The sequence below is a fragment of the Neodiprion fabricii genome, chromosome 2 (assembly GCF_021155785.1).
Source record: "Neodiprion fabricii isolate iyNeoFabr1 chromosome 2, iyNeoFabr1.1, whole genome shotgun sequence".
NCBI lineage: Eukaryota > Metazoa > Arthropoda > Insecta > Hymenoptera > Diprionidae > Neodiprion > Neodiprion fabricii.
The window spans coordinates 13,614,293-13,675,240 of NC_060240.1; the positions used below are offsets into that span (position 1 = coordinate 13,614,293).

Sequence of the window (60,948 nt, forward strand, 5' to 3'; positions counted from 1 at the left end):
TTACAATTTTGAGAAATTATATTTGATTTACTTGAGTCTTCGCATGAACCCCAAAAACTCTAATCGAATTTTTTCTTTTCCGTTTGAAGGAAAATATATTCGAATTATACAGTCAATTGAAAACTACAACGATATGACGTCACCCATCTCAAAGTATACCTACATATTGTGAAATCAGTTTTTAATTGCTTGTATCATCCACAATCACCTTTTTCGATGAAGAAGAAAAAAGATCACCTAATTGTTTTCTGTTTCTCTGACTTATACATAATAATAAACATGTTTTCTTTTAAACAGGAAGATCCAACTTTGGCAATAGAAATTTCAGTTTTATTAAGGGGCCGTCCATTTATTACGTAAGACGATTCATGCCCCCCTCCCTCCTCCACCAGTAAGAAATCGTGAGACTTGGGAGCCCCCCCCCCCCCCCCCCCCGGACGGAAACCTTACGTAACATTGAATATTAAATACCTGAAATATTCAAAGTGATCATAAAAATCGTAATTCTGCAGCATCCACCCTAGCGGCCCCCTCTCACCCAAGTAAGGCTAAGTAAGAAATGTTGACCCCCCACTCCCAAGCGTCTTTGCTAATAAATGGGCGGCTCCTAAGTAGTTTTGAAACAGGAAAAAATTGGACAATTTGACATTTGAACCGAATGATCTGTATAATTCCAATTATTTGGGTCGCTGAAACAATTCGAACTATTTAAACACCCAGAGGATGTGTTAAATTTACCAAATATGACGAAAGAAATATTTTTGCCATTTAAAAAAAATGTTATTTGATTCAATAAAAAAGTGTTGATAGCAATATTTTGTGTTATCAAAAGTCAATACATTTATTTGAACTGACAAAAGATTTCAAACGCCATATTCGAAAACCATATTTGGTAAATTCAATAATTACTTGAGTGTGTACGTGTGTGAAATGCTAAAATAAATTCACGTATTCGCATTATTCAAATTCTTAGAATTATTCGAAGACCTGAATTACTCAAAGATGAAGTTCCGCACACTGAGAGAAATTTTTAGTTCCGGTTACCGCTCAGTCCTTAACTATTTTCATTTTTTACCACAATCGAAAAATATAGTTCTAGGTAGAAAATGAAAATTAGTTTTCTAGCTGTTACCAAAAAGTCTAGTATCCGTCGCTATTCTTTCTCATTACGATCACTGTTACTATATTTGCTTACAACTGTTGCGAAAATTTAATGCTCGCGCAACAATAAGTTGACGTTAAAGCCTTACTTAACTAAAAAAGTACAGTAAACCTCACAAACTGGTTTTGCGTTGCAATTACCAAAAAAGGATCGACGATAGCGCAAAGTGTTTACGCGTACCTCGTTTTTCGTAACTCCAACAATGTTCAAACAGTTTTTTTAACGATACATTTTTTACCGAATTCTTCTATTTACTATAACAAATGAAATTTTTCTCAGTATATATTCGAAAATTCGCTTCGATCAGACCAACTATTCGCGAAGAGTGACAACCATACTCTTGGCAGTAATTTGAATTTTGGAAAACATCCAAACTGAAAGTAAACAAAGAAAATTCTAAAAAACGTGGCACCACGGAATCGTTGGCACTTTTAAAACTTTCACCGCATCACCTTGACGAGATATTCTTTCCCGTAGGATTGACGGTCAACGGGATATCCGCGTCCGCGTCGTCGCGACTCATTAATACGACGTGGTAAACGTTTATGATAATATTTAAATATATGCAAGCGTTACTCTGACTCCGACTCAGAGAGCTTGCGGCTCGGCGACGGCGTCCTCCTGCTCGTAACCTACCGTAAAAATATTAGCCTCCAGGAGTACGAGCCTCGTCCAGGTGGTAAAGAACCCCTAATGAGAAGGTTATAGCGCGTTAATTTCGAGCAAATTATTGCCCAGTAAATATCGGGTGTTTGGGCCAGGATTGCAGGTTTACCACCCACTCGTATTATATACGCACAGTTTTCATCGTCGGAGGTGTTTCTTGCGACGCGGCAGGTGTCTCGACTGTTAGGCCCGAGTTGGTATAACCCACCTTGACGTATCCCGTAAAATCGTTATTCGATCATTGTCGGTTATCGAATGTTGCTTAAGAGCTCTTTAAAAATCAATTGACGTCTGTCGATATTGCGTCAGACTTTCAGCCACTCCCGACAAAACCGGCCTTTTATACATTACCAGTACCAAAATCATGTTCAAGCCAAGTTCAACGGCTATCATGAATTTGGTAAACCATGGGAAACGTGACTTAAGTATCGAATTCCAACATATCGGAAGACTCGGTCTGATGGCAGTAGATCTACTACTCGAAAGTAGTCGAATATGAATTTGCAAGTACTTTTCCTTCCGCTTATCCAATATTGTTATTTGTCTCTAGTGCCAGTATGATGTTTCATTCTATTGTTACGGTTCACCGACCACCTTATATTATACATATCTATCTATCAACTTATAAAAGTTTGTGCAAAGTCCTCTATGCCTTGATATTTCCAACGTTGACGTAAAACGGTCAGCTCAACTCTAAACGATTGAATAAAAATCATTTGAAATCGCGTAAATGACGATCAGTTGAATTCTGTAATGATAGTCTTTCGCGGATAATAGTGTATCGTGCGTCAAGGAGGCAAACTCGGTCATTCAACCGACCGTAAGTTTGCGCAATGAGGTTAAGTTGAAGAGTCGAACAGTGTCAGATTCGTCTGCGAATGCGCATGCGCGCAGTACGCAAAAGGCGACTTTTAACTCCTAGAGCTTAAAAGTTACGGTCGAAACGGGTACTGCGTGTACGGCAAACACGCATAAAAAACGCGTACGACATGCTTGCGTTGTATAAATCTACTTGCGCAAACATTGCAACAGAAGTTTTTCTGCGAGTCGTATACGAAGGTGTAGAGATGTGTAGGTATAGCTATCGGCTAAGCGCATCTTCTCACGTTTAGATACTCACACCAATATCCTTGATCCGTGGTTACAGAGCGAGACGGGAAAGGAGAGTCTGAGAGGTGTTCGCGTCGGGCCCGTCGTTCTCTCGCCTCGGCCGGATAGCCATCCGCGGGCCCATCGGCCCGCCGGCCCTTGCCGAGTCACCGTGTAATGACGGGCGGCCTGTCAGTCCTCCAGAGGGCCCGTCCGGGCCCGGAGTTCGGGACGGCCGAGGCGGCAAGAAGCAGACACGGACACCGAGGGCGGCAATATCTCGAGCGTCATCTCGATGCGGCCCAGAGTGCGGCATCAGAGTCGCGCTGCAGACTCGAGGATATCAGCTCGACAGCCGCCTCGTCGGCAACTTCCTCGCCCTGCTCGTCCTCCCCGTCCCGGCAATGCCGTCGCGGTCTTCTCGGAATTGACAGGACGCCGAGCACTTTAAACTAGACCACAGACTAATTCGGTACGAAGTTTAGGGAGGTTGTTCGCCCAAAATCGATACCTTTTGTTCACTTTATTAATACGAGATAGTCGGATATTGAGTATTTATCAAATCATGGTATTCCTAAGCTGCGACGATCTCTTTCAAAATACAATCATTTTAAACACCTTCGAAATTATTCAAAATCCAGTAAATTCATGTGGTTGTAGTTCAATCTACGATGGCTTATATTATTCCAAGGTGGCTAGCGGTTGAATGATTCGGTTTTCCAGAGCATAATACAAACTGTTCCCTGATCGTGAGTAGCAAAACTTCCTGTACTTTTTTTATTAAGGGGATTGTGTGAATGAGATTTGGGTTGGGTTGTCAACCAATCTTTGATACCCTAATCGAACCAAACAAACCCAACATTATATACCTCAGGCCCAATTTCGCACCGCACACAAGCGCCGTTGCCTAGCCGAGCGTGAAGTAAAACAATAACAATATACGCCGATCAAAATATTTCAAGTGGAGCCGAAACAAAATTTAAGTAAAAAAAAAATTACGTCAAATTGAGGGATAAACTGAAAAATTCTAGATATCTCAAAAAATTCTCTGTGAGTTCCCTGAATTTGTCATAAAATTAAACTTCCATGTAAAGTCCCTGCGCTCTAGACACCCTGTTATTCAGAAGACTATTTTTTTTTTATAAAGTCACTGACGCGCTCTTGAATATTTAATTTTTCAACAATGCGCCGATATTGATTAAAATAGATAAATGACGAAATTAAATTGATTACTGAACATGAAAGAAACCCTGCATCAGTGGCTTTGTAGGAAATGGTCTTCTGAATAAAATAAACCATCGTATGAGTGAAATCGAATGAACCTGCTGCATCTCCTAATCATATTAAAGCAATTTGAAATGGCGTTGCGATATATCTAAGCTTTTTACTTTAATCCTGCAATATGTTTGATTTTGATATTTTCAAAGAGATTAACGTAGGTTACAAATCGGTATAATTTTTCCCAACCAACATTCTTAAAAAAGAATTTGTAACCCAACAGAAAACACCCCAGAACCTATGTTCTGATTAAATAAAAGTTTCTCATAAACTGTAATTCTGAATATGAAGCGCTATCTAATAATAATAAAATCATGCAGTATACAAGATAAGTTTGTCATCTACGATTCATACGATCCCTAATTTCACGTATACCTATCTACATCGTTTTCCGGTCTTGAAATTCAATTAATTGGCATGATCCATTCGTACATAATTTACCATCCAAGTTGTTTCGTATGGTTACAGTACGGATATCCTTGCGTTCATGCCCGATAATATTTACCTATATATTAGTATGTACATAAAAGTTTTGCTCTACACTTTAGACTCTGCTGAATTTCGTTCGATGCGTTAAATTCAAGAAGTCATTTTGCGGGCAGTGAGGCGAGAGACACCGCCGACGAAATTGTCAGTCCTGTTCACTGCTCAGTTCTCCGACGCAAGAATCAGATAATCGGTCGAATAGCTTTGGACTTTATCACGTTCTAACAGTCAAACCAACAAACGACAGTTTCGTTTCACCTTTAAGAATGCGTAGGGAAAAATAGAGATGACATTATACATTTCACTAATTAATTTCTATTTTCCATGCTTCAACGATTTATCTTTGAATTTTCTTTAGTCAATGAATTAAAAAAAGTCACACGCAATGAAAGGAAAGGTGAAAAAAAAAATTCAAATTCGTGTTTCTACAAAACTATTAAATTGGTAAAATATTTCTATTACATAGAGCTGTAACATGGCAAATAAAAATAAAATATGCCACTTTTTTTTTATCAACATGACTAAGCTACGGTAACACGTGACCTCCTGAAGTCTAGACTTTGTATTTGTTTGATTTTTGTGGGTACCAGCAGGGAGGAGAATATAACAAGTAAACAAAACTGAAATCACGTCGAAATTCGAAGCATTTTGTTGTATGACATGCGTCATCAGAATTTACATTTCAATTTGAGATGCACATTTTTTGGTTTTCGTACACTCGATAGTCCCTAGAATTGATAACAGCACAATTTCGTGTCATTTTCAATTGAACATTCGGCTAGAATCATTACAATCAATTGTAACTCTGAACTTTTTTGTTTAAATGCAAATAGGTGTGTCCCTTGTAACAATGAATAATATCACATGTACAACGCATAAATTGCATCTGCAGTTCTAAATAAACTCAATACGTTAGTAGAAAAAAAAACAATTTGACCATTCGAAATACTTTTCGGGGGTTTCGGTGCTTGTGAATGTTTTCTCGGCGAGAGGATGCAGGTAGGCTATTTCCATCAATCTATTATATATTGTATCCGTAACTCACGTAGGGTAGTCAGCCTGAAATACATCTCAGGTTGCCTCAGATTATTGAAACAGTGAAATCTCTTTTCTCGCCACGGGTTTGATAAGTGATTTTAAACAAAAATTGCTTGTTAAAATTTCTTCGTTATTACCTCTCTTTGGTGATCCATCAAAACAATTTTAAGATTCTTCCGATTACGTACTTTTACAGTGATTCTGTGTGCGAATGGAAGAGAATGGGTTTACACCGTGGTGAGCGAAATTTGATTGCAGCAGAACATCTCAATTTAATCAAAGGCTTGCCAAGATCCAAGGAAAATGCTCTTCCCATTACGTGAAATCAGCGAAATAATATACGAAATTGCTAAATAGCCAGGCTGGAATCTCTACCTCGCGTATGAAAAACACAGTTAATATAGGAACACTTATAGCAATATTCATCGGTTATACTCAATGTACAGTAGCTGCGCGATACCCGGACCGATGAACGAAGGAATAGCACTGAACAATGTATTATCTCTACTCAATGCAATTGAAGCCGTAGTTGTTATCCCTTGTATTCGCAATGGTTAGTTTTTGTACGATAAATGATTTATGTACGTGTGATATTCTCTATTGTAATGATGTCAGTTTGTCGCGAGAATGTGTTATAAGAGACGATTTTCTCAAGTCTATGTACAGTTTTATTTATTGCATTACTGGGGGAGGTTGAGGAGGACATTTTGACCAACGGGAAGATATGAGACTTGGCGAGAACGTGACAGCTGGTACGCAATGTCTTCGGCGGCTTCGATTCTCCTAAGCTCAACCAGACCGTCGCCAGCTTCGCCGAACGCTTTGGCGAGCAGAAGTGCAGCCTGTGCGTCACCTTCCGCACTTATGACGGCTGCCTTCTTCTGTTGTTCGGCTTTTTCTACGAGGAAACGCGCCTTCTCCGCGTCCTGCTGGGCGACTTGCTTCAACTCAACAGCTTGCGTGAACTCTTTGCCGAATGTCAAGTGTGTCTGAAAATAAAATCACTCAAATCAAAGTTCGACATTGGCGAAATCGGGTGATATACGCCACGCAGGGCGGTACTTACAATTGAAATATCGTCCAGAATTACTCCGAACTGAGCAGCACGTTCCGTCAAATCTTCGTTAACTTTCTGAGATACCATTTCACGTTGAGTGATTAATTCCCCAGCGTCAAATTGCGCTACCACAGCCTTCAACACTTCCGTAGTAATTGATGGCAGTACTCGTTCTTCATAATCAACTCCAAGAACAGTATAAATTTTCGGCAGAGATTCTGGTATCGGCCTGAACAATATACGCAACGTGATATTCACATTTTGCAAGTCCTTACTTCCTGTAATGACTGGGACGTTTCTTGGGCGTGATCTAATGTCAAACATGATAGGTCTCTGAACCCAGGGAATGAAAAAATGCGTCCCTTCACCCACTACTGTATTCTTTACCCCGGCAAATCTATCGAATATTACCGCTCTGTACCCTCCGTCAACTGAAACACACATTAAATCATTGTAACACTTTTTTCCTTGCAATTATTTTCTTCAACAATGTTATCCCTGAATTAATCACAAAATGAGGAAACTTTTATGTTGGATGGAGTGGTGATTAAATCAAAGCATCAAATAATATTTCGTTAACAGTATTTTAGAACACAATTATCATCTCAACCGATTTGGATTTACGAGGTTGTTATCTGGAGTTTATCTGTACATGATTTGAAAATGCTGACACATTTTACAGTGAGAGACTCAGAGGCATAAGCCAGAATAAAATTTAAGTTGAACTTCAAACATCGTTCATCTATTATTTCAATAAACCTTAAAATTACATTATAAATTCTGGCTATAGCATAATAATATTAGAACTACTCCTGTCAGAGTCGTATTTCATCGTGTCAAGTTTATTCAAAATATAATCATAGGTATTTTACTTGGTGCATTTAACAACTCAGCAAATAGAGTATTGTGGAAAAATAACAAAATGCAACAAACCATTATAGAGGGCAGAATTGACTACACCACCAACAAGAGCCACTCCAAGGCCCACCTGGCCGATCCTGTTGAATAAATTTGCTGCCATATTTTCGTAGCGGACCTGGATATAAAAAAACTTTATTAATTTTTATACTTTTGGACTGAACGTTATAAGAAATTATTGATTTATCATTTGTGAGAGTAAAATCTGATGTAACAGTAGCTTTAATTTATGTGTACCAAGTCTAACCTAAAAAAAGTTACATCTCACAGCTCAAGTTTGGTACAAGGGATTTTCTCAGTCTTAATTCTATACGCCTGTAAGAAAATGAAGTGAAACACAATACCTGGAGACACTGAGAATCACCAAAAATATTACAAAATATGTGTAAACATTGGGAAGATAGCTCGTCGCAATTAAGCCGACCGGGCTCTTTTTAACCGGACAATTCTCAAGAATACTCGTGTGTCCATTTTACGTAATGCAACAATAAGAATATTGTGAAAAACAATGATTAAAAGTTGCCTGCATAATAATGAATTACTTACGTAATTGACGGCGTTTTCCGAGTCTTTTTATCAGTTTTTCTCCTCGTGCCGCGATGCTGGTCGATAAAGGAAAATGGATTCCGGCAATACAGCCTGCTGAAAGAACGACGAGCCGGCACAGGCGTAGGCTGCAGGCCGCAAAACGATACCCTGATACTGCATAACCTCTCACTTCTCTATTGGCTCCTTCCACTCATTTGACTTCGTGATTGGTCAATTCTCCTGTCTCAAAATGCTCGCGAAGTGGGGGTAGACATCGCGTGTATTTCACTTGCCGGCCCGATATTCCGTTCAGATCGTGGACTGATTTTCACGCATGCGTATGGTTGCTCGCAATCGTGCGTATTTATACGCCTGCGCGTAGGCAGCATGCTATTCGTTTCATAAAAAGTATGTGCCTATAGTACGGCGTGATTTTTTAACGCCTGGGATCAGGCAATGCGCGACTCGTTGCATTAAAATTATTAAAATTGCTCGATATGCACCAGGGAAGCAAATCTTACACAGGTGTAGAAAGCATAGAAGACATCGTGCAGGGTAATAAGGAGCGTTACTTGCACCAGCACTTACATTTTCTGTTGGATAGAGCATACTACTAAGTATGTGCGCTTGTTTATGCAATTTCGCATTGTCGAATTCAATGAAAACTCGTGATAGGTGTAGATGAAAGCCGGTAGCGCTCGAAGCCATATCCCTATCTTAGCAACTGCGGAGGCAGCCAACCACGTTCGAAAATTAATTCTTTGCACCTCAAATTACAAAAAACAAATATTCTTGAACCATTTTCGAATGATGTTTTTTGAAACTGTCTGGAAGTTACATAAGATGGTTTCCAGACTATAATTATTTTTTTGTTTTTCAAGAAGAATCACAACCTAATAATTGAGTTCACCCAATTTATCGCCAGGATTCGTTAACAATGTGAAATCTTTCCAACAGTCTAATAACAATTGTTCCATTGATTTGTTTCATGTGAAAATTGTTATAAGTTCACTCCACAATAAAATTTTCAGATAAATCAGAATTGATAGATAATTCATTTAACACGTGGTGTGGATAACAAGAAAAAGTTATATTGAGTATTTAAATTTGTGGAGCTGTACAAACCTTTAAACGGATAACGGTTTTCGCGCGAATAATTCCAGCCTTTACCTGTAGATGTTGAGATACCTCCATAAAACGACAATTCATTACTAACTTTTAGTAAGCACAGCCGCTCTTAATCTCCAGCGCTTCTAAATGCCCAAATGAGTTTTTATGAAAACTAATTACAAATTATACGTCTACCTCGTAATATCATAACTAAAACTGATTTTCTTTTCTGGGCTGTTTATTACAGTACTTACGTCTCTACCCGAATGCCTTCTGTATTTTGTCGCCAAAATTTCAGCCAAAAATTCATGTGAACCAGGGTCACTACACACTGAAAAATACTCCAAAAGTAAACGCGCCCCCGGGTGGGCTCGAACCACCAACCTTTCGGTTAACAGCCGAACGCGCTAGCCGATTGCGCCACGGAGGCGGTTGGGGTGGGAAAAAAATGTGTTCAAATCCAATGTAGTTGTGTTTTTCAGTATCTTTGGTGATAGCTTATATGAAAACAAAATTGATGAAATGAAAGAAAAATGATTTACTCCAAAATTTACGGTTTTTTTTTTTCTTTTTTTTGCATTGAATCTTGGTGATTGAAAAAGAAGATTTCCAATCTTTTGAAATCAAATTTAATTACACTGTTCCATTACAATATGACAATTTCTTAAGTATTTCGAAGTGATGAAACCAAAAATTAGCCGATAATGGGATGTTTTGTGCTACGCGACACAAAGTTTCTAAAATCAGACAGTTGAACCAAATCGATGAAAAACAATTGGAAATTGCACATGGTGCTCATATTATCACATTTACATTGAAATACAATAATTTTTTCCGTTCATAGACGTACCTTAAGTTCAATATCTTCAAATAGACTGACGTATAGATTGAATCGCTTTCATTAATCTAGAAATATATATAAACCTGCGATAATATTGTATCAAGTTATCTACGCCTTATGCCCAATATAGCAACAAGAATTCACTGATCATAAATTGAACAATTCCTATTCTGATGTATGAGCGAATAAGATATTTCTTTCGCCAGATTAGATAACCGTAGACAAAATGATTACTCCGAATAATCATTTAGAATTTGTAAGCAGACAGTCGTCACCTGCAGGTATACACAGACCATAATATATTCCGTGTGTAAGAAAAAGGATCACGACATTTGTTTCACTTCCACTTTATACTTGCCCGAATTGTACTGTTCAATTGCCTATTATATCGTTCAGAATATCAATTTGGTGCTTACGCCGCTAGTTCCGAAATTAATTTGGATCGTCGTATTTGATTTTGGTCAGGAATTTGCAGCTGACAGCATTATTAACTGTGTAACTCCAACGATCAAAGCTAGCCGCTGACTAACTCGACTACACGTAACTATTATAGATCGTACTGATTAGAGAAAAAACAGAGCCGTTGATAACACGCCGCGGTAGTGATAAAGGGTGCACGGACTGGTAGGAATATCGCGCCTATTCATCCAGCGGTAAAATCACAATTCACATTTCACATTTCACAGACAATAACAATTGTAGTCTTCACACAAGTGTCAAAGTGACTATTGGCAAAGTAAAAAAATGGAATAACACAGCTTTAAAATGGGTACACCAGAAAATAGTGAGAGTCGAAATTTTCCCTACACTTTGGTGAGTCATCTGCTTTTGATAAGTCATCGCAATTTTACATTTAACCCGAATTAACCTGTATTATAATGCAAAGATTCCGAGTAATTTATTCAATCTTTGTACTATTCAATCACTTTCTCATTTCACTTTCAAAAATAGGGTGACCACGTGTGGTTTTCAGCGGAAAAAACAGGTGAATTTGAAATACCATGGGGAGGCAAGATCGTCGCCATCAACAAGCACCAGGTCATGGTGGAGCACGATGCTGGAAAGGTAAAATTGCAGACGTAATTGAAGGCCTCTGTTTTCAAGAATCCGTGCAGAAATAACCTAAAATTAATCTTCGTCAGACACGTAACCTACAGTATAGGATGCATACTTATACATTAGATCATCATATTCGACGTTATTACTGATCAGATAAGCCTCACCTGATTACACATTCTTCAAGGATCAACTGTACTTCACCCATACATTGCCCTGCTCTTGACACATCGCTACTGTAGTTTGTAATAACAATTTCCATGTATAGTTGAAAACTAATTTTTATCCAGTACGATACGATTATCTAATCGTAGTTCAAATCATCAAATCATATTGTCTGTACCGCGAGGCGTTAATATGATTTATGGCAGAGCTACATTTTCGGAATTCAGATTTCATTTTTAATCTGTCACAGCTTTTGCCAAAACAAAACCCGTACTGATTTCTTAGATGATCTCTTGTGCAGACAGAGTAGTAATCGTAATTATACAGTATCATCAAAAAAACGCCCTATCTTCATTTTCGGCATTTTGATGGACGGTCTCTTGACAAATATTATCGCCCTTTAGGTTCCCATGAAAATAACGATGAGTCAGATCATCAAACCAATGCATGCGTCCTCCGTATCTGGAGTCGAGGACATGATTGAATTGGGAGATCTACAAGAGTATGCTATCCTCAAGAATTTACACGCCCGTTACAATAAGAACCTTATCTACGTAAGTTAGAACATCAAATATATGAGTTAATTGCCATATGTCCATTTAATGAATGCATGAATGCATTTATATAAAAAAATACATATATTTTTGTATACATCCAGACGTATACCGGGAATCTGTTGGTCGCAGTAAACCCCTACCAGGTCTTGAATATTTATACGAATCAAGAAATTGAGATGTTCAGAGGTAAAAAGTTGGGTGAAATGCCACCTCATATTTTTGCCATCGGCGACAACTCTTTCTCGCAGATGAAAGAATCTGGAGATGATCAGTGCATCGTTATCAGGTACAACCTCTAAGTTATCTTCATTCGATATGCTCAAACATTGATTGCATGATAACAAATACACTTGAGAAATACCAAATTGATGTTTATTCCAACAGCGGAGAAAGTGGTGCAGGAAAAACAGAAAGTACCAAATTAATTCTTCAATATTTGGCGGCCATAAGTGGAAGGCATTCTTGGATAGAGCAGCAAATTCTTCAAGCCAATCCAATTCTTGAGGGTAAAATTTTGATTTCTGGAAAATAATAGATTTTAGTAACAACAAACACAACGATGAAACGGTTGAACCAAAGTGTTTTGTAAATTGTTTCAGCATTTGGAAACGCGAAGACCGTTCGCAACGACAATTCATCTCGTTTTGGGAAATACATCGACATCAATTTTAACAAGAAGGGTGTCATCGAGGGCGCTCGTATCGAACAATACCTGTTAGAAAAATGCCGAATTGTATCACAGGCAAAAGGCGAGCGTAACTACCACATTTTCTACTCGATTTTGGCCGGCCTATCGAAAGAGGAAAAACAGAAATTAGATCTCTTCGACGGAGCAAAATACCAATACTTAGTTGAGGTACGAACACAACACCTAAACACCTACTTCTGTAGTAGGAAATTGTTTACTGACGCGTATAAATGATATCCATTCCTTTTTCAAGGGAACGAAAATCATTTGCGAGGGTCGAGTGGATGCCGAAGACTTTTTGGAGGTACGGGCTGCTATGAAAGTCTTGACTTTCGACGACGATGAATTTTGGAACATCATGACAATACTTGCTGGCATATTGCACATTGGGAACATTACTTACAAGCCCGTAACAGTTGGTCAGTGTTGATATTACATTTCAATCCAATTCAAATATAATGGTAGCTAATGGCATAGCAAGGCCAAAGATTCAACAATGATTGTTTTTTTCTACTTTCTCAGCGAATATGGATGCCACGGAGATTACGGATATGAAAAATTTAAAAAGAGTCGCAAAAATTCTTGGTGTATCGGAACAAGGTGTTATTGATGCTTTTACAAAGAAAACAATATTTGCACATGGCGAACGAGTGGTAAGAATATTTGTACTGTTTTTAACTCTTTCTTTGAATATTCGCTCATACTATTTTCATTTAATATAGGTAAGCAATTTATCGAAAGATCAAGCCACTGAAATGCGAGATTCGTTCGTAAAGGCGATCTACGGCCGGCTATTTATCATGATCGTTGACAAAATCAATGACACGATATTCAAACCAAAAGTATACACAAAAAACTCTATCGGTGTTTTGGATATATTTGGATTCGAGAATTTTGACAGCAACAGTTTCGAGCAGCTTTGCATAAATTACACGAACGAACATCTCCAACAATTCTTCGTTCAGCATATATTCAAAATGGAACAGCAGGACTACAGCAACGAGGGTATTTCTTGGCAGCATATCGAATTCGTCGATAATCAAGTTGTGTTGGATTTGATTGGGACGAAAGCGGTCAACATCATGGCACTCATAGACGAAGAAAGCAAATTCCCGAAGGTCAGTAATCGTATGATGACTGAATTCTACTGCTTACAGTAAAGTAAAACCAATGATCAATTAGCAATGTCTGAATTCTCCTTAGAAATGATGAACAGTATGGTAATCATAATTTCGAGTATACGCGATTTAATAGGGAACGGACAAGACAATGCTGGCCAAAGTGCATCAAGTGCACGGAAAGAACGCTTACTACGTCAAACCGAAATCGGACACCATAGAATCATTCGGTATAAAACACTACGCAGGCACGGTTCTTTACCAGGTTGCTGGTTTCCTCGAAAAGAATCGAGACACTTTCTCCACCGATATGATTCAGCTGGTCTCCATATCGCAGAACACGTTCCTCAAGTCTCTCTTCACTGACGAGTTGTCGGGGACCGAACGGGACGGAAAGAAAAGATGGCCAACCCTGTCCTCCGAGTTTCGAAGCTCGTTGGAATTGCTGATGAGAACTCTGGGGAGCTGCCATCCGTACTTTGTCAGATGCATAAAACCGAATGAAGAGAAAAAGCCTCTGGTAAGTCATCGGAGGAAGAATGGACCATCTTTGTACGCTTCTTGCCGTATGAAACGAACAATACTTCCCGAATAATGTTACAGTTGTTCGATCGCGCTCTATGCTGCCGTCAACTGCGATATTCGGGCATGATGGAAACTGCGAAGATTCGTCGTGCAGGATATCCTATCCGATACAACTTCGTGGAGTTCGTGAATCGATTCCGACACCTTGCTCCCGGAATCCCACCATCTCACAAGGTAGATGTGAGAGAAGCTGCTAAACAAATTTGTATGAACACCCTCGGCAAGAGTGACATGGAGTACCAGATCGGACACACAAAAGTTTTCCTCAAGGACCAACAGGATGTCTTTCTGGAACAGGAAAGGAGTCGAGTGTTAGCTAAATACATTTTAATCATTCAAAGAAACATTAGAAAATGGATATGCAGAAGAAGGTAAGCAATTCTGGACAACAGTGGGCGTCGAAAACACAAAAGAACTTCCAAATTGTTCTCATGTTTCATTGAAATCTCGTAATAACAAAACTTCAATCCGCTCCTGCAGATATTTGAGATTGAAGAACGGGACTATTCTAATGCAGAGAGTACATCGTGGCAATGTCGTCCGGAAGCGGTACACTATCATACGTACCGGTTATCTACGCCTGCAGGCTCAAATTCGATCTCGACAGTTAACGCATGCCTTCAAACTCAAGAGGAAATACATCATACGTATTCAGGTAATCTTTTATATAAAACAAAACGTACGCAATAGTTTTATGGAACCGTTTCACATTGTTAATAACGAAAATCAGCTACAACCGATATCGCTTAAATCACTTCTCGTTCTCACTGAGTATCGCAAGTGTTTCGTTTATTATAAATCACATTCTTCTGTTTGTTTAAGGCAACGTGCCGTGGTTACCTCGTCCGAAAACTGTGCATCGAGAAATCTCAGGTACGTATTAATGCCATTTTAACTTTTACGGAGAGCCCAAAGCATCCAATTCGTTATACCTTCTCTCACCCATGTCTACATTTCTTTCATACGATGTGCGATTTAACTCATAAATTAGAGGGACTCAGATGCTAAAATCTGATTTTCTAAGTTTATTCTTTTTCCAATCTATGCCATAACCAGGACCGATGTACATCACGGAAGGCCGCACGAAGCACTAAGTCGTTTGGCACGGACTGTTACTGCGGCATTTTCAGATACATTTCGAATATCTTTACTAAATGTTCAAAAATATTGTAGTAAACACGCATCCGTATAAACAATGCATGCATCGACATGGACAAATTTTCTCGCTTTATAATTACTCCGGAAAAATACTGATTTTAAGTCAGCAAAGTTATGTATCTTCCACGTTGAAGGTCGTTCAATTCTATTTCGAAGGTAGAGCAAATCTGTGTCCATCAAATTAATCCATATAAGAGTACAAATCATATAGCTCGAGATTACCGGCAAATCCTATTAAAAGAGTACCAACTACTTGTGTTGAAATATTTAAAAAATAGTGGAGAAAGAAACGTGCTCTGGAACTGGAAGGCATCCGCAAGGAGGAAGAATCGCAGCTAAAGGCATCGGGAAACAAGCAGTACAAGGAAATAGCGGATGTCAATCATCAACAACGTCTTGTAGAACTCCAGAAAGAATTAGCCACTTTTGAAAAGATAGATCCCGAATCAGTAAAAGAGCCTGATCCGGTTGGGGAAAACAACATCGACAACATCTTCGAATTTCTTGAAAAAGAACCTAGACATTCCGTTTCTAAGAAGCCAACTGGGGAAATATTCGGTGTATGTATTCAAACAGTAAATCATAATTGTAAATACGTTAATAGGCAGTGTAGACACGGTTTTCACATTTTTATTCTATTCGTACAGGATCTCGTAAAAACGAAAGCAGAGAGCAACGAGGATAATGATGTTATCGAAATTCCCGAAGACGACGAGGAAGAGCAAGAGGATCTCACCGAGTACCAATTCCGAAAATTTGCAGCCACCTACTTTACAGCCAGTATCCTTCCACAGTACTCTAAGAGGCCCTTGAAGCATTCTCTGTTGGACCTTCCGTTTCCACACGACCAATTAGTACGTTAAAAATTAACAAAACGTAGACATGAAGCATTCTAATGCTAACAAATTTTCTTCAGGCTGCCCAAGCACTATGGATAACTATTCTACGGTTCATGGGAGACCTCCCAGAGCCAAGAAACGCTACGGAGATCGTCGATAACAAACCGGTCATGAATACCGTATCGGAAACGTTGAGGAAGGGTTGGAGCAAGAGCAAAGAATATCAAGATCTCTACAGAAATGGAGAAAGAAAGCTGATTCACATGACCCTAAAGAAACAGAACAAACTCAACGAAGATATTAGAAAAGGCAAATATTTATCGTTGCATTCACAAAACTTACTACTACTGAAATGTGATTGTCACGTAATGTAAATTACTCTACCAACTTCGGCAGGTATCGTCAACGATGAATATGGTAACCAAGAGTATCAATTGTGGCTGCAACGCAGAAGCACAAACCTTGAGAAGCTGCACTTCATCATAGGCCACGGAATCCTACGGCCTGAACTACGAGACGAAATCTACTGTCAAATTGTTAAGCAACTAATCAACAACCCGACCAAAGCCTCTCATGCCAGAGGTTGGATCTTGCTTTCGCTCTGCATCGGATGTTTCGCACCATCTGACAAATTTATCAATTACTTACGAGCATTCATTCACATCGGACCCCCGGGATACGCTCCTTACTGTAACAAGCGTTTGGTAAGGACGTACCGAAACGGGACGAGAACTCAGCCTCCAAGCTGGATTGAACTCCAGACAACCAAACTCAGGAAGCCGATTCTGCTGACGGTCACTTTCATGGACGGAAACTCGAAGGTTATTGAAGCTGACTCCGCAAGCACTGCAGAAGAAGTCATAAACACCATAGCAAAGAGCGTTACTCTCAAAGATACCTTCGGTTTCTCACTATTTGTCACTCTGTATGACAAAGTGTTATCCCTAGGGGCTGGAAAGTAAGTATACGCGTAATCACTTGTACTTGAAACGTGATCGGATATATTCATATGTTCCTGCTTTTACTTTAGGGACCATGTAATGGACGCAATATCGCAATGTGAACAATACGCCAAAGAACAGGGACAACCGGAGCGGAGCGCACCTTGGAGGCTGTTCTTCAGAAAGGAGATATTTGCACCTTGGCACGATCCAGGTCTAGACAAAGTTGCCACCAACCTCATTTACCATCAAATTGTTCGGGGTGTTAAGTACGGAGAGTACAGATGCAGCAGTGTAAGTAACTATTTGTGAATAGTTACAACGATAGACGTAAACTGCTGCTTTATCTCTTCAGGAAGGTGACATCGCGATGTTGGTTGCCCAACAGCTTTACATTGACCATCAGAAAAATTTCACTAATGAAAACGTGAAGACAGCTCTGCCTATATATATACCAAATCACCTACTTCAAGGAGAGCATGTCTTACCAAAATGGGAAAAACTGGTCATCGATGCTTTCAATAAGGTGATGTACCAATTCGTGATTTCTTTCACTTCAGCACATTGTTTTCTTTCTTGAATGAGTGAAAATGAACGTAATCATTCTTTATGTTATTCTCAGAATCTCAACGTCATTGAAGCGGTACCAACAATTCATGCAAAGGAAGACGTCGTCATGTTCGCAAAATTGACTTGGCCTATTCTTTTCTCACGATTCTACGAAGCAAAGCGCGTTTCTGGGCCAGAACTGCCACAGGACAACATCATTATCGCAGTCAACTGGACTGGCATATATTTTGTGGATAATCAAGAACAAATGCTTCTAGAATTATCTTATCCTGAAATATCTGAGATTTCATTTCAAAAGTAAACAAATCGTCATAGTCATGAATCATGTAATGCTGACGAGGGTGAACAATCTTGGAAATCTGTTACAGAATCAACGGAAGTTCGATAGAAAACTTGGTATTAGCTACCATTCAAAGAGAAGAGTTCATCTTCCAAAGTGCTGATGCTGAAGATCTTGCCAACCTAGTCAACTTCCTGATTGACGGGCTCAAGGAAAAATCACAATATGTCGTTGCCACGCAAGATTACAATAGTACAAGTAAGTGTATAAAATTATTGAATATTAAAGATTGACCAAAAATAATTATCTAATCTGTCCAATAGACGAAACACAATCCTTTTTACCCCTGAAAAAAGGAGATCTGATAAAGTTGAGTGGTGGTTGTAACGGTTACACTATCATGACTTCACCTTGGGGCTACGGCGAATGCCGCGGATCACAGGGAGACTTCCCGTCAGAATACGTCTACGTCTTACCAACACTTAACAAACCTGCGGAATCTATAATTGTGAGTTGATCCGCACTCATAGGCTTAGCAACTATTTACTAAACCGTGGTGAAAATGCCGAATAGATGAATCTGTCCCTGCATAGCGAACTGTTCAGACTCTGCTCTCTTTGTCCGGTCTGCGTCTAGATCTAATCTTATCCATATTCCGAATAGATTCCTATACAGACCGGAAACAAAAACTGTATGGGATGCCAGAAGATTCTGTAAGGCCATCTATCCATCTATCCATCTATCTATCCTATCCATCATCTCATACGGTTTTTGTTTACGGCATGTATAGAGACCTATTCGGATCTCGTGCATATGGATGAGTTTACCAATATACAATATACAATAAAATCCGAATAAATCTTTATAAAAACAGGACCGATTCAGTAATTCAGCATTTTTACCAGGAAGATTTTGCTAATTTTGAATGATTTTTTTTCAGGATATCTTCAAGACAGACTTTACCGGAGATGAATACAGCCACAGGCATCAAACGTACGCGTCGTTGCCACGTACAAAGAAACATACCCTGATGAAATTTGCTAGCGAGCATTTCAGAGAAAGCTACAATGTTCCCATCCCGCGTAGTGAGACTGGAGCTATTTCTACTGCTCGACGAAGTGCGCCAGAAGTTCTCTGGAAACACACGAGAGAACCAATGAAGGCACCGCTGTTGGCCAAACTTGGAGAAAGAACTGACGTCGCGCAGGAGGCCATTGGAATATTTACAAATATCTTGAAGTATATGGGAGATCTACCAAGTCACAGGCAACGCATCGGAACAGAATATACGAACCAGATATTCCGCGCGCCTCTGGAACACGTGAGCACTTACTTTCTATAGTTTAATCCGAATTTTTGGTATTACGCTCATTTTCATACTAGATGAGCTTCATATTTTTCTCGGTAATATATTTGACCATGTAATCTGTATGATTCTCAGGAACCTCTACGCGACGAAGTCTATTGCCAATTGATGAGGCAGGTGACCGAAAACCGTATACGGCTTAGTGAAGAACGTGGCTGGGAACTAATGTGGCTGGCTACTGGAGTCATGACTTGCAGTGGCCCGGTTCACAGGGAACTCACTCAATTCTTATCCTCTCAAAAGAATCCAATGGCCGCCGAATGTCTTAACAGGATAAACAGGACAATGAAGAGCGGAAATAGAAAATACCCACCATACCTTTTGGAAGTGGAAGCAATCCGACTTAAGAGTATGCACATATTCCACAAGGTGTACTTCCCTGATGATAGCGACGAGGCCTTCGAGGTTTGATAATTTTTTCTTCTTCTCCTATAGAACCTGTCCTTGTGTTGTAATGCTTGAATATATAATTGACGCCTTACACGGTCATGAGACTCATAAAAAAATGTATCTTCAGGTTCACTCCTCTACCAGGGCAATAGACATCTGCAATGATATTGCTGACAGATTGAAATTGAAGAGTAGCGACGGTTTCAGTCTGATCGTCAAGATTACGGACAAGGTCTTTTCTGTGCCGGAAAACTACTTCTTCTTCGATTTTGTCCATGAGTTGACTGAGTGGATGAAACAGTCAAGACCCTCGCGATCTACGGCGCCGATACAAGTTCAGTATCAAATATTCTTCATGAAGAAGCTCTGGACAAACGCTGTACCAGGCCGAGACAGAAACGCAGATACCATTTTCTACTATCACCAGGAGATGCCGAAGCTATTAAGAGGCTACCACAAGTGCGACAAACTTGACGCTATTAAACTTGCCGCGCTCATCTACAGAAGCAAGTATGGCGATAGCCGGACGGAACTTCAAGAAATCTCGTAAGCTTTATTTCCGGTGACAAAATTCAAATCAGATGCGGTTTGCTCACTACCTCAATATGATGTTTTAGGCAAAAACTTCGAGAATACATTCCTTGTGACCTTCTGAAGCTGCTCAGTCCAAGTGATTGGAAGAAGTACATCGTTACAAGTTACAGTCAACAGTCAGGTACGATAATGGGTATTTTTATTTGATAGAAAATGTGATTAGATGTAGAAATGCTGAATGTGAATCTGGTAGTCCTGACTTTACAGACATTGTAAAAGCAGTTGTTATAATCAAGTGGACTCAAAATTGCAGGTATGAGTGCAGACGATGCTAAAATACAATTCCTGCAAATCATTTACGAGTGGCCCACTTTTGGATCGGCGTTCTTTGAAGTCAAGCAAACAACGGAACCAAATTTCCCCCAGTTCGTTATTATTGCTATAAACAAATCGGGTGTAAACGTAATACATCCTCAGTCGAAGGATATCTTGGCTGTATATCCGTTCACAGAACTGTCTAATTGGTCGTCTGGAAATACTTACTTCCACATGGCTATCGGAAACTTCATGAAAGGCTCAAAACTGCTCTGTGAAACGGCGTTAGGATATAAAATGGACGATCTAATCTCATCCTACATAAATTACATGCGCAATAATCAAGAAAAACAGCGTACTAATCTGTTAGACTTTGACACCATATTGTGATACCTTTGCGAACGTCGGACCCAACATGAATTTCCACTTTATAGAATGGTGGCACTGAGTTACGGGGCATCTCATACTTAGGTAAGGAAAATATTATTGGTACATCAAAATAATAAAGCGCAGCTTGTACATTAAAAACCATCAAATTTATTCTCTTATCATAAATAATTTCATACAGTACGACTTAAAACTATTGTTATATATACCAAATTCGCATTACTTATGAATAAGATATAAGTGTAACTATAAATTACTGGAAACATTTAAAACATCCGTTTATCCAGTTGAAATGCGTGATTTTTCGGTTGTAGAACTCTACTTTCGCGGGAATTTTTTTCCGACTTTTCGATTTAACTTTGGGCATCAAGGGTGTACACTTTTGCCATGTGATACTTATGCTTTCCATCCAAATGTCCACAGAGACCCATCACTTTTCCCTGAAGGTCTTTTTCCATCATCAACATAACTGATATTCCGGTCCATTCGACAGTGAATTCGGCATAGGTTGTCTCAATCAGCAAACGGTTGTAGTGCCAAGCGGTCCTATAATTTCGATAACGAATACGCTTGTGAGAATACGCGTATAACCAAATGAGCCATGGTGATTTCCATGGAGTTTCGTTTACCAGATTTCGTTTTACCGCTTGGTAACTTACCGCAGCACATAGTCCTCGTCCTCAGGAACGATTACGCCGTTTTCGTGATCAATCACCAGACCATCAACAATCACTTTAGGACCAGAGGAAGAAGGAATGGCTTCTATCGTGTGGTTGGCGATGCTCATCATCATACCAAGCTTTTTAGGTTCGATAGACTTGACGAATACAGCAAATAAATGATCTACGTGATCGCCGGTTAGCAGAGTCCATTCGCCAGGAACGACGATCTTGTGGACGCCACCATCAGCATCCAGCAAAACATCAGGATAAATAGTACAGAATTCTATTGGTAAGAAAGAAGAAAAATTTTAGAGATCAGTTGTTATTGCATCAAAAGTTTCTCAAATAACGTGCGATTCATCAATCATTTATACGTATATCTAATATTTACTTACTCAAGTTTTTTTCTCTTATATCATCAAGGAAAGACGAAGAAAACAATGTATTCTCCATCAGATAGGTCCAACCTTCATCGTCATCTTCCTCAATACCGGTATAGATCTCTCCGTATGTTGGGTTAAGTATGGTTAAATTGAGGAATTTGTCGTTCATAGAATATTCCATTGAAACCTCTATATGTCCTGGCAGTGATTTACGCGAGATGTCGTATGTAAGGTATTGTAATGAATCGAGCCGCAGGTAGTCAAGGAACAAATACATCCCAGACAAAAATTCACCCGAAATCTAGAATGAAAACATTATAGATAACTTGATGGTGATGACAATTTACCATTAATTTAAATTTCAACATTAGCTTCCAACTTACATTCGCGTAGGAGATCGAATAAATGTATTTTCGTAGTGTTGTACGTTGAATTGTTTCACTCAAACAATTTGGTGTTCTGGGAATTATCGAAGTCTCAGCGTAAAGATATGAAGGGTTATCAACATCTTTTTGGCATAACCCATAGTCCTTGGCATTTTTGTACCCTTCCCTTTGTTCGTCTGAGAGCTGAGCTTTTCCGGTAATCATAACTGATATCCCATCATCGACACAGGCATCGTCCTCGGTTTCTCCAACGAACAACGTCAAGTTTGTATACGACTTTTGCTTCGGGAACTGAATCTGATCGAAAGGATCGATTTGTGTTGTCGGATAGCTGTTGTAATTATCCAGGCAAATCTGAAATTATTAATTTGTTGTCATCAAAATAAAAAAAAAAAAAAAACTCGAGATAGTCATACTGCGCATACCTTGAGGTTCTTTTGCCCCGGTATAATTCTCGTCACGTGGAGTCGCAGATGATCGTTGACGTGCCCTTCGGGCGAACTGAACTGGCCCTTTACAGTCCACGTCTGACGAGGGGCTTTCGTTATAGCTGCTGTGGTTTCAAACGTTGCATCAAAACGATACTTTTCAGCAGGGAACAAGCTCAACTTTTTCGAGATTGGTATGTCATGGTCGAAGTGCATGCTAACTGTGAACTAAAAGAGGTACTCCTTTATACATGTTTCAGAAAAAATTGATCGCTCTACCGTCGATCTTATCAAGATTCGGAAAAGGAATTGAATTTGATTGGTCAGATAATTTACTAACTTCGGAGGTAGGATAAACAGCGCTGGGTTCCACTTTCATAATGTATCCACACATCCCCCTTTCGGGATAGTTAAGTGTGTAAAGGTAGTATTCTCGTAGTGTGGCAAGGACAAATATTCCATCATCGTACCTGAAGCAATATCAGAGGTAGTAATGATGTTAGTAATTGAAAAAACTAAGATTGTGTGAAAGACAAATGAAACTTACCTGAAATTTTCTTGGGAATCATCCAACATGTCTGTCAACAGTTTAAACTGATAGCCTGGTGCGACGTCTCTCTCGCAATTATATTCGTTAACACTGAAACTCAGTCCCGTATCTTTCGAGTCGTAATTGAGTAGTGTTGTATTTTTTCGGTAGCTTGAACCCTTGGAAACAAGCTCGATAGGGTGACAACTTGGACAATGCTGGTGGAGTATGCCTTGTTCTGCATCCATAACAAGTACGTAATTTCTTATGTCTAATCGCACACCAGTAACGGAATATTGGGTTAAGGGCAGCCTGGGGAAAATTAGCTTCAGGCTTGCAGTTTTCAAGTTCAACCCAATGCTCATCGCGAATGGTAGACTGACCTCGAAGGCTGATACTCGTCGAACAGCATGCCAAGCGTCAATAATTGGATTGTAGACTTCCATGGAATAATAGCCATCGCGCCAGTCCCGTAGCACAGCTTCTATTTTCATGGCAATCAGAGCAGAATCTTCGAATCCTGTGACTTTTCCTTGTAATGCCATGACGTGTGGAACTTTGTTGTAAAAAAGAGTTGGCAGGCCAAGATCATTCGGCACCTGCATGGCATAAAGCTCATCAAAGGTAATATCTTGCAAACCAAGTTTCATATCTTGTGCCATTCTGATCAAATGCGTTAACTCTGGTTTTCCTGAAAACGTATCTTCATCGTAGTATCGGACTAATACTGTGCGTCCCTGAACCATGACCATTACTTCGATATGAATCGGTTTATTACGAGGCATGTCTTGGCTGGCCCTTTTTAACAGGGCTTCTATTTTTTCCGTATGCAAATGCGGTTCTTTTAAATCATTATCCATAATGTCATTGACAATATCAAATTCGAAACCCTCTACGCGAATCCAAACCTGCATTTATAAGAATATTGATCTACACATAATTTAACTAACAGACAAGCATGGTTTTGCGAAGCTGATTATTTGGTAGACACTTACCGATACAGCATTGATAGGTTTGCGTCTTTTTATTATATCATACTCAATGAAGGCGGCAGTAGGCGCGCCATTCTCTTCACCGTAAGCAATGAAAACCTTGGCAGCCTCACCAAATCCAAACTTCTTATTTTCATAATCGATTTCGCTGAAACCGGTCAGAGTGTCAGAATTTTCTCGTAAAGTGATGACGCGCAGGATCTGGGCTGCCTTTTCCTTTACAGGTATCAAACAAGGATTGGCTGAATGTGCTAAACTCTTTATGGTTGTGTAATAATGATTATATAAATGTTCATTTTTCTCCTCGGTCATGAACCAATACAGCTGCATCAAACGGTCTATTCGGTGTGATTTCTCAAGCAGAATATTATATGCCCAAATTCTGATGCTCAACATTAACTCGGTATCGGCCATAAGGGGCCAAAAGAGTTCATCGATGTATTCTGTCGCAAGAGGGGCCCTCCAGAAGACCATAATTGCATGGAAACGAATGTACTCCGGCTTCTTGGAGACCTTCAAGTCACCGCGTACAATTGGTTCTAAAAGTTTGTGTACGTCGCCAATCTGAATATTCCTCATACCATAAATGTAGACCAACTTCATATCGAACGACGTTTCACCTGTTAAGCAATTTTGATACAGTGTCCTAATTTAAACAGGTTCAACCTATCTCTTTGTTTCAGTAAACCAGAGGGACTGCACATGATCGGACTGCAAACCTAAAGCAGTACTCATTACATCAGACTTACACGATACTCACTCATAACATGATCGAAATAGTGATTCACATATTTGCTGACCAGTGCCGGATTTAGAGTATGATAGTATTTCTGATGCTTGTGCGTTTTGTAAATCATAGTTGCGAAGGTGAGGATTCCAGCTTTACGGACGTCCAATGGTACCTCAGATCCCAAACTCATAAGGTCTTCCATTTCGACCAACAACTCCTCCGTAGGGAAACGGATGTAGTTTGCCAGCTTGCCCAGCATAGAAAGAGCAATCATTTCTTCGATTTTGCCATTACGAATGTTGTTTCGAGTGAATAAAGTAGTAGCATTAGTCCCAGCGTAAGGCACCACGTGCAGAAAGAGCTTTCTAAATTAAATTAATTATTGTGACAGTCATTTTTCGATAAAATAACAACTGCATTAAAAACACTTACGTAATAGTCTCGTTCCTCTCGAAACCTCCACCAGCGATATTTTTTAAAACTTCTTCAAGTGATGGGACGTCCATTAAAGTTATCACATCTAAAATGTGGTTCATTTTTTGACCGTGCTCCGCTTCGGGTGACACTATTTCAACATTATTTTTCAACATATAGTCAGCAGCTTCTTCAAGCAATTTTATCAACTTTGTCACCAAAATCTCGAGATTGACAACATGACGTCCGTAGGTATGGTCTATACCGGCATCAACGGCGTAAGTACTTCGTGACTTTTCGAATGCTATGTCACTCACAGTTATTGCTGTTTGTATGTCAAATTTAGCCAAGGAAATACTGTCCAGTGACTCTACTGATTCAAGATCGATAGTCTGACTGTAAAGAATGGAAGTATAATGAACAAATAGCTACACGTAGTAGTAACACGAAGTGACAATATTCAAGAAAGCGAAATCTCTTACTTAACAAGAATGTAATGAGCCTCAGATTCAGTTCTCCATGGGAAATAGTTCAAGACTCCATGGGCGTGCACAGTTTTAATAAGAAGGTGATCGACATTATTTTCAATCTGAAAGACTCTTCGACTAACAGCATTCACATCTTCCTACAAAGAACAAAAAAATCAAAATTATACTTGCGCGTCCGTAGGTTTACAAGTCAATGTAGAATTTGTCACCTGGGTACCCAACTAGCGTTTTATTACCTCTACCGGAATAAGGCAACCTTGAAATTCCTGAGAATCAAAGGTGTCTTGATCAAATTTCGTACAACTCATGGGATCCATGTTTTTTGTTACAGTGAAATGCTTCTCTCCGAGCATTTTCGCTCCTTTGAGATTGTAGGTAACGGAACACTCACCATACACCGTATTCTGGTAAAGATAATACAAAGTAAGTATTCAATCGTGAAGATACGTTGGGAGATTATTACGGGAGTAATAGTTATAACCTACCTCGCGAGTTACAAAAAGGTGCGATTTAATGGGCGTCTCAAGTTTCATGGCCGATACGTCCAACTGGAGTATGGAAACGATTGATTTTTTCATATTTACAGACCATCCGGCCTCATGCCCATTCACCAAGAGATTTTTCACCTAGGATTAAAAAGATTAAAGACTTTCAAAACTAATGGTTAAAATGGATAATTTCAAGTCTTAATTTCACCTTAAGATGACATTTGAAAGTACAAATTTGGGAGACCAGAGCTTTAATTCTTATGTACCTTGCCATTGTCGTCGAAGACAACGATAAAGGGATCGTTCAGAACTCCAGCAATGTCGGCAAGAGGGAGGAAATTATTTTCGATTTTGTCGGAATGACTTATGGCACCATTTCGGATACCATGAGTAACATTGAGACTCATGTAAAAGGCATTCTTCAGGCTCTTATCGCCAACCTCAGGTGTCACATGCAGAAAACCAGCGATCGCGAATTGCGAAGCAAAGGGCGTCGATTCAAAAGTACCCGCTTTGACGTCCGCATAGTACCTGTAAGTCGTGATCTTGCCCTTCGGGAATAGTGCTATTCAAAACGAAATATTGCAACAACTTAATTTAGTCATTGAAAGCAATGCGCCGAGATACTTCTCGCAGATCTGATTGCTTACCTGGTAACGCGTTTGTGAAGCTAAGGCAGGTAAATAGCCCTAAAACATAAAATACGTTATCGGTGATGGAATTTTATGCAAGCGTCCCCCAACAGTAAAACAGTATGCAAGATCAACCAGCTTACATCGCATTTAAATTTCTATATAATGAAGTGTTTTGAAGGTAATTCTATAATCCCAAGTAATACCATTCAGGATCAAAGTTATTCTCAAATTATTCTAACGAAGATTTCACACAGGCTAATAATTAAGAAGTATAATCTTCTTACTTACCAATGACCAGTTGCAGCAAGTGCCCCATGATGAGGGACTGACATTTTTCACCCTCCTATTCGACTCTATATATAGTAATCAGCAAAGTTTGCCGTGAATCCACATCAACTCGCGATTGGCGAGACATATTTGTCGATAACCTTAATGACATCTCTACAAGTCATCGGCATTCGATACAACCATATCTCCCGTTGATGGGTGTGAGTATCCAATTAGCAGTTCCAACACGTGTGATTCTTAGCCACCATAGACATTTTCGTATGCATTCATTCGAATAGCGACGGAACAGAATTTTGTAGTTGATTAATCAGTCTCGCGACAACTTGCTGAATATTCTTCAATTGGTGAAAATGAGACTTTCAGCAAATTATTTGTCGGAGTTCAGATCAGAGAATTGTTGAATTTTGCGTTGGGTTTCAAAACATTATAGATCCATTGGACATACCTTCATTGAAATTTATCGAACTAGACTAGAAATATTTTCTGTCATTTTAATAAGAAACATTCAATACATCAGGATTTTCCACAAGTTTTGGATTGTTTGTCAACCGTTGACCGTTGGAGCACAAAAAGTGGTAGATATGCTACATATGAATGACTTATCGTCCGCCAAGTGGTAATAATAATCAAATCTTGTAACCATGATAATAATTTTGTTACGTAACTATTTTCACTCGTACATAAAACGTTACTCATCATACATGGACAAATTACAGATCTACGCACCCGTTACGAACTCCGATTATTTTTCTTTCGTGATTGATAAACACAACTATATAGGTTAGCAAGTAATGAAATTTGCGAGATAGCTGTTGTTAGGAAAAAGTTCATCTCGTTTGACCAATTTCAACATCATGCGACTTAAGGTCGCGATTATCATTTAATTTAATTGCTTTAGTACCATGTGTAATCAGTGCAATTAATTCGGGGTTTCATCGGTGAAATTAACCATGATGAGTGCCGTATTCGAATTTTCTCCAGTAATTTGTTTCCCCTCCCCCTATGCCCGGTGCATTTCATACATTTTAGACAAATCGGTTAAAATCGCTGAAATGATATTGCGTTGGGAAAAAGTATTTTCAATTATTTTTCAAATCGGGGTAGACTGTAATCTCGCCGAACAAGGCTGTTACATAATCACGATCGGATTTCACTTCAGGTAAGCTTGTTCGATCGTTTAATTATGTTTCTCGCCTTGTTCTTAAAATTTTACGTATCATGCATACTTGGTTTATTTCGTAACGACCTGATACAAGTCACTTTAAAATAGCCGAGATATCTTAAGATGGTCAGTTGCATAAAAAAAAAGTATTTGAAGAAGTCTTTTCTTTTCTTTTATTATCGTACATTCTTTGAAGTATCGCGATGGAAAACATCTACTCAAATAACAAAACACAGTCTTAGACTGTATGTAATTCATCAGGGAATTACACATAGAAAAAACATCTCAGAAAAAATTACAGCTTTTTATTATTGTATGAAAGTATGTCGTTATACGACGTTTACAATCGTTGATATAATTCATCATGTTTGACATTTCATCTGATTATAGGTAGAAAGATAGCTAACGTAGATACTCGTGTTGAAATTATCTACTTTACTACGATGTTTCTCTGAAGAAATTCTGAAACATTCAATTCTCAAATGTGTATACTTTCGTCATGCGATCCACATGTGTACCATCTAGATGGCCACAGAGCCCCGTCACTCTTCCTTGCAATGCAGTGCTCATAGCTAAAGCGACAGATCTTTCAGTCCATTCGAGGTCGAATGCATTATGTTTAGTTTGAATGATCAAACGATCTTGACTCCAAATCACCCTGAAATTGTCAGAATTAGATAACGGAGTGTCACTCAAAAGTTGCAGTCAGTTTCATTAGACGTTTATATTCACCGTAAAATATAATGAGCGTCGCCTTCCAGAACGGAAAGGCCATTTTCATGGTCGATCACCTCGCCATCAACAGTAACGGTAGGAATGGTATCGCTAGGAATAACTTCTACTGTATGATTGGCGACACTCATCAATAGACCCATCTTTCTTAGAGGCTCAATTCGCTTGACAAACACCGAAAACATGTGTCTTTCAGAATCGCCAGTGAGCAAAGTCCATTTACTAGGAAGGACGAAGGGCATGATCCCTCCATCCGTGTTTATCAAAACCTCAGGATAAATGGTACAGAATTCTACAAAAACACGAGGATTCCAAGTTTAGAGCGAATCACTAACCACGATTAAGAGTGTAAACCAACAAACTGAACTTACTGATATTATTGTTTCGCAATCTGACCAGGAAATCTTGGGAGAAACGAGTGTTATCCAACATCTCGATCCACCTGCTAGTTTCACCTACAGGAACAGCGGTGTACCTCTTTTCGTGCATGGGAGTGCGTACATCCAAATTCATACCTTCGTCACCCAGAGGAAATTCCGCGGCTATCTTTATTATGCCAGCTTCTGTATGGGCAGGATGTTGTGTTGCGTACGGCCACAGATTCACGTTGATCACATCGTCCATCCAGTAAATCATGCTCTTAAGGTGCTCAGGTATCTGTAAAACAAGTAATTAATTTGGATGTCATTTTTCGATATAACTATACTGTGGATAAACCGAAAAGCATATTAAGTTCAACTCCCAGCTTACATTCTTGTATTGCACGGTGTACGAGTATTTTCGGAGATAGGAGTGGAGAATGGCTTCATCTAAACAGCCGCGTGTCCTTGGTATCATGAAACTTTCGGCGTACAGGTAAACAGGATTTTCGATATCCTTCTGGCATTTTCCGTTAATACTTACATCCTTCAGCGCTTCGATTTGTTCGCTCGACATCTCACCCTTCATATTTATAATTACCGATGCGTCATCACGGACACACACTGTCGACGCAGAATCCTCCGTTTCCCCCATATTCATCGTCAGTTTACCAATCGTTTCTTGTTTTATGGTCAGATTTCGATCCAAGAAGTCAACATTTGATCCTGAATAAATTTTGTGGCCATCGATGCAAATCTGTAACATTCTATATTGTAGTTACTTACATCGGTAGATCATTGGTTCGAATATTCAGTGAATATACATAAATAAATTTGGATTGGTCTGGTTTAAAAAAATATCGGAAACCCTTTAAATTGAATGTCCAACAAACTCTGATTCCGATGCAAAATGCATAGTTAGTGCAAACTGTTTCAAGGTGTAAATAATATCCTGCGTTAACGATCAATATGGCTTTAATAACGTTGATGAAGATATTGTTACATGATACAAATATGAATATTGGTTCAAGTACTGTACGTAAAGTGTAAGTAACGATGAAATATAATCGAAGTGAATTGGTTTACGAATTTCACGCAATATCAAGAGTACTACTCTGCTTCAGAATATTTGACAAGATCCAAAAAGTACGAGGTAATGTCACTCGTTGTCACTTTAAACCAGAAACGTGTATCGGCACTAGCGAGTACCGATTTATAAGGGATGGGCAAAAAATCCTCACCAAACTTAAACATTACTGCGTATACCTTGAGATCTTTTTGTCCTGGTATAGTCCTTGTCATTTGAATTCGTAACTGATTATTAACGTGCCCTTGCGTGGTAGCAGCGTTAGCGTTTATAGACCAAGAACATAACGGAACATTCGTCGACACAGTCTTAGCTTCTAGGGTTCCACGGAGATCCATCTTTACCGCAGGGAATAAGTTCAACGTTTTCTGTGTAGCTTCTTCAACGTTTACGCGCATGTTTATATCAACCTGAAAGTAAGTACTCGGTAATTGCGTTTGGGATGATGAAATTTTGGATTTGTTTTCACAAGACAGTGACTGTAATTCCCAATGAAGTGCTTACCACAGAAGTTGGGTAGACGATACTCGGTTCCAGTTTAGCAAGATACCCGCAAGTTCCAAGCTCGGGATTAATGAGTCCATAGAGATAGTATTCTCGGAGAGTCATAACTCCCAGAAGCAGCGAATTATCCCTAAATGGACATAGAATAGTTACTGAAGTTTGGATTCGGAAGTGCCAAGGCCAATGTGAAATTGCAATATATAACTCACATTGTGTTTTTGTTTTCCTTGCTAAAGATTTCAGAGACCATATCAAATCTCGATCCTGGACGAATAATTCGCTCGCAGTCATACTGGTGCATGCTGAAATGTAGTCCTGTATCTTTAGAGTCAACGTTCACTAGGCTTATGTTTTTCTTATGCTTCAGACCCCTGGTAATCAGCTCGGCAGGGTGACACATTGGACAATGCCGCTCGAGCACGCCTTCTTCAGCTCCAATCACCATCACGTAGTTCTTGGCATGTGACCGTATTCCAGAGACGGAATATTCTGTAAGAGGCAGTCTAGGCAAACTTATTTTAATATTTTTGGATTCTTTGTTATAGCCGATGTTCACTGCAATAGGTAGACTGGTATCAAATGCCGATACTCGTCGAATTGCATGCCATGTATCTATAATTGGATTGTAGACTTCCATTGAGTAATATCCATGCCGCCAATGTCTTATGGAAGATTCAATTTTCACGTTTAACGGTGATTCGGTAACATTACCGATTTCAACCTTTCCATTCATTATCTGCACGCTGGGAATTTGAGTGTGAAAAACAGTTGGCAATCCAAGGTCATTCGGCACATGCTGAACGTATAGTTCATCAAATTCGGTGTGCATTTTGGCAAATGATAAATCGTTAGGTTCAGACATCAGTCTTTTTATGGTATTTTGCATGTTCGTTAAATCTTTAGCATCAAAGTGACAGGTGTATATAGTACGGTCCTGAATCATTACAGCTATTTCGACGTGTACTGGCTTCTTCTGCGGCATGTCTTTGTTTGCCATGTTCAATACATTGTGTATCTCTTCTATATGAATAAACGGTTTGTCCATAGCACTGCCCCAGATCATGTTCGCAATCGCATCATCAACACCTTCAACCCGGAGCCACAACTAGATCACAACAAAAATGATTCATTATCATGCTGGAGACAAAAAAAGAATCTTCAAAACTCAAAGTTCGACAATACGTACCGTTCGATGGCTCACAGGCCTGCGATGGTTAAGCGTTTTATATTCAATTACAGCAGAAGATGGATATCCAGTATGTTCGTCAGCAGTCATCATTAGGTTGAAAGATTCCCCAAAACCGAACTTTCTGTTCTCAAAGTCAACAGTCCAAGAACCGGTAAGTATGCCAGAGACTGGTCTTACTCTAATGAATCGTAAAAGTTTACGAGCCATTTCCTTCATAGGTGCCATACAAGGACTCATTGTATTTGACAAACTCTTCATAGTCGTGTAGTGAAAATTGTACAAATGCTCGTTCTTTTCATAGACCATGAACCAGTAAAGATTCATCAGCCTTTCCATACGGGGTGGTTGTTTGATCAGAATGGTGTACGCACAAACCCTCAACTCCACAGGTAATTTCGTGTTCGTCAAAATTGGCCAATAGAGATTATGAATATACTCAACGTCATCTGATGACTCCAAATTGACTATCATTGCATGAAATCTAAGATGGTCAGGCCTCTCGGATATCATTAAATCACCGCGAATGATTGGTTCTAAAACCTCCCGTGCGCCACCGATTCTAATATTTCTCAAGGCGTGCAAATAGACCATTTTCATTTCGTAGGTAGGCTCACCTGTAATATTTTTTATTTATTTAATTATTATTGAGCCTCTTAATACTGGAATTCGTTTGCTTCTCCATACTTACTTATCACGTGGTCGTAATAGTGCTTGACATAACGCTTAACAAGATCCGGATCCATGCTGCGATGGTACTTCTCTGCGTGCTTGTAAGTCTGGTAAATCATAGTAGCGAAACAGAGAATACCAGTCCTATGGATTCCCAATGACTTGTCCGAGGCTTCACCAGGGTCCGCCAGGGTGATCAGACTCTCCATTTCTACCAACAACGTTTCCGTAGGCTCACGAATATTGTACGGTAGTTTACTCAACATGAAAATGGCCATTTGAGGTGTGACCTTGTGTTTTCGTATCAAGTTTCGCGTAAGTAAGCATGTTGCATCAGTTCCTGCATGAACGATCATATGCAGGAATACTGTCCTGTTGAAACATTGAAAATTGAACTTCATCTTATAACTACTACTATTTCGTCCAAAGAATACCTTGCATTTATTGCTGCTGCATTCCATATACTATTCTAGTAATATCCTATGAAAATTAATGGTGTACTCAACTTGCAAAAACAAAGGTCAAATGCTATTTCATTGAGAGTACGTACCTAACTTTGTCTTCTTTAGTAGAGGAATCTGCTGCAATATTGTTGAAAACATGTTCGAGAGACGCAAGATCCATGTAACTTATTGTGTTTAAAATGCGGTTTATTGTCTGCCCGTGTTTTATTTCCGGCGATGTCATATCCAAATTATTTTCAGTCATGTAGTCAACAGCTTCCCCCAGCATCTTCATTAGTTGCGTAGCCACATCATCAAGATTAACGACGTGACGTCCGTGGGTAAGATCCAAACCGGCACGAAGAGCATAGCCATGGTGTGATCTTTTGAACTCAATATCGTTCAGCAATACCATTCCTGTCACGTTCAGCTTGGGTACCAAATTATTTTCGAATGGAACCAAGGACATCAATTCCATCGATTGGCTGTAAGTGATACCAAAAAATCATCTTTATATACAAATATCATCTGAAGATAAAGTCACTCGTGATTTCATGACACCCTTAATTACTTTGCAAGAATATAGTGAGCTTCGGTTTGAGCCTTCCATGGGAAATAATTAAGGACTCCGTGGGCAACCAACGTCTTAATCAGAAGATCTTTTCCGGTATGTTTTATATGAAAGACCCTTCGACTAGCAGCAGACATTGCATCCTGAGAAGATAAAAATTATTTTGGGTACGTTTTACCAAATATTCACGGCATAAAATGTCAGTTTTAATTTTTCGTTTATTGAAGTATTTTTCCGGATCGAACTATATCGGTGCTCGTAGTCTCTGTAGTAATGATTTCCGTCTTACCTCTTCATCGATCAAACAGCTCTCTGTAGACTCCTTGGAATTAAAGGTATGTTGATCAAACTTCACACAATTCAATGGATTCATCATTTTTGTCACAGTGAAGTGTCCCTCTTCAAGGTCCAGTGTACGATGGACATCGTAGGCAACGGCACACTGGCCGTATATGGAATTCTGGTAGTAACAACCAAAGAGAACATTATATCGAGAACGAATGTTCCCCTCAACTGTTACCTACCTCTCTGGTAAGAAAACCATGCGACTTTATGGGCATTTCAAGATGCATCGAGGAAAGGTCCAACTGAAGCATGGAAGCAATCGATTGCTTCATATTTCGAGACCATCCAGCTTCCTGCTCATGCACCATCAAGCCTTTCACCTTGAATTAAAACACAGTTATTTTCAAATAATTTCAAGGATCGCAGAAGTAGATAATGAAAATAAGTTTGAAAATTATTTCTCTGAATTCTTGACCCACCTTGCCGTCGTCATCAAAAATGACGATAAAGGGATCGTTGATCACTTCGGCGACATCGGGAACAGGAAGCATATGATCCGTAATTTTTTCGAAATGTTGAATCTCGCCATTTCGAACACCGTGTGTAACATTGAGAGTAATGTGAAAGGCATTCTTCAGACTCGGATCACTGAGATGAGGTGTCACATGCATGACACCGCCAATTACGAATTGAGAAGCATAAGGAACGGGTTCAATATTTCCTGCTTTTACATCCGCATAGTACTTGTACGTTGTGACTTGGTCTCGAGGAAAAAGACCTGTGAATAGAAAATAAGATCGGTAAGCCCGTTACACCGTTGCGTTTGCGAGACCCACAGGTAACTGCATCATGTACTAACCTGGTAGCGCCCTCGCCAATGCGAAACAGGCAAGCAGACCTACAGAAACCCAAAATATGTTTAATTTCACTGAGTTCAGTGGTCGGAAATAGTGAAACTCCATCGTGAGTGCATATCAACATTAAGGCAACATTTGAAAAGAATCGTGACGAAAAATGTTCGTGTGGTGTTTTTTGTTAAAGAAACGAGTGTATATAAACCATCAGATGAAGAAAACGGGTTTGCCTTTGCTTTTTTACTTACTTGCGACGAGCAGCAATGGTTGTCTCATGGTGAAAGACTAATTCGCAATTGCAGTGCGTTTCCTTTTTATATTACAAGATACCAGCCTGATAACCCTGCGAACACTCCGAGTCATCAGCATCTCCAGATGCACTCTTACAATCGCATGTAGGAGATCCAAAAGTGACCGCTTATTAAACGGAGAGACTGAGGAGCTAATACGCTGTTTTTTCGAAACCAGCCTTCATTTTAATGTGCCGTGACCGTGATGATCGTACAAAAGCAATATATTTTCTTCATTACATTATTCCGCATTGATTACTAATTTTTAAATATAAAGTCGTATTATCCTTAGACTTTTACTATATAAGCAGTGGAGCTGGTGAAGATGATTTCTATGACAAACTAGAAAAAAGGCAAATTGTAAAACGTTATCGAAAATCATAGTTTTTTTGCAGTATTTTCAAAGAAAACTACGATTATTCATAAATATCTGTGAAAATTAACAAATGAAAACATGAGAAATAGTTCCGCATACATTTCGAGAAAATAAAACAAAAAACTATGAGAAACTACCACCGTAGTTGAACGGAATAGTTTCTTTCGATTAAACAAACCAAAACTACATCGATCTACGAAAATCTGAGCTCGAAATTCGAAATGCTGAAAAGCACAATTTTTTGTAAATTCTATGAATTCTCATTAAAAGAGTACGAATTTTTACGAAATTTGTGATGATTGACAATTTTAGAATTCAATTTAGTTCGATAAGGTTACGAATATATATGAGAAAGTATAAAATACTATTTTTGAGCCACCGCTAGATGTCGCATCTCTCTCACAAGGAAAACTTATTGCAGACAAGTCAAGTTCCTCGCAAAATTCGGAGCTACGTCCGAAAACTGATCTTCTCATTTTCTGATTGTGATTACGATCTTGGGGGATTTATAGAATCTGCCGTATACTTTCAACTCGTCTTATCCCAACAGCTGAGGTTTATGAAAAAAACTAACATATATTATTTTATTAAACCAGGAACCCTGGTGAAAATAATTCTTTGAATTAAAATTATAATCTACGAAGAAATGCGAAAATCCAGGAAAAAATACCAATCGTTACGAAATCTGAGTTCAAAAACTCATGTAATTATTTTCATCAGAGGAAACATATAATAATTGGAATTAAAGTCATTTTTCTAAACTTCATCTGTTTATTTACTCAAACAGTTCAAATCCAGGAAACGAATTTGTTCACCTTAGATTTGAACATACAATAATAAGAAATTCAATTGGAATTCTTAATATTTGTAGGCTTCCTAAATTGTTTAATGGGTTAACAAAGTTTTTGAATCAAAATCAAAAGCACGTACATTGTCTGCATTGGTAGTATGGCTGCAATCGGTCGATAACAAAGTGTTACAAAAAATTAGTTGACTAAAGACAAATATGCACGCGCCATGACAGGGGTATCATCTTTCGAACCCATTGTATCTGTATACAGATATATTTCACAAGACTAAATGAACTTGATTCATTTTACACCAACACGCTGCTACTCATAAATCAAATGACCATATCTTCGGTTGTTTCTTTCTGCTGTTATTGTAGTCTCTCTGAGATAATTTTACAAATAAACTCTTTTCTTGGTTGGTCAAAACCATGGTCATGGACTAAAACCTTCACTGGACTAGATAGCCGGAAATTAGATCTTTGAATCAAAAATTCCATTAGGTCCGTCAGATGAAACGTCGAAAAATAACTGACACGTATTTTTTCTTTTTTCAATTTAATGTTTATTAATCAAGATATAGCAGTTCGAAATCGACGCGTGACGTCACAATGTGCACAGATGTAGTTATACTAGAATGTGAACATTATGACGTCACGCAAATTCAACTTACTATATATTTGTTATTAAACATTGATGGAAAAAGGAAAAAATATATACGATTATGTTTTGTCATTCTATCTGACGGACCTAACGGAATTTTTCACTCAACGACCTAATTACATTATAAAATTGTTTAGGAGAATAACTAACGCATGAACAATAAAATTGAAACTTATTTAGTTGATTTATCAATTAAACCAAATTTATTTATAACTCGTATATAGGTATAAAACAAAAATATTTAATAACAGCAATGCATCTGGCTTGTGTTACTCAATTTCTATTACTTACCTCACGGAAAAAAAGCCTAACTTGGGTGTAAGTTCGTACCCCCAACTCATAGATAATGCTAATTTCCCATAAGAAAAAAGTTAGTGGTGCGAATTGAACCCAAGTTGGGTTTTTTCCGCGAGGGTTGAATAATACAATTCAAGTAATAAAGACGGCACCATATGACAGGGCTGAATTTAATAACGTTAACGTATCGGAACGTCGAAACAAAAATTATTATTTTGCACCTCTCGAATACCAGTAGAAATTGAATTTACAAAATTTGACAAGGAAAGGTATTGAGATGTGCCCCCCCCCCCCTTCCCCCCGATTTTGTTTATTTTGGAATATGTTTTGCAATTGATTGCATGCAAATACAAGCAATAGTTTCTTAGTTATAAATAATTTGTTACTTTCAACCCCTGCGATTTTTGACCATTTAACCCCATGGTAATCGGACAAAATGCATTTTTCATTATTCGCCATGAGAATCACCATCCAATTGGTTTAGTTTAAATATCTCAGCTGAAAGCATTCGAAACTGAAAAACTACCACTGGGAATGCCCAACTCTGGGGATTGATTTCGCCCCTTTAAACTATTTTCCGCAGATAACAAAACATACTTATCGTTTAGATTTCGATGAAGAATAACATATCCCAAAATGAAGGAAATCGGAGGCTCGTTGGGGGGGGGGGGCACCGGCACCTCAATACCTTTCTTTATAAGTTTGTTAATGCTGCAGTAATGGTTTACTAAATTTCAAGTAATCCTAAAGTTGCACAATAACGATTTTTTTCAAAGATACATCGCTACATTAACGTTACAAATTTCAGCCTGATACAATATGTTAGCCTGATGTTTAATTGCCTGTTTTTCTGGCACTAAATTTATGACTGCATTATCACCGTTGAACTTGACCCCTGGTAGACAGATACACAATACAACCTACTTCCCATAAATGTGCAGTTTTTCAGCATAAACATATTTTATCACCAACGATATTTATATTAATTTATAAATAGTAATCACATGTTTTTCCAGCGTAGTCACTCTGTGGTAATAACACTCCACAACCAACTTACTCATATTTTGCTTACATATTGTATGTATTCCATTGTAATCTCATTATGTGACTAAGGATCATTGAATGTTACTGAATATTCGAATTTTGAAGCTGTTACATAAACTGTCCCAAACCACAATAATCCTTATACTTTGAAAGACAGTCAATGAGATTCCATGGAACACCAATAATAGTCACTGTTGTCAGTTTCCGGCTGAAATTTGAGAGTTAAACTCATTAATCCTCTTAAGCATTGGTAGTTCATACGTTTTCTGAGAAACTAAAGAATGAATTACAGCAAATATCTAAAGAAAAAAGAGAAACACATGCTCATCATTATGTAATATATAATTTATTACACTAAATTATTACAAAAATAATTTTTCATTTCTGTTAAAGCTTTGCTGCGGTGTGAAATCTGGTTCTTAATGTCCTTGGGCAATTCCGCATAAGTCTTGTCGTATCCGACTGGCTGGAAGCATGCGTCCCACCCAAACTCCCTCGTCCCTCGTGGATTGACTATAACCCCATCAGTAATACCTCTAAAAATACTAACATCGCCATCGGGATCACCGTCACAGTATCCAAAAGTACACACTGCTTGAGCTGATTTGTCATTCCAAGCAGCTAGCATTTTGGGGAGACCATCAACACCCAACTTTTCCATAAACCACTTAATATATGGCCCGGGGAGACCGTTCATGGCATTGAAACACAAAGAAGTATCTTCTACCACAACTGGGCCATTAACTATTCGCGCTGCAGCTCTGCACTTATCCTTGCATATGTCATCGATTTCTCCTTGATATTCAGGTAGATCAATCTTCCTGCTTGTGATGTCTCTCGGAAAATTCTTTCCTAAAATTGCTATCACTTCTTCAAGCTTTTTCGCATTTCCAGTTACGAAAACTATCGTCTTTGACATTTTCAATCTTCACGGTTAGCGCCCTGAAACAAATTAAGTATTCCTCCTAAAATCTGATTCAAAATCTTCCTGGTATGTCTAATATTTCGCTAATCAGACAATAACAAAGGACAAAATATATGCAAGTCGGTTAGCTTGGATAAGCTTTTGACACGTGGTCCTCTTTTGTTGGCAACGCTGTTGGCCGTAAAATGACGTAATAATAATAAAAAACCAGTTTTCGAACGTGTGACGAATTGGTTAGTGACAGAAATTCATGTATCTCATAGCTTACACGTATTTCTTTTTATTTTCTCTTACTAAACCATGGAATATTCAACAGCTACTTTACTGATAAAAACCAAATACTTTCTTGGATGTCTCAACTACAGTCTCAACCAAAAAGTGTGGAATAGGTTGGTACGACGAGTAAGGCAAAAGGCACACTTGTTGCCAACATGAAACACGCAACACAACTTTCCCTAGAATAGAACCAAACGACGGACATTTCCATTCAGAAACCTCCAACCTAGCTGGTATCACGAAAAGCCGAGCGTTGGAAATCTCCCTACTCATCTCTGGCAGCACTGCTGCTACGTCAAATCACTAGACAGCTGTTAGTAACATCTAGAAAGTTACTAAACTGCTGCTGCTTTCTGCTGCTCATGAAATTCCACCTTTACACTGTGTAGACTGAAGTGTGCAGAGCTCGGCAGAGCCATGTTGAAATTGAGAGCCTGTGTCATCTGTGATCTGTGTTGACTGTCGAGTATAAGCGGCACTAATCTATTTCCGACGTTTGTGAAATAACTGATCAAAAAATGCCGAGTCAAGAGGTCTCCACAGCAAAAGTAGTGGTTCATCCACTAGTTTTATTGAGTGTAGTTGATCATTTTAATCGCATGGGAAAAATTGGTAACCAGAAAAGAGTTGTCGGCGTATTATTGGGCTGTTGGAGAGCCAAGGGAGTATTAGACGTGTCCAACAGTTTTGCAGGTTAGATTCTATCCTTTAGTTATTTATATTATTCTACCACCTCTGGCTGCTTAAGCAGGTGAACAAAATACTCTGCAACTTGTTATTGAACTCATTATTGAGTAGTTTTTATAATACAATACACTTATTTTTGCAACTTCTAGTCCCATTTGACGAGGATGACAAGGATAAATCAGTGTGGTTCCTCGACCATGACTACCTGGAAAACATGTACAGCATGTTCAAAAAAGTTAATGGTAAAGATTTTTATTGAACATAATTCATATTCCTTTTGATTGGACCCAACAAAGAATTATCACCAATCTCTAGTGATGCAAGTTAATAGAGTCGCCGATGAAAAAAGCGAGCGCTGCCAAGTCTAATACTACTATAAATTTCTGACTCTTCAAACATTATATCCACGAATGTTTTTTACTGTGAAAACAATGATAGCTCCGTCAAAGTCTCTTATTGTTAGACAATGAATTGGCAACATCAATAAATGGTAGTATATTGCCATATTTTTTCAGCGGTTGATGCTATGATATCTTGATTTCAGGTTTTGAGTTCCTTGTATTCTAATTCGTCAATAAGTTTGATTCTATTCCGACATGGCTTTGCAAGAATAATCGATTGCGCAAGTCACTAAGGGCCTAAAATTCCATAAATACTGAAACTTATTTGAATTGCCGTTCTTTTGTTATTGATGTCTGTTCGATTAAAAACAATTCGACTAGTGCCCCATTGATTATATGATGCATTCAAAAGATAACCCTGCATCGCTATACACCATGTACCTAACAATATTTGAATTTATTTTAGCTCGTGAAAAAGTGGTCGGCTGGTATCATACAGGACCAAAATTACATCAAAACGACGTCGCGATCAACGAATTAATCCGTAGGTATTGTCCCAACTCAGTACTGGTCATCATCGATGCCAAACCCAAGGACTTAGGTCTTCCCACAGAAGCGTATCAAGCTGTTGAAGAAGTCCATGACGTAAGCATCTTACTCTAGATACATCGCAATTTATGATTTTTTTAAATCTTGTTCATTTATAGATTTTCCTGCATCAATTAAACCAACATTGTCTGTAGATCTGGCTAATTTTCTATGATCTAAACTTTCTTATAGCACACTCAAAGAAGGTAACTTATCATTACTGTGCATGCAGCAGAAATAACAAAGTATTTCGTCCCCATGATTTATATTACCATTTACCAGAACTGTCAAAAGTCTTAATACAATTACCAATTCACTGTAGAATATATTAAATTTTGCTAACCGTACGATAAAAAGGTGGCTCAATTGACGTAAACGGCCTAATGTAGATGAAAGACTCAATTATACATACTATTTGCTTGAATCAGGATGGATCACCAACTTCTAAAACCTTTGAACATATTCCGAGTGAAATCGGAGCAGAGGAAGCTGAAGAAGTTGGAGTCGAACACTTGCTCAGGGATATCAAAGATACCACCGTCGGTACACTCAGTCAAAGAATAACGAACCAATTACTTGGATTAAAAGGACTTCATGCCCAAATTCGAGAAATTAAGGACTACCTTATCCAGGTTCGATCGATCTATGTTTCTACTACGTATTTCTCACGTATAGTTCATACCCAATAACACCCGATTATATCTTCATTGCAAATAACAGGTTGGCAATGGAAAACTACCGATCAATCATCAAATCGTTTATCAGCTACAGGATATCTTCAACTTGTTACCTGACATGTCACAAAACACGTTTGTCGATTCACTCTATGTCAAAACAAATGATCAAATGCTGGTAGTTTACTTAGCAGCTCTTGTCAGGTCAATCGTAGCACTGCACAATTTGATAAACAACAAATTAACGAATCGAGATGCAGAGAAGAAGGAGACTGATAAGAAAGAGACGAAAAAGGATGAAAAGAAAGAAGATGAGAAGAAAGATGAAAAGGAAAAGGCAAAAGTTAAATGATTTATACATAATAAATGGTGTTGAATACTGATAAATTATTTCACTGATGCAATGAGTAATTTGATTTCGTCGCCTATGTTATTTTAAACCAAGCCGAACTCATTTACGACCTAGACGGAATGACACCACAACTTAATCTATTTTCAATAATAATGTTATTACTTTCCTCGTTACAATGAAAGTGATCAAAGTGAGATGATGGAAAATTGTAGTTTCTCGCAGAAATACGCCTTAATATTACATCGTTAGACTTTGATGTATTTAAAACAGCGATTACGAAAAAGTGTAAACAGAACGTGTTTTTCTTTTGTTTTTCGAATTAAATGTACTCGTATCTATATGAGAGTAACTTGAAACTCAAGATTCTCAAACGTTATTAAATTCACGCAGAAGTTTCAAATTTTACTAATTGTAGTTTTGTTACTGCTGGTTTGAAATAAACCTAAATGTTCATTAAGCGCTTAGTTCGTGTACATATTCCTCCTGACCCGCGAATTACGTTACTTCATTATCGATTAATTTATACACTGATTCTGAAAACCTCCAAACATTCTTTTCAACTTTTAGCCGTATTGTAACAAGAATAAATAGAACGATACCATCGATATAGCCGTACTTTTGTGATTCACAACCAGTATACATGCCCCACGAAAAAGATCACTTACAGTTTTGCTCTCACAGAACATGTTTTTACGCTGCAGCGTAAACGGACCTTGACTAACATTGTATTTTATAATAAACGTAACTTTCTTGACTAATTTATTATTTTTCTATCGTTTCCTTCTCTGAATCCAAGGTGTCGCGCATTTCTTAGTCTCATATTTGCTAAGAAAGCCGTCGTGAAAATCAAATCTCAGCGAACTTAACTCCCCGAAAAAAATGATACCATTATAGCGGACTCATACCAATCTAGCTACTTTAGCCAAGCGATCCATTGATTGACTCATAAATTGCACGCACGGAATATGTATTTCAATGCTAAATATAAAATTTGTCAGATTATAAATGTGAGGTCAAAACAGGATTCCGGCCAAAGTCTGCAGTTGCCGATAGAATATATTCCGCAATATTATGCTCACACTAATCTACAAATTATTAAATAAGTCACAGGTGAGAGAGTGATCAAAATTTTAACGTGGTCAGCACCACTGTCGACTAATCCTACATAGGGTTCCAAGATCGTGTCATTGTAGTGTTGAAAATACCAATTGAAAGAACTGTCCTCTATTATTCTTACATTATCGTCGTTGCCATTGATTTGTTCCATCAACTTTGGTGTCGTGTCGTCTTTTGAGAATTTATCTTTGTCGGCTTCCTTTTCGTTATTGTTGAGCAGATATTCTGGTAATAATTTTTCAAGCTCTGGTGACATTTGATTATTTTGATACTGTTCTGCTACAGGAGTGAGACTGGGTGAGGAAACTTTGGTGATTGTTGATCGGCCCAACGGTCGATAAGGTGGTATTTGTCCACCAGGTACCAATAACGCAGACAAAGGTGATGCTTCTTTGTCTCGAGTCATAGAAATCATGTACGGCATTCCGGGATGTATCGTTGTCAGGATTGTCTCGTGTTCCGTTGTAGTTACCGGAGAACCTGTGAAGTAACATTTAATGAAGAAGGTCATGAGATTAACAACAGATTTTTATTAACTGTGTTAGACTAACCGGTGGTTTCAAGATCGTCAGGCATAACGGTGGTTATCAGACCAGATTGCACAGCCTGCTTGGGTTTCAACCAATCGCGAAAATTCCAGAAGCTGCTTTTATCCCTAATGCTGGCAATGGATGCTCGTACTGTAGTCGGTGCCTTATTATCTTCTGCGGAAGAAATATTCAGTAACTGGGTTGTGCTAGAACTTGGAGTGGTCCAGACTATCTTACTGGCGACTTCGCCGTTAGCACCATTTTCGTTGGTCATTGAATGTAGATTTTCTTCTTCGTTGATTTCCGACGGTACCGACGTTTGATCGATTTCCAATTTCTTCGTAACTTTTTCAGAAGACGATGTTATGTTTACATCCTTCGTAACATTGATCGAAAATCCTCTAAAGTCCTTTGAAGTCAATAAAGAGGGAACCGTTACATTTGATTGTTCTTTAACGGAAAGCGTGAGACCTTGTAGCTTCGATGTATTTTTTTCACCCCTGTTTCGATCAGGTAATTTCTCCGTTCGATTTTGTGGTCGATGGGATCCATCTGACGAGGTCGAATACTTCGCCGTCTGCGTTTGCGACAACTGAAAGCCGCCATTCTGACTCTCTTTTTGTATGGTAACATTTTTATTGGAGAAGTACGCGGACCTGTTAGTTTCCATCTGATACCTAAGCTGTGGGTCAACTATGGGAATAAATCCGCTCTGACCGCGAGGCAACGGGACGAAGCCGCCTCTGTGTATTTCCGGCTCCGTCGGAGGAAATAAGTGTATACGACCTCTCCCAGGCTGGTTGAAGGAGTCGCTTTTTCTGTCGGCTTTTCGTCCTGAATTCCCCCACAAATTAAAGTTCAGACTGGGTAGCGGCACGCCAAAGAACGTAAATCCAGAACTACTCGGTGACGGGGGGACATCTTTGGTTGGCATGAGTGTCGTTCTGTTGATTATGTTTGCGGCACCAGAACCAGTGGCTGCGTAGATCGTTGGCGTTCCACCGGTGACAACAGAAGGCGTTTCGGAGGTCATTTGAAGACTTGCCAATTCCTCCGCCGACGCAATGGTTGTCACAGTATCGGAGGAATTGTCTGGGGTCATGGTACTAGCATTTTCATATGGATAGTCAACGTATTCGTCGTAGAAATATTCTGACTCGTTGGGAAGAGGGTGCAGCGGTGTCGTACTGCCCTGTAGGTTCATCCAGGCAGAATTCACCTGTGATGTCCCAAACACTGTGGCAAGAAGATTGGCTTGAAAATTGTCATGTTATGAACTTTATAATCAGGAGACAACAATCACGATTCACTCACAAGAGGTAGCATCGATCATTTCGGCTTCACATCCGGGCACCGTAGGTTCGATTTGTCTTTCCCTCTGGCAATCTTGTCGGGATAATCTTACCTCTCTGAAAAGTGATCCATCAGCACAACGCGGCCCTTCAGCTGATGCCTGCTGCAGCCATCCTCTCAACCACAGCATTCCACAAGCGCAAGACAATGGGTTACCTATATGTTGGATGAAAACTGTTTTAGCCAACCATACCAGACATCGTGAGGAATACGATCAGAGGAAATTAATTCTATACAGACAGAGAAAGCATGGCATTGGTTGAATCCACCAACTATAGAGAAATAAATGTTTCTTTGATTCAAAAAAATGCTACTTGACTCAAGAAAAAAGAGGTCAGAACAATAATTTGTGTTATCAAGTGAAAGCATATTTATTTGAATTAACAAAACATTTCGATCGCCATGTTTGATAAATTCAACCATTTTACTGTTGCGTGTAGCATGAATTGTAACAATACCATCAATGTCTAGAATCGCTATGTTAGATCTTAATCTTTTGAATGCATTTTCCGCCACAGAAGCCATCCTGTTATGACGAAGACTGAGCACCCGCAATCGTGGCATGTCATCGAAAGGCGAACCTTGAATAGCACAAATTCTATTGTTGTCGATCTGCAATTCGAAAATAAAAACTCATCAGTAGGTAAGTCGATGCGTAGAAATGACTATGACTATCATTCATGTGCTGTAAAGTATTTCTAACCGGCGGAAATAAAACAATCAATGATTGCGTACTTTATTATGTAGTTTTCGAAAGCTGATCAGCAAAGGCACATTCGTCAAATTGAAAAAATCAAAGATATGGAATAAATATCTAAACGTGCAACGACATGAGGAATATTAAAAGTATCGTTCCAAATTCGCGTCGTTAAGAATCCCGATACTGCTCTATTCATTCTAACAATAACCATAATAGTTTCAAGGGCTTAGTCGTTAAACCTCGGAAAACACGATTGTATACTCCTTGACATTTCTTCGTATTTGGAAACTGTTTGCCTCATTCTCTTTGAGCTGATGGCAACGTCTGGACATCGTTAACAAGCATACTAAGAAGCCGCTATTAAAGTAATGAGTTATAATTGCAACTTGAAACAGTCCGAGATTGTGAAAGTATACTCAAACACACCTTCAGTTCAACCAACCATTCCATGGCTGCTAAACTCTTACTCGATACACGTGCCACACGATTATGGCTGAGATCCAACACTTCTAACGAGTTTAGATTTTCTAGACCTGAATTTTCAAGACTAGGTAGCAGGTTGTGGCTTAAATTGAGGAACAACAGTTGAGGAACATTGATGAATGCATTGTTAGATATCTCCTCGATGCGATTCTCTTGGAGCTCGGCACTTTGAAGTCGAGGTAGTTCCACAAAAGCACCGTTTGGTATCATCTGCAAGTTATTTTAACTATCATAGAATCGTGGCCATATGAAGATGTTTGATTGAGCTATGTGACTGAATACCTGGAGACGATTTTGTCCCAATCGCAGTGCTATGAGCTCCGGCAGAGCCCTTATGGCGTTTCTCTCGACAATCTGCAAGTCATTGTTCTCCAAATCGATAAGAGACAATCTCGGAAGTCTGTTGAACGCACCTTCCCTCAACTCTTGAATTTTATTCTTTACCAACCGCAGTTCAAGCAATGAAGTCAGACTGCTGAGAGTTTCCGGTGATAGAATATTCAGCTTGTTGAAACTCAAGTCAAGGACTTGGAGGGCTGTTAAACCGTGCAACGACCTTGGAAGTTCTGTCAGAGCGTTGTGCGAAGCGTACACCTCACGAAGGTCTCTGCAAATTAATTTCAGATTCAACAGTTGAGTATGAATTCATGTACGCCGTGTGTAGAGCTGACTTGAAACTGTCTTCAACATCTGAAGTAGCTATGAATACCGAACAGAAAACTTCTTTATCTCTGTCATGGTTCGGTTACGCACCTGTAAAGAAGGCGTCACGCCAACCTGCCCCTCGAGGAGGTAGCGTCGCGACGCACAACGCGCTCCACACTTTCTAGGTGCTGAATTTTCAGTGACGTAACCTTCCCACTCGGTTAAGTTGTGAGTGAAACCAATTTTCTACCGCTATGAATTACTAGAATACCTTCAGCCGCAGCTCTTTCAAAGAGTCAGTTTTCCTCGAGTGAAAGTTTAAAACTATTTCAATTTTCCAAATAAAAATGCGAATGTATACTTAGGGTTTGGTCAGTCCCACCTACCGAGTATTAGCAAATGCCGTATGAGGTATTTGCGCCAATCTGTTCCTGGTGAGATCCAAACGCTGCAGGCGAGCATTACTTTCAAATAAATCCGGTCTGATTAATTCCAGTCGATTGCCTCTCAAGTTCAAGTCAACCAACATCCTCAGACCTCGCAGGCAACTACCGTGTAGAGAAACCAGCCGGTTATCTCGCAGGTCCAACTGTTCCATCCGCGAGAGACCGTCGAAAGCTCCGTCCTCCATGTGTTGAAGAGCATTATAGCCGAGCTTCAGTCTCTTCAGATTAGGCAAGGTACTCAGCGAGCCTGGCGGTAATCTCTTTATACCGTTGGCACTGAGGTCCAGTAATCTCAGGGCAGGAAGTGCCAGGTATGGGGACGATGGCATCGGCAGGTTCAAAATTTGGTTCATAGGCATGTAAAGGTACTCGAGATTACGTGGCAGGCCGGGTACTATTTCAAACAATCTATTCCAACCCAAGTCCAACTCGTACAAATTGACAAGATGTTCAAAAGTCCGAGGGTGAATCATGGCCAAGGCATTACCAGAGAGGTTGACATGCTCGAGGGCAGGATTGGCAAGGAACGAAGCTGGGTCGACGATACCGATGGCGTTTCCGCTGATATCTAACCGTCGCAGACTAGGTAGATTAGCCAACAAACGTGGCTCCAACATTCGGAAGTAGTTCTCGGCCAAATCTAAGCCCTGAAAATAATTTTGAGGGTTATAATGGTATTATTGATTGCGTTATATTCTTTCTAAGAAAGGGTATTTCACCTTCAAGGCTGGTAAGTTCCAAAAAGGTCCTTCCAGCATATTAGACAACGAATTGTTGCGCAATCTGAGCTCTCTCAAAGCTGGCAGAGCAACGAACGCCTCCATTTGAACCATGTTGATTCTATTGTGATCCAAGTGCAATCTCTCGAGAGTAGAATGTCCTCTGATAGCCCCAAACGGAATTTCTTCAAGTTGGTTGTAGCTCATGTCCAAGAATTTCAGGTTTGGTAATGCATCCAAAATTGTTCGTAGCTCAGTGATATGGCCCAAATCGTTGTTAATGAGCCAAAGTTCTTCTAAGCCACCGTTCCTCTGGATGAAAAATTCCGGATGGATTCTGTGAATCGCATTGTGGTTCAGATCAATGGTCCGCAGCATCGGGACTCTGTGGAAAGCCCCAGGGAATATCTCCGATATCCTGTTTCTGGATAGGTACAACTCACTGAGCGTCGGTAACTCGACAAAGGAAGCCTCTCCCAAACGACTGATGTGATTTCTGTCTAATCGCAAAATGGATAACCTCGGCAAATCTATTATTGTGCGTCCAACCATTGTAGCGTCCGCGATAGCGTTACCGACTAAAGAAATTTCCTTCAATTCCGGAAGTCCTATCACCGCTCTCGGGTGGATCCAGTTTATTGCACATTCGCTTATGTTCACTAAACTCAAACTTTGGAGATCCTGCAGCAATCCAGACTCCAGTCTGGTCAACCGTTGACTTCCGAATATGTGAAACTGTTCAAGACTTGGTAAATTTCTAAAGTACCCTGGCGTCAGTTCCGCCAAAGATGGGGAATTAATTTGCAAGTATCTTAGCTTCGGGAGTCCCGAGAATTTCGGCAGCCTTTTCATCGACCTGCTTTGCAATGTTATGGCCTCAAGACCCCTCAAATTATCGAGGCTGTCGACCGGTAGCGATCTTAAGTCTGGTTCGACGATAAACAGCTCGAGAAGAGAGTCGTACAGGCCGTCGAGCCAGCCCGAAGAAACTCTCTCGAGTCTATTATTTCGTAACATTAACCGTAGGACTCGTAAATTGGCAAAAACTTTCCCTGGCAGGCTTGGCAAGTTGTTGTTTTCCAAGATAATCTCGTCGATTGGCCGCGCAACGTAATGACTGACAGCGTCCAGGCCCTCGAGAACTTTGGGCAACTCGCTGTGACTGCACCTACAAATGGACCGAATAATCTTTGTAGATCGTCAATTAAATGAGTTTCATAACAGCGTTTCTGTCAAATTTCATCTTAAAAAACAATTCAGGCCATGTTTACCATATCTGAAACTCCATATCTCTCGTCGAGCACCTACAAGGTAAGATTTTTTCTTGCGGAGGACAACCATATTCGCTATCCAATAATTGTCCGATCGTCCCATTCGAACCCAGACCCAGAAAACACACCACGAGTAGGAATTGATATATCCTTTTCTCCGGAGGTTTGCCCATCGTTCATATAGATGGTCACCTCAGCGTTTGAGGACCCATTAATCTATAAAATTGAACAACTTCGTGCAATCAGAGCTATTTTTGGAGAACGGTAAAAATACACTTTGTTACGCGTCGGCGTCCTTAGTAGAAAATTACAGATCTTATTGTAGGGATTAATGCAATAACGCAGCCCTTGAGTGTCACAGGATTGTAAAGCGTATTGCGTCACGGTCACAAGCGACAAAATTGTCGCGGGATACCGGAAGGCCCGACTTGGAGCGAAACATGGACCGCTACGACAATCATTTTACCGCAATTATTATCACGCGTGCTTGCTTCCCACGATGTTATTTCGACATCGTTACATCTATTTCGCTTTGAATATCTCACACACCAACACAGGTGCGATTGAATTTACCCTGAAAACTAACACTCTTCATTACGATAATTATAAAGATTAACGGTTGAAAGATGCGCTGTCATACAGCCCCTTCAATTTACAATTTCTTATAACACATTTCGTACTTTCTCATCGTACAGACAAGCTTCGATTAAAAAAAAAGGATACTTTAAATCCTTGGCTATCAACCACCTCGACTTTTTATATCATATTGTAATCGATCTCGGTTTATTGCACATCACTAGAATAACATTCACAGATCAAACATTTCCAAAATCTATGTTTGTTAATGTTGAACTAAGTAAAATCTATTGATACCACAGTGATTTCAACTTTCTACGGTTGGATTAAATGGATTTCATAACATCGCCGCCGAGCCCTAAGGTGAGCCGGCCTCAAAACGCAACCGAACGTAAAAAGTTCCGGACTCCGAGTAGCTGAGAGCTACAATAAGACTCCTCCGATGTGCTCCTATCTCAGATCTATTTCGTGATGAAATTTATCTGGTATCAAAGTACCTGTACTGTATACAATCTACGGTTTGGCAATAGACAGCGTCGCCGACTTTCCCGGAAATGATATACGCACGGTTGATCGTTGATCAGTGCGAAAATCCCAATTAGAATACCACGCGGAGAATGTGGTGCAAAAATTTCACTAACAGTGATACGTGACATTGAACCCAAGACAAAAAACTCCCTTTCACAGGAACTGATGCTTTCATCCTGTAGAGCACACTTTGCTATTCGCAGTAGGTAATTCCATGCATCAGTTAACCCCTCATCAATAGCCATTTTTTGTTGTTTCAAAATTGAGATTGAAATTGCCAAGATGTTTTTATAATTCGATGGAATTTTCGAACTTGGTTATTTCTATTTGGTAAATACGTTTCATATCCATTAATTGATGTTTTTAAACGTCATTGTACAACTCATAAGATCACCGTACAGTGTTAGCAATCCTGAGGATGGCGCCTATCGTACCGGGGACGTAATTTTATATCATTTGAGCAAAAATTATCGCATTTTTTGATTATATTAAATGCACTATTGATGATGCATAGAATATTTTAAATGTTATCATCGTAACCGCATATTTCAGCCAACGCTCAATTTATTTTTCATTTTGTGATCATCTCTTGTCTCGGTCACCCACAAGGCGCGAAAACTTGCGGATTCAAAATTATTATTATTTTCTTTTTTTGAACTCATAACAGATCCAGTTCTGATTAATCAGTTATTTATTAACATGAATAATCAAAGTACAATAAATATACATCGTAAATCATCTATCATCGTCTGTTTCTCTTTAATACATAACCGTATATGCATATATTTTTTTATAATATAAGTATACTCTTTGAAATAAGAAAAATTCAAGTACTCTTGAATGTCAAAAATGTGTTGGAATGGCTTAGCTCGTAGTAGCGAGAGACAACAGCCGGAAATATTTCATGAGCCTTCCTAGAGTTGTAAATTTTAACTAAATTTCGTTTTATTTCATGTTTTTAGTCGATAGTCAAAATCATCATGCATTTGTGTACGATACTGTTACGCGATCGTACATAGGTATGTTGACCAACTGTGGTAGTTGTACGGTTGCTCACACTGGCTGTATCACCGCATGGTTGAAATATCATTGATCAATTGTCTTTTTTTCCAGGGAAACGTGTACACAAGTCATGTTCGCCAATATCAGGTTACAAACGAACAATGTACAAAAATAATTCTTTATTTCAGCACAGATAAGGGGGTTTGAAGGAACTGAGAATGGCATCTGAATTACTTCAGTCGTAATTTGCTACATATAACGGTTTTGCAATATTTCACAGTTTTTGACTGAAACTTTCTATTCGTAAAAACGACAAAAAAAAATTTTTTTTCACACAACTGACACAAGTTAGCTAAGTGTCTTTTATTAGAAATCTCAGTGCTGTATAGACATTTGGACACACTCCTCAATTTTCTCTAAAAATCTTTCAACCACATAAATACTCGGAACTTCTCTACAAATTTCTGAACTATACAATTGAACATCCGGCTATCAGACCAACCAGAAAATATTGTTGAATTGGATAAGGCAGGGTTTACCTGTATGCCCGAAGAGTGTATCCAACGTCAGATTGTATTAAACGTGTCTGAAGCGTCAGCACAATTGTAGGAATCCTCGTGAGATCAGATTCTTCGTGAATTTTCGCAAAACACAATTTTACCGTGAAATTGACCCGAGTACCGAGAGACGTTCTGACGCGTGCTTCTCGAGTTAAACTAGTGCGAAATAGAAATACGGCAAAGAAAGAAGAACACCGAGTGTGGTGGGCGGAGGAGGAGAAGGATTGCGAAGTGGATATGCATCCACCGTAAAGAGACGCTTCCAGGAAATCTTCCCTTTCTCTAAAAGCGTCGCTTAGGTCGTTAAAAACCTAAAACTAGTTATTTTTAATCCATCGTTTGGCGATAAACTCTTATCACGATCGTTACAGAAAAGCGAATTGTCAGGTTACGCAGTTCGTAATTGGCACTCCAGAAATACTCTGAAAATACTGCTTTGTAACGCGCGCATAGATGGCACCTCTATCGCTCATGTTTATGCCCAACTTCTCACAAGCGCTGACATAAGCGATGTTCCGATGTGTTACACATCGCTGCACTCTTAATATTTATACAATCAATTTGTATCATCCCCTTGCAAATCCACTTCTGAAACCTAAGCGTTCCAGTCGAAGAATATTGACGAGACATGTCAGTTACACGTTATCGTGAAACTTAAAAAACTGACTGTACATACAGGTGTTGTTACAGTTCTGATGACGAGTCATTTCTGCAGCATTCCTGCAAATTTGATCCTGGAATATTAGTAACAGATTCGTAGAGTAATTTTTTTACTTCTATTTGTTACATTCCCCGGCAGTAAAATGGATTATGGATCCTAAGAATGTGCCGGCGTCGTTATGTGTGTTTCAATATTGTGATAAGTCACTCCAAAAAACAATTTGGTACTCAGGCAAAAATAGTTTTATGTTTACGTAAGACTGTTATGTTACAAATACAACGGCTCTCCAGGCAATACGTGGTATCCTTGAGAGTTTGGGACTTTTGCAAAACGGGACAGCTGTACCTATGATAATTTTTTACGTCGTGTCCCTTTCACTTGTCAGAGTTAAAGGTGGTGCGTAATTATATGCACAAGGCCCGTTCAGTCGTATGAGTTCAACCAACCAATCAGGCATCATTCGCAGATTAATTCTTCCGTCGAGCCTCCGCCGAGCCTCCTGATTAATGACAAGAGCTTATTTTTCTCGTCTGGATACCGCGTAGCTATTCGATCAACATTACGATTAGAAAATTTGCGTCACAGTGTTTATCTACCCATACTATTTATTTTCAACACCGATTGAATTTGAAACGCAATTTCCAACCGCCAATGAGGAAAGTGTAAAATGTTATAATGCAAAAGCGAACGGCGGAACATACTCTATTACGTTTGAAATGTCACAGCCGTTTAGTAAACAACTTGATAGATGTTGATTCTTTGATCAACAATCGCTTGCAAGGATGAATCAATATGCTCGAAAATTCATATGAGACGATCAGTATATTCCCGGATGCAAATATAATATGACGTAATTCAGCAGATCGATAATAATTGATTAGACTGAAGCTGTCTTGTATAATTTCGCACATGAGTAGCTTTTATTTACCATTATGTAAAACTCCAAGGTCTCATGGAGATTGGGTTTTTATAGTATGCATTTACTATTTATAAACGTTATTCTTAATTAATATTAGAAATTCCACGACCATAAATTTTGTCGATTGACTATCAAATTGTGCAGAATTTTTGTTTTTTTAACTATCAGCACTAGCGGATGCGATTCTCAGATCCATGATCATAAAATTAAACGCCTCCTGTTCACTGATTATGCTAACATCAACCAATATGATTAAAAAAAAGTGAACAACACAGCAAAAAATTCAACCTGTCGCACCTTTCTTTTTCTTTTAACCAATCACGAGATGTGTACGAATTCATTATTTGAACGAGTATCTTACATTCCCTACCACCAATCTAACTTACAAGCCTATGTCGATGCGATGTGAGCTACCTGGGAATGGCATGCGCGCATGTAATTCATACTTATGCGAAACCGGTCCCAACGTCAGCAACCGTATGTAAAACATAATCCTGAATAGACTTATACTGAATACCTGCTTGTTTAGTATTGCGGAAAATTGAAATTATCAGTTGCGCTCAAGAGAGCGTCGAAGTCGGTTCACCCTTTCCGCTGCATTGGCTCAAGTTAAACTTATTGACAGACACGCAAATTTTACTACTTCCTTCGCTGTAATCCTTCCTATCTAGAGTGTTGTCAAATAAGTGCTTCCGCATAATTCACTTTGCTTATCATATATAACTCATGGCAGTGCGAAACATACAATGAACAGATAGCGGTTACATATAAATTTTATATCATGCTGTTGTAATATTGTTATGTAAATATATCTATTACGGGTTACCTGTCTCTTCGCGGTTGACTTTTAAGGAACACTCGTTTGAAGGTATCTTGAAAATAACGGTGCACATGTTGCACAAGCTTAGAACGTTGCGGTAGGCGAGATCCGGATAAAGTGGGTCCCTTAAGAAAGGAATAACGTTAGACCAATTTTACATTACAATTTGTTAGTTTTTGGCTTAAAAATACATTTCAAACCCTTTGGATATTTTTTTAAAGCCCATTCGATTGTACAGTAGGCCCACTATGCCCAGTGGGGTTCACTTCGACCGGATCGCCCCCATATTCTAAGGCCAATGTATTGTTTTAATCTTTTGTAGTGTTCAGATCTTGGCAAAAATGTACGTTGGGCAATTGCTGAGCTTGCAAGCGCGCAAAATCGCCTTCAGGAGCTTCAGTAGAACCTCGAAACTGAAGCAGATTGATAACTGCCAAAACCATAACAAAATACCGAAGATTCTTATCACTGGTAAGTTGATTCGAACCATCGCTTTGTGAAAATAGATAAGGTGTGAATACATGACTTTCGGCTTGGCGTTTTTTCTATCTACCACTGCGGTGCGTTCAATTGTGGAATTTATATCCCAGGTGGATTAGGTCAGCTCGGCAGTGACTGTGCGAAACTCTTGCGCAGCAAGTATGGAAACGAAAACGTGATACTTTCCGACATCATCAAACCGACTGCCGAGGGTCTACGGAATGGGCCTTTTATTTTCGCCGATATACTCGACTTCAAGGGTCTACAAAAAATAATAGTTAATAATCGTATAGACTGGCTAATACATTTCAGCGCGCTTCTCAGCGCCGTTGGTGAGCAGAACGTACCCTTGGCCGTCAGAGTTAACATAGAAGGTGAGACGTGAATTATAAAAAAACATTGGAAGGTTCGAAATTTATTAAATCTGTCCCAACAGAATATTTTTCCAACACAAGCCTGTCAACTTTCTGCTACTCATTACAGTACAACTAGTTGTCATTTCATCTGGACGTTACAATTTTTTGTTCTCTATTACAGGAATGCACAACGTCATTGAACTGGCGAGACAGTACAACCTTCGGATATTTGTTCCTTCAACTATTGGTGCCTTCGGACCCGATTCTCCCCGTAATCCGACGCCGAATGTTACAATCCAGCGTCCACGAACCATCTACGGAGTAAGCAAAGTTCACGCAGAACTCCTTGGAGAATATTATCATCACAGATTTGGCCTTGACTTCCGATGTCTCAGGTTCCCAGGTGTAATTAGCAGCGACCTTCCCAGCGGCGGCACCACGGGTAAATAAAATCGCTTCTCCAACACTTAATAATCTGCGCTACTAGTAAATTAGAGAATTTCATTTAGAAGACGTCTTTTTCGAATAACCTGTATAAGCAGTACGCACTATAATTCATCCAAATACTAACGGGTATGCATCTGCATAATCAAGTGCTCATCTATGATTTACAATAATTCGTTATAAAATACATAATAGTGCTTTTATTCCGTTGTATAGCAGCAGCTTGCCAGTCGTTTTCTCAGCAACTAGACCGCGTACAAGTAAACTGTGCGGTTAAACTCTAATGAGGTATAATGCGTTTGAAATTTGAGTGGAAAATTTGAATAAATATAGGTCAAAGAATCCCATCGCGACGTGATGAATAAGCATCAATTTACAACCAGAATGCAATTTAATACGGAGATCTCTGATAATCTTTTCAGATTATGCAATATCGGTCTTTCACGAGGGTATGCGTCACGGAAAGTACGAATGTTATCTTGAACCGCATACAAGGATGCCTATGATGTATATCGAGGACTGTCTCAACGCGCTTTTTCAGTTCTTAAATGCACCAAACGAAGCATTAAGCAGACGAGTTTACAATGTGACTGCAATGAGCTTTACCCCGGAAGAACTCTTCACCGAGATGAAGAATTATATCCCTGATTTACAAATCACGTATAAGCCAGACAGTCGGCAGCTCATCGGTAAGTTAGACAGGGAAAAACCGTTCCATGATCAACGGACACATTTCAAAGCTTCATAGGACATGTCTAGGGGCCATTCACTTGGAAATCAGATGAATTATTCCAAATCATTATTTTTTTCCAGGTTTTCGTAGATTTCCAGTTTACCAAGTGATTTTAATTGATTTTCATTGATTTCCGAGCGCTTTAGGCCGATTGTCAGTGATTTTCGCTTCGGACAGAATCAAATGATATCACAAATCACCTAGAATACTCGAGGATCATCGGAAATCCTTTGGTAAACTGAAAAACAACGAAAGCACGTAATAAGATAGAACAAATAGGATGTTAATCAATTAAAATCATCTAGCGTTTACCGTAAGGTTTATATTCATTTTCGTTCCTTTCAACTCTTGTCACGCGATTTCTTCAGCGCTATTGTGATTTCAAGCTATTTGAAATACTTTCAGCTACCTACATTTCGTTTCGAATTTGGTTCATTTTGAACAGTTAAATTTATGACTGCCCTGACTGAATTACCCTCGGGACATTTTGATAGAATTGATGCGAAAGCAAACTATTTATGACGAATGCCGCATCATGTTTTAGCCGATGCCTGGCCCCAAGTCTTTGACGACAGCGAGGCACGACGCGATTGGGGATGGAAACACAAATACGGTATAAAGGGCCTCGTTTCTGCCATGATTAGAGACGTGAACGAAAACTTCCTACTTAAAAATACCCAGCAACAAGTCAACAGCTACGTATAACCAATCCAGTACTCAACTTTCGAAGTCGTCCTTAGTGTAACTTCCCTTGCGTTCCAGTCATACAGTGCAACAGCTGCATGAAAAAAGAAACTAGTTGAACACTAGTTGAACTTTTTGGAAAGGTCGTATAATTTTTGAAAGATATCTATTTATATTTGTTGTAAAAAAAAAATAATTATAATATATATATATTAATAAGAAATATCGCTTGATGATTATAATACGGCCGTACTCAGTACAATATCCATGTCATCTGCATCATCCATCACTGGATCAGGTTTTGTTTGTTTCCCTTCGTTCTTTTCACCATTCATTGACTGTCCTGAAAGAGAAGAATAAAGAGGAATAAAAAAAATAATTTTTGGGAATTAAACACAATATCCAAGTCAAGCAACTATAAACATGATTTTTCGTCACACACACCTGTTCCAATTGATGAGTTTCCATTTGTCAGTACACTTTGGCTGTCTCTAAAGTAGACGTTTGGATGTACTACCGCGTGTGGTGGTGGGCATTTGTGCACAGCCTCAAAATACTTTCCACAAGCTATTTGGTAATGGCCACTTTCAACATATCCTGCTATATTGTTAATAGCTGAAAGACAAAATAATTTGATTAGGATGTTATCAACCGAAATTGCCTAACTGTAAAGTTCAAGTCAGAATTAAATCCTAGAAGGAAACAGTTACCATACCAGTTGAATTTAGACCATAGCTCAACATTTTTTGCTTGAGAATCTTTATGTCCGTCTCTTTGAATGCGCAACCATGGATTTGTTCAGGGCCAACATTAGACTGGATGATTTTCAGACAACCGTAAGGGGTGTAATTTGTTCGCTTCCCTGCCTTCCCATAGTTGTGTTTTATATTGTATAAGTGGTTCTTCTCAAACTTCTCAGGTTCCATTTTTTTACAAAATTCTTCACGCCAGAAACGAACTGCGTCTTCGTATAACACACCAATTCCTTTGATGAATAGACCATACTGCTGCCGACCTTCATGTTTCAAATGATGTTTCGCCCTCAGTGCGTCGTGCATGAACCTCATACAAAGAGGATACGAGGACTTTGAAAGCTAAGAAAAATGTTTTCCAACTATTTAACTGCTATCCGTACACCATTTTCATTGTGAATATCTATGTGAATTTATTAATTGAAGGGTACACAGTCAAACACTATACTTGACATATGTAATTATATGTAGGTATGTGCATAAAATATTATTACCGCATCTAAACTTTCAATGGGAACAGCTGCACCATCTGAAATGGTAAAGTCGTCACCAGTATAAGTATTGTGAAGACTGTTCAATAAAGTGAAAAGTCTATCATCTGTATTTAAAATTGGCATTCCACGTTTGGTGTACTAAACAGAAAAATAGTCATACTGTTATTTGTATAATTTTGCTGCGCATAGAATTTCTATATTTTCGTACTTACTGCCAACGCTGAAGCTAACTGCATCCTCAAAACTGTTACAAATACAGATATGAGCTCTTTGTCAGGGATATAAGCAAAGCCGGAGTGGACGTAAACTCTTCTGTTTCTGACTAAGTCGGTCACCTTGCAAAATGATACCTTATAAAAATCGTGAACCTCTATATAAGTATCTGTGTATCCAACTGTTGATTGAGTGAGGTATTCTTTTATTACTTCTTTTTCATTCTGTGATATCTAGTAAAAAAAATAATTTCAATCAACGGATGTTATTTGAAGAATATGAAGGAACACAGTAATAGATGGAATAATCAAAACTTCAGAAATAAATACATTAGGGAACTGTCGTCGTACGTTTCAGCTTTGATAAATGAACCTAGGTATGTAATCAGTCCATACTTACAGGCACAAAGTTCATACTACTTATTTTTAAGAATTGCTGCAGACCCTCAGAATTTAAGCTACTGTATCTTAACTTGAACAGTTCAATTTCTCTACTGATGAACCATTTTTTCAACTCATCACTTGAACAGTATGCCAGCTGTAATATGAAGTGGGAAATATGATCCTTTCTTCTAGCTTTCAAATCTGATTCACTGTGAGTACCGCATCCAGTGCCCTGAAGAAGTTTAACGTAGTATGACAAACTATTGTCATCTCTCAATTCGCTCAATACTGTTGATAGACGCTTATCTGACTCTATATCAGTTTGCACATATACAGACTCAACTATCCGCAGAACTGCAACAGACATAATATTTGCCTCAGAATCTAATATTTTGTCTGCGGCGACGAATAGTATTATCATGTCAACCTGAACCTTGACCAAAATACCAACTTCAATATAGCGTTGCGTAATACATCTGAGTAATTTGTTCTACGAAGTTATCATCCCATTGAGCCAAATAAATTTATAAGATTCTCAGAATGAGGGTTGTTTGCTCAAAACTTGATCATTACCTTTTAATCTTTCGAGTGCCAGTTCTTGAAACTCAGCCAAGCTAATATCACCAGAAGGTGGTGTACAATATAATTGTAGATCATGTGGATAGGTTTCCTTAAGACTTGAGACTTCGGGCTTGATGCGTGATATTCTCTTTACATAGTCCATTTTCCACTTAAAACAGTAAACGAGATTCAGAGTATTACGAGCACATAAAATTAAACTTTGAATAGTTGCGATATTACAGTATATGTCAAATACAATATTACAAAACAGTTGCTGCAGACTAAAGTTTCGCGACAGGACTCAAGAGTGTGCAATAGTGTACAATTAACTTTTCCCGCTAAAACTGAATAAGTATAACCTATTCAACATACCAATCAATGTCAACTCAACCTATAGATACAAAGGTAATTCAGCTTGGTATTGTTAATCAACCGCAATCACCTTTCTGAGGTGTAGCAAAAATTATGTACTCTAGAAAACAAGGATCAATATTTTAAGTATCTAGAATTCAACCGTCGCAGCCGCCAATTTTATCTATTAATTATTAATCGACATTGCCAATCGCCATGGAACGATGCCCCCTACAACTTTGGGTGCGTTCCGAAATTAGTTCTCAGTGCTGCCACCAATCGTTTATCTCTTTTGCGCTCTTGAATTCATGGTTAGCTCTGCCTCTGTCCTAGGAACCTTTAGTGCTGCCAGCTAGTTTCGGAACGCACCCTTTACATGTGAACTCGTAAAGATTAGTTTTAAGGGGTTAGGTGGGTTTCAAAATTTCAAAAAATCGAATTTTTTTTTTTTTGCTTATCTTATAATT

General features: G+C 39.0%; 9 protein-coding genes and 1 non-coding gene across 14 annotated transcripts; 3 read left to right on the forward strand and 7 right to left on the reverse strand.

The window, feature by feature from the left end:
* Nucleotides 1–5,097: 5,097 nt before the first annotated feature.
* Nucleotides 5,098–8,394, reverse strand: LOC124176923 (protein l(2)37Cc). 2 transcript variants are annotated; one of them, XM_046558809.1, is made up of 4 exons: nt 8,241–8,394; nt 7,710–7,812; nt 6,786–7,207; nt 5,098–6,708 (listed from the first exon to the last, which is right to left on the reverse strand). In XM_046558809.1, exons 2-4 carry the CDS (start codon nt 7,795–7,797, stop codon nt 6,400–6,402), a joined length of 819 nt encoding a protein of 272 aa, XP_046414765.1. In that variant the 5' UTR covers nt 7,798–7,812; nt 8,241–8,394; the 3' UTR covers nt 5,098–6,399. The 2 variants fall into 2 exon arrangements, with proteins under 2 accessions (XP_046414765.1, XP_046414766.1); XM_046558810.1 differs by lacking the exon at nt 8,241–8,394 and adding an exon at nt 8,039–8,177.
* A 1,294-nt stretch (nt 8,395–9,688) lies between these two features.
* Trnan-guu lies at nt 9,689–9,762 on the reverse strand. Its single transcript has one exon. It is a non-coding gene; the product is annotated as a tRNA-Asn (tRNA).
* Nucleotides 9,763–10,437: 675 nt separating this feature from the next.
* Nucleotides 10,438–21,263, forward strand: LOC124176920 (myosin-VIIa-like). The gene is made up of 27 exons (XM_046558806.1): nt 10,438–10,986; nt 11,125–11,238; nt 11,799–11,948; nt 12,053–12,237; nt 12,336–12,457; nt 12,551–12,807; nt 12,893–13,058; nt 13,162–13,292; nt 13,362–13,757; nt 13,894–14,277; nt 14,361–14,713; nt 14,823–14,997; nt 15,165–15,215; nt 15,779–16,060; nt 16,148–16,354; nt 16,417–16,648; nt 16,736–17,297; nt 17,370–17,574; nt 17,636–17,806; nt 17,903–18,147; nt 18,219–18,388; nt 18,454–18,638; nt 19,071–19,451; nt 19,572–19,901; nt 20,014–20,432; nt 20,504–20,601; nt 20,734–21,263. The coding sequence occupies exons 1-27, from the start codon at nt 10,939–10,941 to the stop codon at nt 21,123–21,125; spliced, it is 6,411 nt and encodes a 2,136-aa protein (XP_046414762.1). The 5' UTR covers nt 10,438–10,938; the 3' UTR covers nt 21,126–21,263.
* Nucleotides 21,264–21,438: 175 nt separating this feature from the next.
* On the reverse strand, nt 21,439–27,576 carry LOC124176922. Its single transcript, XM_046558808.1, has 16 exons — nt 27,546–27,576; nt 27,273–27,311; nt 26,889–27,187; nt 26,620–26,760; nt 26,371–26,538; nt 26,129–26,271; nt 25,665–26,042; nt 25,263–25,597; nt 24,506–25,122; nt 23,529–24,418; nt 23,322–23,451; nt 22,979–23,209; nt 22,551–22,907; nt 22,180–22,468; nt 21,782–22,067; nt 21,439–21,668 (listed from the first exon to the last, which is right to left on the reverse strand). The coding sequence occupies exons 1-16, from the start codon at nt 27,571–27,573 to the stop codon at nt 21,476–21,478; spliced, it is 4,524 nt and encodes a 1,507-aa protein (XP_046414764.1). The 5' UTR covers nt 27,574–27,576; the 3' UTR covers nt 21,439–21,475.
* A 1,416-nt stretch (nt 27,577–28,992) lies between these two features.
* LOC124176921 lies at nt 28,993–35,747 on the reverse strand. Its single transcript, XM_046558807.1, has 16 exons — nt 35,649–35,747; nt 35,406–35,444; nt 35,026–35,324; nt 34,786–34,926; nt 34,551–34,721; nt 34,262–34,404; nt 33,798–34,175; nt 33,267–33,619; nt 32,576–33,192; nt 31,599–32,494; nt 31,390–31,519; nt 31,065–31,295; nt 30,190–30,555; nt 29,811–30,096; nt 29,440–29,731; nt 28,993–29,365 (listed from the first exon to the last, which is right to left on the reverse strand). Exons 1-16 carry the CDS (start codon nt 35,674–35,676, stop codon nt 29,179–29,181), a joined length of 4,557 nt encoding a protein of 1,518 aa, XP_046414763.1. The 5' UTR covers nt 35,677–35,747; the 3' UTR covers nt 28,993–29,178.
* Nucleotides 35,748–39,185: 3,438 nt separating this feature from the next.
* LOC124176924 (inosine triphosphate pyrophosphatase) lies at nt 39,186–40,206 on the reverse strand. The gene is made up of 2 exons (XM_046558811.1): nt 40,052–40,206; nt 39,186–39,800 (listed from the first exon to the last, which is right to left on the reverse strand). The coding sequence occupies exon 2, from the start codon at nt 39,775–39,777 to the stop codon at nt 39,208–39,210; it is 570 nt and encodes a 189-aa protein (XP_046414767.1). The 5' UTR covers nt 39,778–39,800; nt 40,052–40,206; the 3' UTR covers nt 39,186–39,207.
* A 244-nt stretch (nt 40,207–40,450) lies between these two features.
* On the forward strand, nt 40,451–43,459 carry LOC124174953 (26S proteasome non-ATPase regulatory subunit 7). Its single transcript, XM_046554650.1, has 5 exons — nt 40,451–40,752; nt 40,896–40,988; nt 41,554–41,732; nt 42,104–42,307; nt 42,396–43,459. The coding sequence occupies exons 1-5, from the start codon at nt 40,578–40,580 to the stop codon at nt 42,699–42,701; spliced, it is 957 nt and encodes a 318-aa protein (XP_046410606.1). The 5' UTR covers nt 40,451–40,577; the 3' UTR covers nt 42,702–43,459.
* A 280-nt stretch (nt 43,460–43,739) lies between these two features.
* LOC124174952 (protein artichoke) lies at nt 43,740–52,946 on the reverse strand. The gene is made up of 10 exons (XM_046554648.1): nt 52,610–52,946; nt 49,965–50,180; nt 48,694–49,861; nt 47,915–48,621; nt 47,166–47,490; nt 46,827–47,093; nt 46,159–46,312; nt 45,662–45,856; nt 44,369–45,583; nt 43,740–44,297 (listed from the first exon to the last, which is right to left on the reverse strand). The coding sequence occupies exons 2-10, from the start codon at nt 50,135–50,137 to the stop codon at nt 43,777–43,779; spliced, it is 4,725 nt and encodes a 1,574-aa protein (XP_046410604.1). The 5' UTR covers nt 50,138–50,180; nt 52,610–52,946; the 3' UTR covers nt 43,740–43,776.
* Nucleotides 52,947–54,643: 1,697 nt separating this feature from the next.
* LOC124174933 (L-threonine 3-dehydrogenase, mitochondrial) lies at nt 54,644–57,950 on the forward strand. 4 transcript variants are annotated; one of them, XM_046554588.1, is made up of 6 exons: nt 54,644–54,687; nt 55,353–55,501; nt 55,621–55,884; nt 56,048–56,308; nt 56,733–56,999; nt 57,588–57,950. In XM_046554588.1, exons 1-6 carry the CDS (start codon nt 54,659–54,661, stop codon nt 57,746–57,748), a joined length of 1,131 nt encoding a protein of 376 aa, XP_046410544.1. In that variant the 5' UTR covers nt 54,644–54,658; the 3' UTR covers nt 57,749–57,950. The 4 variants fall into 4 exon arrangements, with proteins under 4 accessions (XP_046410544.1, XP_046410547.1, XP_046410546.1 ...); XM_046554591.1 differs by lacking the exon at nt 54,644–54,687 and adding an exon at nt 54,734–54,863; XM_046554590.1 differs by lacking the exon at nt 54,644–54,687 and adding an exon at nt 54,759–55,172.
* On the reverse strand, nt 57,875–60,677 carry LOC124174934 (DNA primase large subunit-like). Its single transcript, XM_046554592.1, has 8 exons — nt 60,503–60,677; nt 60,143–60,299; nt 59,586–59,923; nt 59,186–59,419; nt 58,974–59,111; nt 58,443–58,821; nt 58,172–58,342; nt 57,875–58,070 (listed from the first exon to the last, which is right to left on the reverse strand). Exons 2-8 carry the CDS (start codon nt 60,291–60,293, stop codon nt 57,964–57,966), a joined length of 1,518 nt encoding a protein of 505 aa, XP_046410548.1. The 5' UTR covers nt 60,294–60,299; nt 60,503–60,677; the 3' UTR covers nt 57,875–57,963.
* Nucleotides 60,678–60,948: the final 271 nt, after the last annotated feature.

Bases quoted from the DNA above. Each gene is read 5' to 3' on its own strand.
- LOC124176923 (XM_046558809.1), bottom strand. From the start codon at position 7,797: ATGGCAGCAAATTTATTCAACAGGATCGGCCAGGTGGGCCTTGGAGTG. The intron at 7,208-7,709 runs GTTTGTTGCATT...TGTGTGTTTCAG, and splicing joins CAATTCTGCCCTCTATAATG to TTGACGGAGGGTACAGAGCG. The intron at 6,709-6,785 runs GTAAGTACCGCC...TTTTATTTTCAG, and splicing joins TTCTGGACGATATTTCAATT to ACACACTTGACATTCGGCAA.
- LOC124176920 (XM_046558806.1), top strand. From the start codon at position 10,939: ATGGGTACACCAGAAAATAGTGAGAGTCGAAATTTTCCCTACACTTTG. The intron at 17,575-17,635 runs GTAAGTAACTAT...TTATCTCTTCAG, and splicing joins GAGAGTACAGATGCAGCAGT to GAAGGTGACATCGCGATGTT. The intron at 19,902-20,013 runs GTTTGATAATTT...ATGTATCTTCAG, and splicing joins ATAGCGACGAGGCCTTCGAG to GTTCACTCCTCTACCAGGGC.
- LOC124176922 (XM_046558808.1), bottom strand. From the start codon at position 27,573: ATGGGGCACTTGCTGCAACTGGTCATTG. The intron at 26,761-26,888 runs GTACATAAGAAT...TTTTAATCCTAG, and splicing joins TCTTCGACGACAATGGCAAG to GTGAAAAATCTCTTGGTGAA. The intron at 22,469-22,550 runs GTAAGTTGGAAG...TTTTCATTCTAG, and splicing joins ATTCGATCTCCTACGCGAAT to ATTTCGGGTGAATTTTTGTC.
- LOC124176921 (XM_046558807.1), bottom strand. From the start codon at position 35,676: ATGAGACAACCATTGCTGCTCGTCGCAA. The intron at 33,620-33,797 runs GTACGTACTCTC...ATGTTTCAACAG, and splicing joins ACTAAAGAAGACAAAGTTAG to GACAGTATTCCTGCATATGA. The intron at 30,097-30,189 runs GTAAGCTGGGAG...CTTGTTTTACAG, and splicing joins ACACCGTGCAATACAAGAAT to ATACCTGAGCACCTTAAGAG.
- LOC124176924 (XM_046558811.1), bottom strand. From the start codon at position 39,777: ATGTCAAAGACGATAGTTTTCGTAACTGGAAATGCGAAAAAGCTTGAA.
- LOC124174953 (XM_046554650.1), top strand. From the start codon at position 40,578: ATGCCGAGTCAAGAGGTCTCCACAGCAAAAGTAGTGGTTCATCCACTA. The intron at 40,753-40,895 runs GTTAGATTCTAT...TGCAACTTCTAG, and splicing joins CGTGTCCAACAGTTTTGCAG to TCCCATTTGACGAGGATGAC. The intron at 41,733-42,103 runs GTAAGCATCTTA...TGCTTGAATCAG, and splicing joins CTGTTGAAGAAGTCCATGAC to GATGGATCACCAACTTCTAA.
- LOC124174952 (XM_046554648.1), bottom strand. From the start codon at position 50,137: ATGGGCAAACCTCCGGAGAAAAGGATATATCAATTCCTACTCGTGGTG. The intron at 47,491-47,914 runs GTAGGTGGGACT...ATTAATTTGCAG, and splicing joins ACGGCATTTGCTAATACTCG to AGACCTTCGTGAGGTGTACG. The intron at 45,584-45,661 runs GTGAGTGAATCG...TTCTTGCCACAG, and splicing joins AATGATCGATGCTACCTCTT to TGTTTGGGACATCACAGGTG.
- LOC124174933 (XM_046554588.1), top strand. From the start codon at position 54,659: ATGCGAAACCGGTCCCAACGTCAGCAACC. The intron at 55,885-56,047 runs GTGAGACGTGAA...TCTCTATTACAG, and splicing joins CGTCAGAGTTAACATAGAAG to GAATGCACAACGTCATTGAA. The intron at 56,309-56,732 runs GTAAATAAAATC...TAATCTTTTCAG, and splicing joins TCCCAGCGGCGGCACCACGG to ATTATGCAATATCGGTCTTT.
- LOC124174934 (XM_046554592.1), bottom strand. From the start codon at position 60,293: ATGGACTATGTAAAGAGAATATCACGCATCAAGCCCGAAGTCTCAAGT. The intron at 59,924-60,142 runs GTAATGATCAAG...TGTCTGTTGCAG, and splicing joins GGCACTCGAAAGATTAAAAG to TTCTGCGGATAGTTGAGTCT. The intron at 59,420-59,585 runs GTAAGTATGGAC...TTTTTTTACTAG, and splicing joins GTAGTATGAACTTTGTGCCT to ATATCACAGAATGAAAAAGA.